We start from the raw sequence: 72089 nt of genomic DNA on the forward strand, positions 1-72089 counted from the left end.
ACATCTAGACTTTCTCTTAATGCTCGACCTCTAGTAGAAAGAAAACACTAGGTAGCCACTGATAGGGTTGCAGGGGTGTGAATATTCATGCCTCCTGCACAGGGGAAGCACACTTTGAAACAGCTAAACAAAGTTTTCATGTTGGCATTGCATCCCTTCCAAGGTCAAACATTTTAAATTACTGTATATCAGGGATGGGCATGATCATGCTTTTAATTCAGTAGTTGCCTAATTAAATTGCTATACATCAACAGCAGAGATTTTGACATGAAATTAATTATCTCTGCATTTTGGCCATTTCATCTGTTAGTCACCGCCTGTATGAATCATACAATGATATCAAAAAGAAACACTAGGTGGTGACAGTGAAACATTTATTGGAGAGGTTTGTGGTGGTAAAGGACTCACCCTCTTTGGTCCATAATGCAAATCAGCTTGATTCAAGATGTCTGGAAGGTAAGAGTGTTGCACAGATCATGTGAAGGAAATCAATGTGTTGGTCTGGTATGGGGGCGTGGGGGCGGTGCTGATGCTACACACAAGTCAGATTTGTTTTATATCGTTACTTTTAGGCTCCTAAGTTTGAACTAACAGATGCATGTTGATTACTGCCTCGTTTCTTGTGAGAGTGGAAAGAATGTAGTTGGAGGTCATTTGGTCCTTGTTATCGGCAAGTTGTAAAGATTAGGGGTCAGGTCACGATCCATTTGAGTCTGTCAGAGCTGTGGAAGTCACATCCCCTTCATAATATACACTCATCCACATCCTTAACTGTGAATGTCAAGACTTAAATAAGTTGTTACCACGACTGCATTGTAGGTCTATGAATTTTGAAATCAGAGTTGTATGGATTTCTTATTCAAATATCTCATATCTGGTTCATAGCTACAGTTGTGTTGGGACTTGCATCAGTAATTAAATCACCATTGTTGTTCCTGTATATCCCAGTATCAGGTTCTCAAAGCAGAGGATACCACATAGCAAACTAATATTCTTGCTACTTCACATCACACACACACACACACACACACACACAAGCACACACATGCAGACCTTGAATGGGAGACTCCCTAAAGAGGTGAACACTTTTGGAGAGAGAAGAAGAGCAGATGGCTTGGCGGAGACAGTAGCGGGCCTGTTTGTTTGTTTGTTACCAGACACATCTTTGTCAGGGCAGTGTGTGAGTCTGTGTGTATATGTGTGTGTGTGAGTCTCTGTGTGTGTGTATGTGTGTGCGTGTGTGTGCGTGTGTGTGTGTGTGTGTGTGTGTGTGTGCGTGTGTGTGTGTGATGTATTACAAATCACCCCAGTATTTGCTTCAGTTGCAGGCTGTCTGGGCTTCACAATAGATGGTTTGCTCTGGGCCTTTCCAGCCCACATCATAGAAAAAGCAGTAGAGGCGCCAAGGCTCAATTGAATGTGAAACCAGTATTGCTTTACAAACCAAATAACTGCCCTTGTTCTGAGGAAAAGATGCTTCGCTATGGCTTTTCCCCAGTTTTTCAAAGAAGATGGCTCGAGAAAAAATAGACCTGTATGTTTTATTCAAAAGAGTGCTAAGACAGATGTATTAGTGCAGGAGGAGATGATTTACTTTAGCATCTGTTAGTAAAGGCTCAGCAAGAAAAAATTACCATTTATGACAGCAGCTGGGTGAAAAATGTTTAAAGAGATAAAACTGTATCAAACACACTTAGCTCGCTGTATGTCAACTTTTACTGAACGGATTTGGGGAAATACTCATAAACTCATGTTAAACACAAAACCTACATTTTCCATAAAAGCACATTCATAGATCTATCTGAATGTGTACCATTAAACCATGGCTGCAATACAACATCCTTGTCATTTCTTGGGTGCATCCCAAAGATCCAAAAATCATTCCTCCTTTCCTCCACTACCTCCTACTTTCCTCCTTCCTCCTTCCATCCTTGAAGTTCATGATGTTCATGCCGCCATATTGCTTGGTGTCCCAGTAGTGGAGGAGACGAGAGAAGCCGCTCCTGAAGTTTCCTTCAGCAGAGGATGCAGAGGTGTATCCTCCCCAGGAAATCTTTTCAATTTTGGGAGGGTGGCCTCACTGTGACCACTCCTAGAATATGACATATTTTACAAACTTGAAAAAACACAAGGTAAACATAAGTGTGGACGGATGATATGTAGGATAGGACTGTTTTGATTCCAACATCTCATGAAAGCAATGTTGCAAGAGTCAAATTTGAGTTCACCAAGGTTCATCCATGAATGCACAATAAAACTACATAAACCTACAGTATAGCCCATGTTACTTATCAAATGAACACCAGCACGATGGCAGCGCAGGCGAAATATGAATATGACATTCATATTTTGTACTGGGTTTGCATAAAATCTTTGGCTATGATGCGTATTGTGGTGATGGACTATGTCAGTTATGATAGGGCCACTTCATCAAGAGTTTACGTCCATTTTTGATGATGGAATAGCAAATAAACTGCCCCAAATGGCCTCCACTCCATCGCTCCCTCCTCTCCTCCACTCTATTCCTCCCCTCGTCTCCTCCAAGTTGCTTCCTGGTAGGAGTGGTAAAGGTGAGGGAGGGGAGGAAAGGAGGAGTAGTGCAAAAGCTTTGGGATCATCCACCCCTTGTAGCCTAAAAATCTGGCACAAGTGGTATTTGATCGGTAGAATTAGATGGCAAACTGCAATCTGCAAGTGTTATCCTTGAAACAGATGCCTCCTAATGTTGAGTGAACCGAAAGCTTACACCACTTATCTGTCACATTACAGCAGAGTTTTTGATGTTTTAAGTTTTAAAAGTTTTTGACTGACAGTTTGTACCCATACCTATTACTCACCCAGGCTAGTCATCATTCAGTTTATGATGAAAGACAGTGTCTCATCCATGATTCATTCCTTTCCATTAATGTCCTGTTCTGAATGGTTGTTTGTTTGAATTCTTATTTATTTGATGTTGTGTTATTTTCGGGCCTGTCCAGTGAATCAGTACAGTCTGTACTGACAGAATGATGACTTAACGACAGGCATAAAAGAGTTTTAATTAATTCATACCAGTAATATGTTGTTGATAAACTTTATCCATTCTTCTGATAAGTGTTTCAAAATCCTGCATTTTTGGTCAAAGTACAATTGTGGCAGCTGATGTGTCAGACGCTGCCACATCAACAACATTCTGGAGTGACAGAAAAAAATGGTGAGAAAGATGGTGAAAAATAATGACTCACCCATTGAAATCAAAATATGATCTGTTGTACCACCTGCCATTTCATAGAGATGCTCCGCACAAGACTTCAGAGAGTGCGATAACCCAGATGTAATTTTGACTTGTATGAAAACTCAAAGTAAATGTTATTTCTAATGTAATCTGGACAGGTTGTCTGTGACGTTTTATTTAATGTAGGCTTCAATGTGGGGTTCTGGTCTGATGCACTGGTATAACATTTTTTTAAATAAGGTAATTCAAGTTATTTCTTGGGCAGGTTTGTTTGTTCATTTGTTCAGTCATGCCTGCGTCACATGAGGGATCCAGACACGCCCATCCACCACAGCTGCAGTAACTCCTTCACACCCCCAATGGGAACAACTCAGAGAAGGCATCCAGGCTCCCCAGGGATTCGTCACCGATTACATCTTTTGCATTATTTAGCTCGTGCCACGTGTGTGCCGCGATGCGCCCTGTACGCCTGAGCAATATGCTTCCCTATTTGCCTTCATCAAACTTTCATGTGTTTCGTAGGATGGGGGTTTTGGATAGTGGGCATAAAAACTCAAGATGGATGTTTTTTAAGTAGCACTGTTGGTTTCATGTAGAGGAGAAGAAAATGGTTTTGGTTTGAGCCTACACCTGACTACTAGTCAAGGCCAGTGGTTCTCAACCTGTTTGGCATGTGACCCCTTGAAATGAAGTGATGCCGACTTGTGACCCCCGACAAAGGCTGCATATGCAGAATGGTGACCAGTCCAACAAAAAGATGATTTTCACTTTTCAGGTTGTTTCACTGATGAGGCTGAGAGGCTGAAAATATTCAGTATTTCACACGAAAAAAACACAAATTTGAGGAAAAAACAGAAAAATAGACGTAATAATGAGTTTGTATAGTAGAAATATGTTTTCTTCCTATCCCACAAATCATCTCACGACCCTCCAAAATTATCTTGCAACCCCCTGGGGGGTCCTGATCCCCAGGTTCAGACCCCTTGGTCTAGGCCTACATTAGACCTACATTAGATTACAGTTTCACAAAGCAGGGTACCCATCTTGTAGCTTAATTACCATTTGTAGTGATTTCTGCTCAGATTTACACATTCAATTTTCAGAGAAGTAATTGAGATGAAAGTAAGCGAGAACTAGTTAAGGTGTTTCTAATGCTAGAAACAAGAAGGCCACTTGTGGGGTAAAAAAGAAGGAGGACTTCAAAGAGGACAGGTGATGCTGCACTAAATTAGATGCATCAGACTGAAGGGCTTGTGCCAAATCTTGTCAGGGGACTCAGAAATGTAGTAGTGCCCCTACCCAAAATATAATGATAGGCTTTATGATTTTAAATTAATTGTTTTATTCCCAAAGCATTTATGGATAAACCTAATGAAAAGCTCAATTATATTGCAAGTGACATTATGACTAGCTACCAGCAGCCAAACCTCTAAAAAGCACTTTTCAAGATCGTTTAACAACAGATTCTACAGATATCCAGCAATGATTGAACAAGTTTGTTATTAAAATTTTATTACAGCAAGAGAGTTAGCTATTAGTAGCAACAAAGTGACAGTTTTTATTTTCCCATGATGTAAAATTTAACAAATGGAAGTGAGAACATACAAATTGAATACCCAAATCGAAGCAGAAGTCGGCGTGAATGAGTAACCAGTTGCAGTGATGTAGGTTGCAGGGTGGCACAGGTTGCCTGTTCCTACCTCTGTCACATAGGTCACATTTCCTGTGCTGCTGTCGTAGGTTGCTGTGAGCCACTGTGAGTTGCAATTAGTCATTAATGTGAGTTGCTGTCAAATGTCTGAATGCGTTGCCGTTGTAAGCTGCTGTGAGCTGTTGCTGTGAGTCTCTGTGGTAAGTCCTTGTACGCCACAGTGACCCAGACGCCTCGGTAAGCCTCCGCAGCCAGAATCCTCACGCACACCGGAAAACACGATCACGTTAAACCTGTCTCAGACTCTTCGCTGGCTCCTCATAACTACATGTATTGATTACAAAGTCTTACTTCTGAATTACAAAACATAAAATAGTCTTGCCCACAATACTTCATTGATTTACTTGCTCCCCACAAATCCGCTTGAGCCTTCTGCTCACAGGATGCAGGATTTATACTCAGAAAACAGCTGGCTGGAAAACAGTTTTTTCTACACAGCTCCCTCCTTCTGGAACCAGGAAATCAGACACTGTCTCAGTATTTAAGTCCAGCCTGATTTATTTAGTCTATGCCCCCCTACCAGCCCACATCCCTATTTCTTCCTTGAGAGGGAGGAGGAGTGAGGAGTGCTTTTGGCTTGTTTGTCTTTTCTTCTTTTTTTGTTTGCTCTAATATTCACCCACTCTCACACACACGCACACAAGCCTCATATCTTACAATTGTGATTTGTTTGTTTATCTCTTGTCTAAAATGACTTATGTCCTTCTGTTGTCTTGTAAAGCAGACTGTGACAAACGTGTTTTGTTGAAAATGATTTGAGTTGATTTGATTGCTGTTATTGCTGTGAGACTTTTCCTGCGCTAGACTGTACCGCAGCCTACCATCTCCTGTGAACATTAGAGCTGAGTGTGTGTATCTAGTGTGTATGTGTGCTGCTCAAAAGGCTTTGTGGAAGCCTGACAGCCCCAAGGAAGAAGAGAAAATGGAAGCTACTCAGATGAAACTTTTTATATGATGTTTTATGATGTGCCAGTCGCCTTGCACACAACCATACACTCTTGCAAGCATTCGATGACATTTAAAAAACAATCTATGCTCTGATTCTCCTTATCGAGCATCTCTGTGAAATTCCATCACTATTCTAAAATAAAAGACATCCTGCTGACATTGCTGCACTAGACTAAACTTTACTTGGATAAAGGTCTAGCCATTCACCATGGCAAGCACAGATCTTTAAAGCATGGAGATGGAGCGGGCAATTGTTTAGGCAATTTGAACATTTAATCTTGCAAGGTTTATTTGTATATGGACATGCTGGAACATAACACGTTTTTTTGACAGCTACTATGGCAGCAACGATTTTAAGGCTAACTACAGCCAAACCATATAGCCTTGCAATATCTTAATTTGTAAGGGCTTCAATATAACTGGTCATTTTCACACAAGTCACTTGGTCACTTGAATCAGAAATTGGTAGAAATAATTAGGGAGTAGTGTTGGTGGGGGACAGGGGATAGAGTGTCACTTATTCCCGATATTGAGGATGATCAGTCTCCCCCATTGATCACCCTCCAAACCTTTGCCCATATGATCTCTAGGCATGTTTTGAAGCAAACATGCTCCAAGACCATGTATGTTCAGTATGAGAATGTGGACATGTGTGGCTGACACATATGGGACAGATTTTTTTTGTCTAAGTTCTACTATATTGACTGGGAGAAGACATATCTGTGTTTTGGTGGGGAGCCAGAGAGGGCCCTTTGATCCCTAGTCAGAAGTACATAACCAAGTTAATTAAGTTGCTCTGGGCTTTTTAAGTCAAATCCATCTCAATAGTCCGACAGCATGGCTGACTTAGACTAAATATAAATTTAATGTCATTTTATGTATTTTTTCTGTTTTATGTGAAGCCTTGCCTTGCCTTGCCTATTTCAAGTCAGAGGTAGATGGTGGAGCTTTGTAATGTAATAAATGGGGAGGACCGTGAAGTGTGTGCGTGCGTGCATGCGTGAAAGAGAGAGAGAGAGAGAGAGAGAGAGAGAGAGAGAGAGAGAGAGAGAGAGAGAGAGAGAGAAAGAGAGAGAGAGAACGAACTACGTAGCGCCTTGTCACAGTCCCCTTCAGAACAATTTCAGCACTGGACAGCTCCCATCAAATCCGGAATTCAAATACGAGGGCAGCCTGCGGAGGGGAAGCAGACATGATCTGAGCTCGCGCCGGACTCTGACCCCCGCGCTGTGGGCGCACAGTCTGACCATAGTGTTGAGCCTGCCGCGGACTCACCAGCTCTTTTCTTGCACATGCTACCAGAGGGAAAGCGTCACTTTTCAGCAAATCCTTAACCCCTTGAGTGCTTCTGAAAATGCAGCTGCAAAATGCGGCAGAAAGGAGAGAAAATATAACATGTTTCTTAGCAACCATTCTAGAGGTGTATAGATCTACATGCAGATCTATCCTTTCTTTTCCCGGAGGATATGATGCATAATTGCTCTTGCGTCATAGGATGCCAGTTGTTTAGATAAAATTACTTGCAGACTTCACTCAGTTGTTTGTTGATGCGGGTAGGTAAAACCTTACTTTTTCCTTACGAAAAATATCTACAGTCATTCTATACTATTTTTTAGAAGTATAATAAACACATATATGTATGTATAATAAATAGACTATTATTCCTATAGATAATGTCCAACAGGAATACTTATACCATAGAAGATAGAAAATACCATAAAGTACGATAAGGTCTAACTCATTATTGAGTTGTATGCCACATAAGTCACTATAGGTAGGCTATATTATATTATTTTTTCGTTAGTCCTTGGTAAGAGCGTTTTTTTTAATATGCCTTTTCCTCCTACAAAAAGTGACCATAGTGTGAGTCACCGTGGCTGATTCACCCAAAGTCTCACACAGCGGGAATGCATGACTGTGTTTGGTGTGAAAAGGCATGCAGCATTACATCATGCGGTCCTCTCCTGCATATTAGGGGCTTCAAACGAGACACTAGATGGCAACCACGTTGAGAGGGAGAGCGAGTGAGTGTGTATGTGTGTGTGCGTGTGCGTGAGAGAGCGAGAAAGAGAGAGGGTGAGAGAAGGAGGGAGGGAGGGAGGGAGAGAGAGGGGGGCAGGGAGGAGAGGTGGGGGATGAATTACGTCGTCGTGGGACAGTGGAGAGACGGTCTGCTCATGGCACTCAGCCTGCAGCTGGAGGAGAGAGCTGCAGAGAAGGGAAAAAACTGAACAGCAGGGAATTAGATTATGCACAGGTAAAGACTGCTCGGCCACAGTTGGACGCATGACTTACAAATTACATTTTTTGAACCTGTAGATTAGGGTAGTGTATTGTTGCCAGGTGAGAACAGCTCTGCAGTGGAGAGAGAGAGAGAGAAAGCAAGAAAAGATGGGCTGCGTCCGCGGCGCCGCTGGAGCGCTGTCTGGGGACGGAGTGGGCGACGGCGCCGCGCTGACACCCCGCTTTTAGATGGCTCCCACATTTGGGGTGCACTCGGAAAACAGGTGTCAGGGAAGTGTCGTCACGAACCCCGGAAGCCGGAGGAGGTGGGAACATCAGAGGGAAAGATGGCAGCGAAATCCGATGGTCGCGGGGTCGTCACCGGTTTCGCCCAGCTGCACAACCTGGACGAGGTGGTGGGGACGTGCGAGGACGACACCCGGGACGGCAGCTCCTTCCACATCTGCCACTGCTGCAACACCTCGTCGTGCTACTGGGGCTGCCGGAGCGCCTGCCTGCATTACCTCCGGGGGAAGGGGAAGGGGAAGGGGAAGGGGAGAGATGCGGGGCGGCCACCGCAGGAGGAGCGCCTCTGGCTGGACTGCCTGTGGATCATCCTGGCGCTCCTGGTGTTCTTCTGGGATGTGGGGACCGACTTGTGGCTGGCCATCGACTACTACCACAAGAAGGACTTCCTCTGGTCGGGCCTGACCCTGTTCTTCGTGCTGGTGCCCTCGGTTCTGGTCCAGATCCTGAGCTTCAGGTGGTTTGTGCAGGATTACACTGGGGGCGGACTCGGCTCCGTGGAGGGGCTGAGTAGTCGGAGAGCTACAGTCAGTCTGCAAAGAGACAGGTGCTGCCTCCTCTCTGTCTGGATCTGGCAGACCGTCATACACATCTTTCAGATGGGACAAGTGTGGAGGTAAGCCAAACTTTAAGTATTGCCTTTATAAGGAACAGTTAAATCCCCCAAAGCACAGTCCTTCCAGCTCCCCTCGCTTTCCCCATTCACTCTGCCTTCTCACCTCTTCTTGACTGTCACCTGGTATAACCCGTCGTAGTGTACATGACTGGGGTGAAAAGCAGCACCGTGGTGATGCCGTTGTGCTCGCCTCACTGTGTTCACTATTTGATACAACGGCCATTTATTTACGTTTTCGATTTAAAACAATTTCGTTTAGCGATAAATCTTCGTCATGTTCTCCACAAATTTGTTGAGACACCAAACTGCCACAGCTGCTCACAAATTGCACCGTTGTGATTATTTCATCACAGTGCGCCATTGCGCTTGTGTGGGGAGGAAGAGCGCTATTTGTTCAAAGAGGGACAGGTAGTAGCCGAAAGATTGCGTGTGTGTGTGTGTGTGTGTGTGTGTGTGTGTGTGTGTGCGTGCGTGCGTGCGTGCGTGCGTGCGTGTGTGTTCGGGAGAGATTTAGAGGAGTCAGGCGCGCCGTTCACAGTGCATCACAGTGCATTCGGACGCCTCGACTCACCCTCCCTCCCTCCCTCCCTCCCCGCATCAAATAGGCTACTCCAACTCTGCAACTAGAGGCCAGACGAGCATCTGTTTTCACGGCTCAGAAAAACGACATCTTCCCCCCACAGACATGATGTCATCGATTCCTCTGCGACGCTCGACATCTTTGGTGCTAAAATCCGCTTTTACCACACAAACTGACACGTCGGGGAGACCGTGGGCATCTACTCAAGGTCTGCGTGTCTGCGCGTAATCTGTGACATGCGGCGGCTACTGTGGTAGTAAAATGTGACCCTGGTGCGCACAGCTTATCCACTCCATGTAAAAGCTGTTCAGCAGGAGCTCCTCAGCAGCGAGTTGTTTTTTTGGTGCAGACAGACGCAGTGGCTGGCATTTAATGGAAAAAATGTAACGCATGACGGCTGATCTGAGAGGACTGCCGGCGGGGGGAAAAATGTAAAATAGTACATTACACTGTGAGAAGGGGTCGAATCATTCCATCCTTACTTCCAGTGTACGTTTGCGTGTGCGTGCGTGCATGTATGAGAGAGAGAGATTGAGACTGATATGTAACTAATATTTGTATTTGATAACTGCCTTTGCCCCTCATCAGTCAAATTGATTTTCTAAGCTATTTGATGTTAATTCACGAGAGCATCTGCACTACAGGCTAAATTACGCACATGCTGGCATCCAGGGAGTAAAATTTGAACTGAAACCCACTGTCCATATTTTTATTATGCCCTCAGAAAACCTTATGAGATATTACCTTCTCATTTAAAGCAACCTCATCCACTGATTTCCCCGCACAATTTAGTCTAAAAAGCCAATACATTCCTTTCCATATGGCTGAAAAGAGCATCTTTACTCTTGTATTCAAGCTAATTTTAGTGCTCGCTGGTGCATCCCCCGTCAAGATAGTTTTTTTTTTTCCCAGAATGAGACAATCCACTCTGCATTCATCACCAGGCTCTTTTTAAGCTGCACCTGAAGGCTATCATATTGACTGGCTGCAGTTGTATTGGCCCAGGTTTATTTACTCCACTGTGGTGCAATTGATTATTCACTTATAACCACCTCTGTAGTGGGTGGTGGAGATGGAGAGTGCTGGTGAACTGGTGCACAGTCAAAGACATCGGTGATGTTGGTGGTTATGGAAGAGCTTAAGTAGACCTTTGCGTCAAAGCATCCCCCATCCAAGACGTATGAGGCAGCTTAATGTGCTGTCAATGGACAGGACAACCAAAAAAACAAAATTTCCTTTCCTTATATTTGATTAACTCAATCTGTTGTGTGTTTGTGTGAGAAGAATGGAAAAGGAATGTTGGGAAGGGCCACACTACAAACTAAACGGTTTTCTTGGAGCATTTTTTATCATGAAATGTCAACTCGAACAGAAGCAGTGGTGCTTAATTAATTTAAGAATTTTTTGTAGTGTGTATCTGTTTTCATTACTACAGATTTACAGTCTGTGAAAATGAATGGATCTCACACAAAGTCAATGACGAGATTGCACTCATATTGTGCAGAAATGATGTGACACAACTGTGATTTGCAATTGAGAATTGTAGACATTCATCATTCATTCATGAGACTTGCAGCAATACAAGTGTTTTATCAATGATAGTAAAACCTAAACTGAGATGAATTGAACTAAATGGAACTAGAAGAAGAAACTAGTGCAGAGCATTGGAATGCGCCTATAGGGAACTGTAAGAAACATAATCTGGTGGTCTGTATGTTGTGACAGCACAGAGCCTGGGGGGAGAGATCATTGTCAGGGCACTGTCTCCCTTTGGATGTGATCCGCCGGGCTGCTGGTTTGGGGTCGAAGGCCAAAAGCTGCTCTTGTCAGCTTAGCAAGAGTTCGCAACCTGGGACCTAGAGGGCTAACAGTGATGATTAGCCATTGTAAGAGGGCATCTTGCCAATAGGTAGTATGTGTTATCGTATTACAATGTATTATGAGGCATATACTGTATATATTAGACAGTATACCAAATGAATGTGCTCACTTGATATTCTAATTCCATGATGGTGCAGTTCACTGGATATTTGTGAACTTTTGATATCCTATATTTGTCGTATATTATAGGGAAATGCATGATGGATTCCCACAACTGGTTTTAAAAGCAACTATCATGGCTATTCTCGGGCATTCTTAGCAAGATGCTTTCCGTTTGTGAAATGTTTTGCCTTCATTAAGATCAGAAAACAAGATGAAGTGGTGACAGGAGTCAAAAACACTGCCTCATCATGTCTCATTACTCAACTCTATTCTCAGTTCTAGATTCAATTAGCTGCTTTCTCTCTGTGCACCTGAGGACCAAGCAGATGACAGAATCGCCAGGCTTGTTTTGCAGTTAGCTCCTTGTTAGGTGTCAACAGAACGGGGAGGATTCCTCTCCCAACTGAAATCCCGCTCTGCCATTGGCTCTCCACGGCTCTTTCATGTCTTCCTGCCTGTGAATCACCGGCACTGCTGATGGTGTCTCCTTAAGCTTAGAGATTCCGCTCACATACACACACACACACACAGGCACATATGCGCTCATACACACACACACAAATACTCACACACATACACAGTTGCACACGGAGAGGTCTCCTGGTGATAAGATGGACAGCTTAATCAGTGTAAGCCCAAATCAGTGTCTGACTGAACAAGAACCGCATCTATCTCCACCCCCACCCCGCCCCAAGGAAATCTATTTTGGAAAGTTTTGGAAGCGCTTCGGTTTTGGGAAATGCCAAAGGACTGGGGGAGGGTGGTAAGGGTGGGGTCGCTCTCCTGCTCTTTCATTTTTTTTTTTTACATGTGTTTTATAGCCAGTTTCTCACAGTTGGGTGAAAATATTATAGCTATATTTGGCAGCCTCAGAAACTTAGTAACCTAGCAAATGTTCAGGCCTAATGCTAATTAGGAGCTGTCCAGTGCTGATAGGATTGTCGGCCAGTTCAGCTTTGGTTTTCTCAATTCTCTCAGGTGTTTATGATCGCAAGATTCAAATATTCTGCAGAATATGGTAATTGTTTGCTTAGATACAGTGCGCACCACAAAGCATCAGGAGCTGTCCAGTTCTGAAATCCACTCTTCTATTGTCAGCTTCAGGGTCTTTGTCTTTATGGGAGCTGTCCAGTGCTGAAACTCTGACTCTGGTCATGTGAGCCTAGTTTTAAGATACTTTCTTGCACCTCTTATCTTGACTTCATGCAGTCTTGAAACACACAAAAGACTGTGTGTATTATCGGGCATATATACATTAGAGTGTGTATTGATCTGTAGTGTCTCGTTGGGTGTCACGTTGTATATGTCCTCCAGACATAATAGTGCATTGCACAGTATCCTCACCACAGTGAAGAAGATATCTCCAAGATATCATGTTTTGATATCTTTGATTGATATTTAGTTTGATTCTGTTGGCATAGTGAAAGGTATTTTTCGGCGTGCAGTGAATGGTGGAACAGGCTTTGTGGACTTACATTACACCTAATAGGTGGCAGATATCTTTTATGCACTCTGTTTGTGGTGGTGTAGTCAGCTGCAGTGCATGGTGCTGAAATGCTGGTCTTTTGTTGTCAGTTCAAGTTTGTATGATTTGAGTAACCATGTCCACCAAAATGAATAAATAAACTGAAAAGATGGATGTTTTTTCCTCATGAATGGATGGATAAATATGGATGTTTGTCTGGTGGGTTTATTACCAGTTGGGCTGTAGTTTCTCATGACATCACATTGTCAGTGAAAGGCAGGCATTTAAGAATCAGAGTGTGTGGGCTGTAGTGTTGTTCAATAACCATATCAACAGGCAGAATGGTATCAGCTCCAGCATAATTTGACAGCGTATATAAACTTAAGATCTGCAAATATTCAGACTCCTAAACTGAAAAGCTTCCTTGGATATCCGTGAGGATCAAATGAGGCCAGGATCAGAAGCTAGAAGCTAAGTAGGCTGGTAAACAGTCTGTAATCATACATATTTACCCTCAACTTTTTCAACCTGTATCTTAGTCCTTGCTACCTTATTCCTCATGCTCTTCATTAATCCTGGCTACTGAGGAATTCTCCAGTTCGGCAGCAGTCAAGGCAGTTGGGACTCCCTCCTTACAATGGTTCCCAATGTTTTAACACCACAAATCTGATGTTTGGATTATGCTTTAATCCAGTACAACAGTGGGCTCACCACAGAGCAACATGAGGGAATCGGCTCATGGTTGACATCTGCCTCTGTTTCCTAGCCTGGTAAATATTAATACAGACTGAGAAGGAGTCGACAAAGCCTCTCTTGGCTGGCTGGGCTGCTTGTAGTTGCCAAAAAAGGTTTGTACGCGCGGCGAAGCGAGACATTGAGACGATACAATGCAACCAGTCAAGAAAAAAAAAGCAGGGAGGGATGGAGGGATGGAGGGATGGAGGGATGGAGGGATGGAGGGGTGAGCGGTGGGGGGGGAGTGGGGGTGAAGGCTTGGTTGAATTGGTGACAATCCATATGATTATGTATTGAGAGTTTAAAATGGCGAAAAATGGGAACATCTTGTTCCCTCTGCAGTGGAAGCACTGGAGTATTATTGGAGTCAAGCGGAAAAGACTGAGAGACGGCTGGGTCTTGTTGGCCTGCTATTCTGTCTATTCTGTTCACTGGAAAAATGGCAAAAGCCTGGGAAGCTCCTTCAAACAAATTCAGTTTCCTATCATTGTTAAGGTATATGAAAAAATATGACTCTTTTGTGTTGATGTTTATACACTTGACTTACAGTAATAGACCAGAAACACATTAAAATAGACATACGCTTTATTCTACAGACAGCTAATGATAAAAACACACACACACACACACACACACACACGCATATGTGTATTACATATGACTCCATATCGCTATGCAAGTTCTCGACAGACAGCACATTAAACTTCCTTTGCTGCGCTAGGATGTATCAGTGGAACGGTGCTCATTTTCTCATTAGCACTGATAACAGGGGACAAACCTTTAAAGCCAGCGCTCCAAGAAAACCCACAATTATGAGACAGAGGAGCCTATCAACATGCAGGAAAAGCCTGCTTCCTTGGGAACGCTTCCCAGCTGGGGGTAAAGAGACAGAACGACAGGAACGAGACAGAAATATGTGGTTCAGTTATTCACTCATGACAGAAGCAGCAGAGGAGGAGAGGGGGATCTGAAAAGGGGATTCAATTGCTGTTTCGGTTCGCTGTGTTTAGGATTTGAATCAAGTTGGGTTGTTGAATTAGCAGGAATTGCCGGCTAAATGTTGATTCAGTGTGTTTTTCTGAATGAATCCAAATGAATTCAGTTCTTGAGAGAGAGAGAGAGAGAGAGATAGATAGATAGATCGACAGACAGACAGACAGACAGACAGACAGATACATAGATAGATAGATAGATAGATAGATAGATAGATAGACAGACAGACAGACAGACAGATACATAGATAGATAGATAGATAGATAGATAGATAGATAGATGATAGATAGATAGATAGATAGATAGACAGACAGACAGACAGACAGACAGACAGATACATAGATAGATAGATAGATAGATAGATAGATAGATGATAGATAGATAGATAGACAGACAGACAGACAGACAGACAGACAGACAGACAGACAGACAGACAGACAGACAGATAGATAGATAGATAGATAGATAGATAGATAGATAGATAGATATAGTAGAGAGTATATAATACTCTCTCAAGCAGTATATCATAAAATCAAAATCAGTAAGTTTCAATAGAATATTCAAAATAGACTTTGTACTCAGTGACCCTGACCTTAACTGGACAAGTGTAACACCATATAAATAAATGAATGACTAACTGATTGCAGTCCCATTTCCGCAGGCAATAACACCCGCTGTTGTTGCCGAGGGCTCTTAAGTTCAGCGCAGGGTGAATGAGATAGAAAAAAAGGATCTATGATGATGCTTGATTTAGCTGCCTCCGGCGTGCCTTCTGAGCAAAACAATATCATGTAGTAAGCCTGAAGGCCCCGATGTTACATAGGCGCTACCTCTCAACACTGGTCAACAGATAGACAGCGTCAGGCAGGCGGACACGGAGGAATATTAAGCGAGCGGGCAGACAAGCTAGCAGACAGACATTTGTATGCAGGTCACACACATGCACATGCATAGACACCACACACACACACACACACACACACACACAAACAAACCACACCTCAGGGGAATAGAGAGTAGCTCTTTGTTACACACCTCCTTATATGCAGTCTCACATCACACAGTCTCTCTTTCTCTCACATACAGAAACATGCACACACCTTGGGGGAGCGGCGGAGTAACACTCGTCCCTGTCCTGTTTCTTTAGGCACTTAGATCAGAGAGAGCTGGTGCAGCCAGTGGACTGTGACACCCGCCCACAACACACACACACACACACACACACACACACACACATACACACACACACCCTTCCTATTCTCCTCTCCTATAGGAAAAGTCATTATGAGGCCATCTCCTACACTCTCCCCCCCGCAGAGGACAGACAGAGAAATCAGTTCCCTACTTATTTTAGATTTTCCACCAATAGACTACTCATAGACATTATATCATCGCTTAGAACAGTATACATTACAAAAAGTGACAGTGTTTTCATCAATGTGTGTATGTGTTATGCTTACAGACATCTACTAATTCTTTAGCTATAGAAGTCTCCCTTTTATTTAACAATATCAAAAACTAAATCACATTAATCAGGATGCCATACAATTCTGGGATCATTCAGTTTGATTCAGCACATACTGACAAGATGCAGACTGCAACAAATTTTTATGCAGGTAACATATTTTCACTGTGTTCTTCTCCTGTGCACATTGGGAGCTTGTGTGCCTGGGAAATATCTGTTTGGCTTATGGTACTGTAGGATTTATTCACTTTGAAGTCTGTTGTTTGTTCAGTGTATTTGGAAGTGTGGAGAATGTCTACTCTTTGGCAAATATATTGGCTGCATTAATTCAATTCTCAGTTCTCCCTACCTCTGTTTCTTCTTCCCATACCCCTCTAATCAGAAACCCAAATACGCCCCGTTGCCACCTTTCCTCCAAGTCCCATGCACAAGCCCTCACAGCCTGTCGTGTGATTTATGCTTTCCCGCATTAGTCGACTGCATATGATACTCAGAGAAAATCATTACCTGGACCCAGAGGATATCTAGTGTTAGTTGAGATGCTTACACACAAAGGCTATTTTTCATCCGGAGTCCCCGGCCTAATAGTCGGAGTCCTGATATATTCTTATGCTTCCTTTTCTCCTGAAATTAGGTGAGCCCTGCACTCCCAGATGTACTATTTATGATCATCATGTGTTCTCCCCCTGCACCCTCTCTATCTATTAGTGTTCTTCATGCGCTCAAGCCGCCACACTCACATCTATCCTCCCTAGCAAGTTGCCATATGTTATTTTATCCTATCCCGCACCCTCCCTATCACTTATAGCTATTAATGTTCTTAGGCTCCTCATAAAGCCTTTTTATCCCCATCTATCCTTCCAAGAAGGAGACACCACACAGTGTGTTCCTCTATCCTATCTTATCCTCTCCCTATTTGCTAGTTAGAACGATCATGCTCGCTACACTGTGTGCTTAGAGCCGTCATACGCTGTGTCCCTCACCACTAGTTAAAGTCATCATGGCGCCTCCCTCCCTTCCCTCCCTCTCCTCCATCTTTCTCTTTCTCTCTATGCCGCTCTCCCTGTGTTCCCTTCACATAAAGCTGCACTTGACCTCCATTTCTGTCAAGGAAACTGGAGCATCTGGCTCCTGCCCCATTACAACTGAGCACCCTCCTCCCTCCCTCCCGTCATCCTGCCATACCACCCTTCTTTTGCTCCCTACAGAGCCCGTTTTCACATCTCCTGCTTTCCTGCCACCCCCTTCTTCCCTCACTTTCGCTCCCTCTTTCTGACAACATGTCCCACTTCTCTGGGAAACTGTTACACCTCACCTCACGAGTCAACCTGTGGCTTAATGGCTCTCCTCTCACCTTGGCTTCACAGTTTTTTATGGAGACTTATTTACAGTCTATTGAAATGCATACGTGCAAAAGGGCCAATCAATACAAAATGCTACAAAAAAGGACAGGTTATATCAAATGTCTGAAAGGCCTTTAAGGAAAATATCTCTGCAGAAATACCACACTGTAACTTACAGCATGAGTAAACTGCACTGTATACAATAATTTACTATATAGCTTGGGATTAGGCTTCCATTAAACTTGCAAATAGCCGAGAAATGCGATGGAAGTCTTCATAATTAGATAAAATAATATATTTTTACTGGTGATGTGCAGTTAATTGCACACGAGAAGACTTCACACTGTGCACTTGTTAGTCCATGGGGCCACTGCATCCTCACTGCCATACCAATTAAAAACAAAGTCTGTCTAAGAAGCATTGCATATTGTAGTTAAATGAGGTCAATTGTATATCAGCAATATGAATTATACATATCATGATTTAATGAACACCATTGCATCAGACAGCCAAATCCTCATTCAAAAAAAATTCTAAATCCTGATCCTTGAGTGTGCACGCACACACACACGGACAGACAGACAGACAGACACACACACACAGACAGACTGACAGACACACACACACACAGACACACACACTCTTCCCAGTGCTTTTTGATGGTGTCTGTGTTTTATTCATATGGAGGCTGTGTCTTGGAAGCTGCATCGGCAGCTCTCAGAGAAGACCACCATTGTTTGAGTCTAATCATGGTCGACGCTCCAGGCGTCAGTTTGATAAACAGACAATCTCTGCTTATAAATAATTGAACAGCCCCTTTAGTTCTCTCACTCTCACAGAGTCACACTTGCAGGGTTGCGCAGTCATTTCTTCTCATTCTCATATTAGCATGGTGATACCCTGCTTAGTGAGCTGTTGCACTCAAGAAAAATGAGGAATGTGAAGATACTGTACGCTGCATGCAAACTCTCCAAAAGACGCACTCCACCCAAAAATACAGTACCTGTCGTTTCCCGTATGCCATGTAGCTTTTCTCAGAAATTGCTCAAGTCACCATTCAAACAGAAAACACACACCTGTCCGTTACCATTGACATCGTCCAACACAAGCAATGCGAATGCTGAATTTAGCAGTAAATTACAAATCCAGCAGACAGATCGATCGGATCCATTTAGGGTTTTCAGTGTAAAAAGAAAACCAAGACCTAGTCTGAAGGAGGGAAGAGTCTCGGCTCAGTTTGAGATCAATTTAAGATCTTGAGAGGTTTTCATATTGAATGTTCTGTATACAGATGCTGTTTCAGCATAAAAATGCTATGAATTTGGCTTGAAAACACAATGTAAGCTTTATGCTAATTAAAAGGATATAATTTTTTAGCATGATCCCCACTGAATCAACAGAACAATACAATGAGGTAAAAAAATATCAGATGATCCTATAACTATGGTTGTGAGAAAGAAATCATATAAATATTGTAAATGGATAGAGTGTTAATGGCAGTTAGAAACAACTGAACTAGGTATTTGGGCTCAATATCAGCACTGATGATGATCAGGGAAAGAGTGCCAAAGTGTCAGATAATGTACAGAGTTTGTGCCAATAGATTATCAGATCAGCATGCGTAGTGGGTGTGTGTGTGTGTGTGTGTGTGTGTGTGTGTGTGTGTATGCTATTTCTGATTGAATTGACTACTATTCTTTATATTATTATGTGTCAGTAGAATGTTTGTTCCAATTTCATGTGATGGATGGACAGAGGGCATTTTCCATTTGCATTTGATGGTTTGTGGGTCATTTATTTATTTAGTCAGTTGGTAATTCTCACCTGTGTGTGAGTGTGTTTGAATGACCAAAACTGTTATTCCCAAAGCTGGAAATTGAGGACTGAACCCTTACAAAAAAGTCACATGTGAAAGCCCACATGTGAATCCAAAACGTGTATTTGTTGTATTATGACATTGCAGGTGACAGTTCAAAGGGCATTCATAGGGTGATTTATTTTTCTACATGTGAACATTTCTTTCAATTGTTTTTACCTGCCGTTACATGTGAGAATATTTGTATCACATGTGGGAACGTATTTTCACATGTAAAGAGACAATTCACAGTTGAAAATGTCATTTCCACATGGGACATTTCACATGTTCACATAAGAAAACCAACATATGTCCAAAAAGACTTCCTTCCTTCCTTCCTTCCTTCCTTCCTTCCTTCCTTCCTTCCTTCCTTCCTTCCTTCCTTCCTTCCTTCCACCAGCAGCCATGGTGGCTAGATGGCCTTCTCCCTCTCCTTTATTAAGGTGACCATGGCAGGAGAGCTGAGCTGGGTGCTTCAGGGGGCCCGAGGGTGTCGGGGGAGAGGGTTCGTCAGCTCAACACACCAACAGTGATCCATTAGCTGTCACATCACCAAGCCTTCAGGCCTCTCAGGGAATGGATCCACGCCAAGTGTGCTTCACATGTAGAAACTTAGACCTATCCATTTGCTCCCTGGTTCTTTTTTTACCCTCTGTCTGTCTCTCTGTTTCTAGTTGTATTTTCCATTTCCCTACCTTTTATTTCCCATTGTTCTCTTCCCTCTTCACCTCTCTCTGTCACTCTTTTCCTTCCCGTTTCTATTGTTTTGTTTTCCCCCCATCCCCTCTCTCTGTGTCTTTGCCCCCAGTGTGAATTACATGGTAATGGCTGGTGATTGCAGCTTTGTGCAGCCTGCAGGCTCCAGGCCCTGGAGGTAATAAAATACACTGACAGTGTGCTCACTGTGTGTGTGTGTGTGTGTGTGTGTGTGTGTGTGTGTGTGTGTGTGTGTGTGTGTGTGTGTGTATGTGTGTGTGTGTGTGTGTGTGTGTGTGTGTGTGTGTGTGTATGTAGGGCAGAAGGAGAGAGTGCTCACTGATTCACTGCTCTGTCACTCTGTTACAAACACAAACATAATATGCACACCCACACACACACACACACACACACACACAAGCAAGCAACGACAACAAAAAATCTCCTGCCACCTGCCTATCACTCATATGTGTGTGTGTGTGTGTGTGTGTGTGTGTGTGTGTGCGCGCACATGCATAGGAGGTGTGAATGTTCTTCTGCATTATGTTGCGAGTGAGTATGGGAGAAGCAGTTGACTCATCTCATATGGTATAGTGCATGACATCTGACGCACTGCTGGGAAATGAGGCTCTGCAGAAAGACATTGTGTAACATTTACCAGACCCCTTCATTAACGAAGGGCTTTCAGTAAAACAAAATGAATGGAAGTCTGAAATTTTTAGGGAAAATCAAAATTTAGTCTGAATCCACAACGAGAAAGATCTATTGCCAAAGCCATTCCATTTATTGGGTTTTCCTGGATGATACTTTCAACTAAATAGCTAAATACACAACCATATGCATACATATAAGACATATATACAGTATATAAGCCCTATATGACTGGTCAGTTTGAGTCTGGGATTTGGATGAACAATGTTCTACTTCATATATTTCCTCTGCAGTGGTTGCAGGATGATATGGAGTCAGTGAGATATTTTCAGCCACCGTGTCTGAGTGGATTAGTCCAGTATTCCTTTAAGGGACATAACAGTTTAAAACTGCTGTTCTGACTCCCTTGCCTCCATATGGATTACAGGTTTGGAAGAGACAACTGAAAGTATACTACAATACTTATAAAGCTCATTTAAAGCTGGGGCTATTTTATTTACTAAACTGTAATACCTATGGCTATTATCAATTATGTAGGCTATTGAACACTAATGGATCCGACTGTTTGCATCTGATCTGTAATCAAGAAAACAGTCTAGATGCTATTCTGTAGTAATGTGGGAACAACTTGTGACTATTTCATTTTATTAACGTAAGTTTATTCTCAAACTTTTCATACTTGTTCAAGGACACAAAAACACACACATACACAAACTCACAGACAGTCTCTCTCTCTCTCTCTCTCTCTCTCTCTCTCTCTATCTCTCTCTCTCTCTCACCCCCACACGCAGCACACAGGCCCATGTGCCTGTTTCATGATTAGCCATATGGCTAATTTACACGTTTTTAACCTCACTAAGTAGTGACAAGCAAACACAGTTTCTCACACTTCTCATCTTTAAATAGTTGCCATTTTTCGACCTGAAAATTGATGGCAACCCCACTTTCTGTTTTTGCCTCCCCTCACATTTGGCAATAAATGGATTTATGCTCTGTGGAGTTTTATGTGGAACGCGCCAAGATTAGCGGGATGTTTAATCACGGAGCCTTTTGAAATAAGCTTAACATTTATCCGGGCGCTAGGCAAAATACGGCGCGGGAATCCTTTTTGTCGGCACCGACTGGAAAGGTCCTTGGGAATACAAAATCAAGCAGCACTGTCAAATGTGTGAATGTCTATTTATTGATTTATTTGAGATTTTTTGATTTTTGTTTTCTGTGTGAGCTTTGAGCCTTTTCCAAAACCATTTATGTCCATGAGAGAGAAAAGGTTGGTTTTTTTTGTGTTTCTTTTTTTTCCCTCTGGCATTTTTCCCTCACTGCCACAAGGGATCCCAGACTGGTCCTTGTCTTTTTTGGCATGGCCGAGCTCTCCTCTCTCTCACTCCCCCACAGGGTCCATCTCTGCACTTTGAAGTCGAGTGAAAGTAACAAATTGTGCAGCAATATGGCGCATTGTCATACATCAGTGTTGAGTCACCACCTCAGGCCCCCCAGCAGACCTACAATCTGCCCCGGGATCAGTTTCCAGCTCCCATGTGCAGTGATAAGTGCTTGCACCTGGAACATTTCTAACCATAATTTGGAGACCTTCATACAGTCTGGATTGTCTGGACGAGGTTTTCTTTTGGCACAAAGGGGAATAAAATAAAAAAAACTGTCTACACGAACAGCCTTTTGAGGCAGCTTCTCATCAAGGCTTCAGTCCAAACTTTCATCTCCCAGCACCTACTGGAACAGAGACAGACAGAGGGAGAGGGTTAATTGGGAGTCCCTCACTGTCCCAATGGGCCACAATATGCATCATGAATGCATCTGGGGTTTTTCATTTGATCTCACTTGTATCTCTGCTGGATGAATGCAGAAGTCAGTGTTGCCCTTCAAAGTGACATTTCTACTTTTACATCCTCTAATTGTCCTCCGCCCCAGACTTTTGGCTTTAGCGTCATCTCTAGGAGCGCCACAAACAAGAAGATTTAAAGACCCCATGAAACGGCATCTTCACTTCCTTGATTTGATGCAGTGGCATTGATGTTGAGGCAGGACATAATGCAGTAAGTGATCATTCAAAAGTCTAAACCAGTGGAATATCAGTCAGGTATGGAAAGGCAGTTTTATTTGATGGGAGCGGTGGAGGGGGTGGTCACTATTTAAGATAGTAATAGGAGTTCATTACATGGGGGCTTTAACTGTAGCTTATTTCTAGTCTACTACCCTTTCTAACATATATGAAGACAATCTTTTCATAATTTGAGCAAGGTGTTCTCAGGTCTTCAAGTCTATAATATCACTTTAACTGAGTTTCATTGTAAGCGTTTTCAAGATGTAACTGTCATTGAAGCTTTGCGAAGGGGGACGTTTTGCCATTTTACACATCTAAATATACGCATCATCATCACAGTTACCCATTTATTTATTTAACAGTTACCTGTTATATGCCGTGCCATATGCTATTTAGGCTATAAAGTCATTTAACGGTGTGTGTGCGTGTCTGTGTGTGTGAGTGTGACTGTGTGTACGCGCTCGCTTGTGTGTTTGTGTGTTCTAGTCATGGATTTGGCCTGTTGACGGTGATTAGATGTGTCAGGTCTCATTTACACCTGTCCTTGTCAGAGGCGCTGTGAAATTAATTCAGCCAAAACATTAATTTGCTTAAGGTTTCTCAAAATGTCGAACCAGCCATTAACATGCTTCCCATCAAGGCTCAGGTTTTTCCTTTTTTTTAATCCATGCGCGCTGGAGAAAGAACACTATAGGATGGAACTGAATGTCTGTGTGTGTGTGTGTGTGTGTGTGCGTGTGCGTGTGTGTGTGTGAGAGAGAGAAGACGGAGAGATCCTAGGAAAGTGCTGCAGTGTAAGTTGATTATGAGGTTGTGAAAACGTGAACAGCCTTGCCTTGTGCTTTTTGTGGGAATGTGAAAGTTCTGTTGCAAGGCTTATTAAGTAGATCATCTGGCAAGTACAGTAATGATGCAATTAATTGTTTACTGCTGAATTCCCTGTACAGTTTTAATTAGTTCTTTACACAGCATCTGCCCATCAGAATTACAACCAGAATCTGACACTTAATTTGCCTTAAAGTGGACTTAAAGTGCAACAAATGCGCAGGGATTTGTGTTAGTGGCACTGGTGCAGAGACATATCAAAGTGTAAATTTCCAGGAACTTTGAGGGAACTTGAAAATCTATGAAAACCTTATACTGTACTTTATACAAAATTTATACTTTAGATTTTTTAGATATTTTAGGTATTTATAAATATATATTTTTTAATTCATTGTCTGTATACTCATATGTCACTATGAGACACTATTGGATTAAAGCAGTGTTCAGGAGAAAAATAAAGGATAATCTCAACAAATATGATGCTATTTTAAAGCACTTTACCAACTTTATTTTTTCAGAATCAGAATCATTTCTCAGACAAAGGGAGGCAGCCTTGTCCCCTCCTACAGGTTAATAAAATAAGTAAAACAAAAACTAAACTTATGGGGTTGACGTGAACTGCCACCAATTTCTTCACTCTTGCACTTGTAAGTCTGTTGTGTACCTTGGTGTCAGTGTTCCCAAAGACAGACAGTTGGGTTCAGATGCTGCTGATGATGGTGGGATATGAAGGATAGCAGCAGTAATGGAGGACAGTCCCTTCCACCAGGTTGATGCTGTGGTGTGGCTGGAAGCGTCCCATATGGCATCGGCCTTCCACATGCCATCCTTGGTTATGAATTTGGCCAAACTTCCTAGAACCGTCCCCTCATCAATATGAAGGTGGTGCACGGCTCTTATAATAGACAGGCTGTGTGCCTTCCCAGCCCACTGTGGGTCTAGCATGTAGGCAGCTGCATGAATTGATCGGATGCAAAAGCCCTGGTGTTTCTGAATTAAATCAATAACTCTCTTCTCTGCTTTGAGCAGTAGATGATGGCAATGTAGCACCGACCTTACGCTGTAAAATCAGTAGGTTTGATTTAATACACAAGGTGTTTCTTGCATCTGTTTCCAAAATTTCCTTAAAATTCCAAAATGGAAAATTACCAGGGAAAGTTGTGTGTTATCTTCCTGTACAACCCTCTCTGCACCTATAGGTTTAGTGCAATTCTGTACTCAAATCAGTGTGAAAAGGTCCTAAGTTTAAGAACTCATTACTGAGACAGATTTTTTTAAACCCTCCAGTTTAGAATTCAAAATCTTTTATCAGAGAAAGTCCATCCACATAGATAGTCTCTGTAGTGAGGGGCTGAAATTTATTGAGAATTGTTAATGAGATAATGCCCTAGTGCCGACGGTGACCTAGATTTATAGTGGAGCCCAGCACTGACCAGTCAGACCAATACTGCTGTACAGTGGGAGCGCTCTGCTCTGCTCTGAAGCACAGTACACACTCAGCTCCAGCCAAGCGTAGCAAAAAGAGCCCAAAGCACAATCTTTCTCTCTCTCTCCCTCTTTCTGTCTCTCTCTCTCTCTTTCTCACTTTCCCTCTTACTCTCTCTGTCTGCCTAATTTCATCAGTATTACATTTTTCATCAAAATATTCTACTCTTTACAAACCAAAGCCACAGATTGAGTCGAGCGAACGGGAAATATGTCACAGATAAAACGCTCCCTCCCCGTCTACCAAACCTCTGTTTGGTTTATCTGTATCCAGACATATGAAGCAGTATGATTTCTGTGGGTGGAAGATTCTTACAATACAGAGCTGTCTGTCTCTTAGATGATGGAGGAGAGAATGGGGACATTGTAAAGGCAGACAGATGTTCCCATGAAGATACAGATTGCTCCTCTGAAGAACTTCTCAAGTTTTTCACGAAGGTCTCACATCATCTTTAGTTTATTGCTTGCTCCGCCTGTAAGATTCAGAAGTACACCGCTCCACCTCTCCATTAAAACTCCTCTGTTTCCAGACCAAACCCAACGCTGCACTAGATCTAGAATCACTCATTTTCCCTACATTCAAAACTAAACTTTTGTGTAGTGTGCATGTAGGGATCAGGAACTGTAAAAGAGTATCAAGAATCTACTCAATCCTGTTCAACACTCCTCACAAAAAATATCCATCTTAACAAGGCATTTAATCTATACTTTGGTGTAGCAGGGTGGCGTAGTGATCTCTGGGAAGTGCAGTATACCTGACCTACCTACCTACAGGGATCAATTAAGTATCACACATTCAGCCTTAATGTGTTATTTTTTCCTAAAACAAGAGAAAAAAATCTGCTAATGTACTGAGATAATTTCACGTGGTCCAATACAATTCAATTGCTATCATTTTCTTGAATCAAGTGATACTTTTGGAACAAGTGAAGTGACCTGCCTTATTTCAAGACACGTCATGTCACTTTTTTCAGGAAAATTAAGTGAAACTGCATTAGAAACAAATTACCTCACCTTACCTCTTGATTATTTTCACTTGCTTTAAGAAATATAAGATTTGAAAGTAATAGTCCATGACATTTTCATACAAATATACAGTATATCCTATGTGGTACTCTCTATCGCCAATTGATATAACACAATAGCGATTCAACCCATACTGAGTTCTTGGAAGTGTTTATATTTGCTGTTCGAAACACCTGGTGTTATGTTCTTTCCTGTCTTCCTTGGGGAAAAAAATCCTCTGGTGCACAGGAAGCGGTGTGTTTTAGCAGCAACAGAAGTTTGGAATAAATAGAGGATGAACTCAGTAGTTAGCATGAGCAGCGATAGACACTATGGCTGAAAAAGATCAAGAAAAGAGCGCCGCCTACAGAAACTCAAACCGCATCATCAGCAAATCCAAGGAGAAAGACGTCACAGTGCTGGACACACTGTCTGATTGACAGGTGAACTCTGGGAAGTGCAGTGCAGAAACACCACAGCAGTGAGCGCTGAGCACCAAAGATGTCACCAAAATAACAACAAAACAAGGATGTCACAGATTTAAGACTGAAGACATGATGAAATGATTTATCCGGATAAACACATATATTTTTGTGCTGCACGCCGTGGCGGGGGCACCCATGTGTGCACTGTTGTGTCCAGTGAGTTAGAAAACATTGTCTGCTCACAGCCATCCACCTGTCTGACCTGGTGACCGCGATGCTACAGTGTGCAGCCTTGTCACGGGATGACCTGGGTGACTCACGGCGGTCTGAGCAGTCTGCCTCTGCAACCGATTCTGCTCTCTCTCACCCTGTGACATAAGTCCTTTTCCCTTCCTGTGCCTGTCGCCCGTCTTTCTCTCTCTCTCTCTCGCACTCTCTCTCCCTCGCTCTCTTTCTCTGTTTATCTTCATGTTTTCTCTGCTTTCTCTCCTCCTGGGTCTCTATTGTTTCCCCCCCTTTGCCATCTTTCTACACATTTCTGCTCATAGAGTCTCTTTGGCCTGCTCTCTCTCTCTCTCTCTCTCTCTCACTCTGTCTCCCTCCCTCCCTCCCTATCGTTCCACTGCTTCCTTTCCCAGGCCGACGTTGGCGGACCTAGGCGGGCAGGCGATGACAGTTGTATTAGCAGTCGATTGCGAGGTCACTTTCACTCAGCTCCACTGAGACTCAACAGCACTGCCTGAGCCACAGATACAGAGAGAGACACACACAGAGAGGGAGAGAGGGAGGGAGAGAGAGAGAGAGAGAGAGAGGGAGAGAGAGAGAGAGACAGGGGAAAGACGAGGGGGTAGTAAATGGAAAACATTGAGAAACAACAGGGGGGTAAAAAAGAGGGTGCGAGGATAGAGATGGAGAGAAAAAATACCTAGATGAGGATCTGAGGTGGATGGACATGAATACACTATCTTCACAGGCATTGAATCTTGTGTCTTGTAATCTATGTATAAAATGATATAATTTATTCATTCAGACAGCAGGCCTGGATGCTTTTCATGGCACAATCAGTGAACTCCACCTACATATGTTTATGTATGTTTGCTGTCGTCTTTTTTGATTGCATAAGGGAGGGGTGAGACTATGTGCCCGCATATGTGGGTGTAAAATCTAATGTAGAGAAACCCGCCATCCCTTGATTGACATTTAATCACCATGGCAACGAGTGGGCCGTGAGCGACTGCTCCCCTGAGAGCTTTTAGTCGCAAGGTTGCAAGAAAGAGGGAGATGGAGGACTTTCTAATAGAGCTCTGCCGCTGTCGTTCACCGCCGCTTTTTGAAGCCAGACTGCGCCAAAAAAGAAACACGCGCACCCCTTCCACCCTCTAACCCCACCCCTCTGCAGATGTTCCACCCCCCCATCACAACCCCAACCTACCCCCCAACCAGCTGTTGACCCACTATTCAAATGTAGCAGCAAGTCATGATTAAGCGCTAGAAGACAATCAGCACGCGCTTGTTGGATTCTCGCGGCCCGGCATTTCGGGTGCTAAGCGCCACCGCTAATTGTTTCCCCTCTCGGTTGGACGCCGGCTTCCAGCGGCATTGTGTTGATTACAGTTTCTGTGGTAGATTTCAGGTTCAGGGAAACAACACGATGACAGTGACACTCTCTGGCTTCCAGATGGTGTTTGTCTCTGCGGTGTGATCTGGCGAGCTACACGGCGTTGACTCATCCCAACGCCTGGTGCTTCTCCCATTGCGTATACCTCTGCCCCCCCCCGTCCCCCTCCGTCACTGTCTGACTCCGTCTCTGTCTCTGTCTCTCTCTTCTCTCCACCCGTCCCCCTTGCAAGCTTAGCATAAAGTGTGGGATGAGTGTGAGCTGTTGGGCAAACAGTGAGTTGAGCAGTCCCTCTGCTGCTTGTGGGTGGAATCCTAAAGGAGAGGGAGCGGCAGGGAGGTGGGAGGGGGGAGTCCCTGGGAACCTGAGGGGGTCCTGTGAGTGTAATGCATGTTTGTTTTGTATATCTTCTGTGTGCGTGCCTGCATATCTCTCTCTCTCTCTCTCTCTCTCTCTCTCTCTCTCTCTCCCATTATCCCACTCCACTTCTCTTTCATCTCCAGGTAGCATAGTGTGCGATGCGTGCAAAAACTCGAGACATGTCAGAGTGGCGTTCATAAGACAGTCAGTCCCTTAGGAAGTCACTCCCATTGAAGTCTCAGTTTGGGGGGGCGGTTGGGGAAGATGGTGCCATTCCAACATGACTCCCAGCAGGGATCCAGTCAAGTCATTAGTGAGAGTCAGGGTGGGCGGATACCTGGGTCGGGCGTTTTGTCTTAGCCTGCTTATCCCACAGGATGACGAGAGGCGGAGGCGTCCCACAGAGCGGCTCCACCCTCTGCTGGAGGGTAAAGATCTGATCTGGCATGCAACACTTTACAGCACGTTAATATTATGCTGCTTTTATGGAGCCTTTTCATACCTAAATTTTTAGATGCACTGCGTGTTATGTGTTAATATTTCTTTTTTTGTATTTAAATTAAGATAAATTTCCATGGATATTGAGTTGAGTTGAATTGCCTGAGGACATTTTGTATAAGTAAATATTCATGTTCAGACACACCGCTCCATATATGGATTGGAGAAGACGGTAAATATAACTGTGACACATGCTAAGTCCTTTAATATGTTTGATTTTTTTTCTTTTTACCCATGATAAATTCAATCAGTTCAATCAGTCAGTATCCCGCATGCATTTCTGGGGATAAGTGCATTTACTGGTTTGGAGCTAGTATCACTAACATGATATAAAGCTTGTTTTGGTGTTTTAGTTCTGGGAAAATTATCCATTCATTATCAGTGGAACTGCTCTAGGCTTTTAATCTGACATCACAGATTAGAGATTTGTTCTTGGGTCTCTATCTTCAGGAAAGAGTAATTCAAGGTATCAAATACTGATTAGATTAACACTGTACTAAAATATGTTAATTCTTGAACTGAATGTTATTCCCCCTTCAGCATCCACTGAATCTTGAAAGTGTGGGAAGGATGGCAGGGTGAGAATAGATTTGAAATGGAAGGGTCATGCTGGTGCAGGTGGGTTCTGTGTAATTTCTGACATTTTAAGTAGAGAAGAGAGCCTCCTAATGATATGTTGCCTTTTCATCACAGCACAGAGGATGATGGGGTGTTTTATTGTCCTTTAAGAGTGATTCTCAACCTTTTTCATATCAAGGACACTAAATGTAGTCCACATTAGGGCCACAGACCCCCATTTGATGAGATTTTGTCTCTTGGACTCAAATCTGAGAATATTTTTTGTTAGATATGATTTTGTCCAGAATTCCATGACTATCTGTATTGTAGGTGGAGAGATAACAGTGAAACTATGATCAAAACAGTCATTCTTCTACATTCTCTAATTGTGTTTACTTCTTGTAAATGAAATAATGGTGAAGTTTAACAATTCATCAATTTGCTAGGGACCCCCTGGAACCCCCTCAAGGCCCCCTGGTGGTCCCGGGACCCCATGTTGAGAACCTGCTCTATAACACACTCCAGCACATCGGTCTTACTTGTTTTATAGGATGCACTGCGACTGATGCTCAAGGGTGTACCTACTGGGCTGTCATAGTGTCAAACTAGGATTAAAGCAGAGTGCGGGTGAATATCCTGTGACTTGGTACTTATTTATTGGCTCCGCCCACCATTACATGCCCTCACTTTTTCTTTTTTCCGCTGTCAGTTATCGTTCTGGTTACAGGCAGCCCCGCAGAGATTTGGGCAAAGGAGCTGCATGTAAGGCCCGAGGCTGTGCCACTACTGAGCCAGTTCTCCGCTTCTCCCTGGAAATTACAGTTTCTCTCACACTCACTCACTCACTCACTCTCTCTCACACTCACACACACACACACACACACACACACACACACACACACAGCCTGGTGGAAACAGAGTGAAATGACAAGGGACAGAGGGATCTGGGGTTATAGAGATGATAATGTACTTGGGAGACACTGTAAGGGCAAATAACACAAGGCAATGCGGGTCTAACACACACGTTTTGGAACCAGTACACCCATGCATGTGTAGTTGAAGGCAAACCCAGCATCACTTCACCCACATTATTAATTATTAAATTTATTGTTTTTAAGCTGATGTAAAACATTATGGTAGGAATGCATATGTCATGGTGTAAGTAGCGTCACACTGATCTAGGTGTGATACTTCAAAATAAAAATCACATATAGTTCTGAAAATACATTTATGTGTATTCCTTATACTGATCACAGGCTGGAGTTCATTGTTAACCCACCTCACTATGTCTATTGAAGCTGTAAACCCTAATTCAACTAACCTGCTTGCTATGAAACGTGTACATCCATCCAATTCCAAGGCCTATGAATATGTTTTTATGGGGAAACCAACTGTTACCTGTCAAACACAGGTAAATGTATCCCTCATGTTTGCCCTACAATTTGATAGTAAATAGATTGAAATGCTCCCAACCCACTTTGTCAAATGACCCCATATCCTCTATAGGCTTTCTGATGTTTAATGTAAGCCTTGCCAGCTCTTCTAATGATTCATAGGCAGGTAGAATGACTTTTACTGTGGCTTCACTGCAGTCCCAAAGGTGGTGGCTGCAGGTTAGATAAAATGTTATTACTGTAATTTTAGTTTGACTGGGACTTTTTCAAGTCCCAGTCACCATGGGACGCCATGGGAATTCATGTTAAATCAGGGGACGTCATACGTGGTCCTGACCCCAAGAAAGGGAAGACTTGAGCTAATCTGTAGCTACTAAAACTGCCCAAACGTATTGTTTTTCCACCTAAAAGGCAGATTTTTGGGATCCTGTACTTTATGTCCAACAAAAAGCAGTAGGGGTTAGATCATTTTGTGTCCTGTCCCGTGCAGTGACCTGTCCTGTGTAATTTAGTGTCTTTTACCATGTGGTGGGTCAATCATTAGGTGGCTACCGTGTTCTGTCCTATCCTGTGTCCTGTGTGTCCTATCTTGTACATTTCTTTTTTGTCCTGTGTGTGCCCTGCATCATTAGGTGGCCATTGTCTTGTCAATGCTATATGCTTGTATGTGTTAAAGTAAATGTGGGAAAATTGTAAATGTATACGTTTACTGGTAAATGTGCACAGAGTTAAATGAATGAATCTCCCACACCTCATAGATCTCACTTTACTACAAAAGTCAATCCAAAGAGGTAATTTGGCCATGTGGTACATTGTACCAACAACAAAACATAGTCACAGGACTGAGAGAGCCTTGAACTACTGTGACTATCTACGCATATTAACTGGAAAATGTACACATTCACCTTGAGAAATGTGTACATTTGCCACCCTGTTTGTAAATGTGCACATTTTCCCACATTTACTGTAACATCTGCATTTACTACAGGACACAATAGCCACCTAATGGTAAAAGATCATCATTACACAGGACAAAAAAGACTAAATTACACAGGACAGGACACAAAATTATCTATCTTTCTCTCACCAAAAGGGATGTTAGGGAAACACATACAAGGAAAAAAATCGTTTTTTTTTTTTTTCATATTTTGTTTACCAAAGTAGCAAACGTGAACGCCAAGTGTTTTGTTTGTGAGACTGTTTTGATGGTTCGCTTCACCCCGCTCCACAGGGAGGTCAGAGTACAGGGTCAGCAAGAGAACTTGCTCAAGGACACTTCAGCAGGACAGATGTTTTACTGTCATGGGGTTTTAACAGTCGTCCTACTCATTACACCTCCCTGCTGCCTCTGTCAAGGGTGTGCTTTTACATAATTCCTTAGGCCCATAAGACATGTGAGTAGTGGTTAAAGGCTTGGAATTGTTGTTTGCAATTAATGTCACAACTTTCACAATTAGACGCCATGTTAATGTTTATTCCTTTATTCTGCAAAAATTTGCATGTTGTTACATCATTTTTCCAGCATTAAGAAAACATCAAGGAAAGAATAACAAAGGGGCTGTTTTTCATTGTGCTGGAAGAGTTATTTTCAACATCTTTCATGAAAAGAGCCTTGACAAAATTGGATAAGAGGATTGAGAGATGGAGGCAAAGAAATAGGAAACAGGAGGTAAAAACACAGACAGGCTCAGAGTGGGTCACAAAGAGAGGAGCCATGAAAGAGACTTTCTGAAGATCCTCAGCCCATGCACTATGCATAGGGGTTTTGATCTTAGTCTCCAGGCCTTATGAATGCCTACTGATCTTGCTGTGAGTTTTTACTTTAAAACCTTCCCATCACATCTTTTTGCAGTGTCTACACAGCTTGACTTGACCTGGTTAAAGATATTCCTGCCTTGGTTGTAGTATGACGTTTTTGTTTTTTGTTTTTTTCTCTTTTTTTTGGAATTGAATTGATACTGTATCTGCAATATAGTGATGATTTCATGGGTATAAATCTAGTTTTGCAGGGCAAGATAATATAGCCATTTTAGTTATGGACATGTCAATGCTTTTCACATGAGTGCTTCTGTGGACTTCAGGGAGAATACCAAGACAAATTTGTGTCCATGGGCGTGATGTTGATCTTTCCAAAGGTTTCGTGTGCCTGACCTATTCAGGGGAAACGTGCTGTCCCTCCCTGACTTGAATTCTAAACGGCTTAGTAACCTTGTAAGGCATCCCTCCACTTCTCAAGCTCTGTCCCAATTCATTCTTTAGTCTGATCAGATATTCTCATACATGTGTTATTTTGAGGAAAGTGAGTTACTCTTCATGGTCCAGCTAAGGTAATGTTGTACAGTGCATTGTAGTTCTTTGTCAACATTATCATTTAATGCATCCATCTATTAATGATGACCATTTGTAAGTTTAAGTATTGTATGTAATGTATATATATGTGTATATGTAAGTATTTCAGATTGAAGCTAATTCATTTCTCTTTGCTCCTTGTGAAGGATTTCTTTATTGCACTGAACGTGACTTTCAGACTTAGCCATCACTACATACTGTGCTCTCTTATGAAATCTTTTATATTTTTTGACCTGATGGTCTTGATTGCAGGTACCCATAAAATTGCTGAGCAGAGTTTGGCCAATATTTAATCTACTTCAGCCCTTTCAGTTTCACAAATGTAATAATCCAGCCCACTTACTGTATATGCCCTTTAAGAAATGGACAGAGAACACAATTTAGAGGCTGGCCAGTTGTTCACAGACTGTCTTTCAAGACAGTTCCCATCCTTGGTTGTCCTTTGATTCTGTAAGATGAAGCTGTGTATAGGGTGGTGCGCCGGTGGTCCTGAGTCTGACTCTGGGTCAGTGCACAGCCTCACAAGGTGAGCATTCGCCATTGAAGCCTCCACTAATGACTTATTGACTGGGTGCCACTGAGCATGCTCCATCCAGGGAGCTTCAAAGGTAGAGCTGGCAGTGCTGTGATGTGATGTTCGATGGGACAAGCCTGTTTGAAGTCCCCTCTGCCTTGTCTTGCACTCTGACACAGACAGACACTGTGAGGAATACACTAAGATAAGAATAGCCGAGCGGAAGCACATACCGCTGAAGTTGTGCGGAAATCTTTGGACTGAATTTTCTGTCATATAGTTGAAATTTAGGAAGGAGTCTCCTTTGAGAAAGCACTCCAGTATATTTTGAGTGTGTGTGTTAGTGCATCTCCGCATATATTTTTGTCTTAGACTGTACCTGTCGCACTATTTTGTACACAGTCCTGCCTCAGAAAGTGACTTGTCTATGCATGTACAGTGCGTTGAATACAGCTTTTTCTATTAGACTTGGTTCCATTTGCAACAATGTGTGCTTATTTGTGTTTGTCTGTGTGTGTGTGTGTGTGTGTGTGCGCCTGTGTCTCTCTGTGTGAGCCATTGTATGTGCTTTAAAGTGCCGCATATCCCGGCCTGCTTTAGGAACGCAACCCAACCGTGACATATTGAGCCTTTCTGAAGAGATTTCTCTCTGTCGTGTGCTGCCTTTGATGAAAGTGTGTCACAGACTGAGATGCGGCCGTTTGATGTGGTCTGATGTGAATTGGGGAGGTGACCTGGGTGCAAGCACACACAAGCATGTGCACACACATTCACTCGCTCACACCTGCACACACACACACACTAGCTAATTATCGTCTCCCAGATGTTTAGTTTTGGGATAGCTCTGCTGAGACGGCGAATGATGACACACAATTGTAAGGAGATGGCTCTCGGCAAATTAAATAGCGGTGTGTGTGTGTGTGTGTGTGTGTGTGTGTGTGTGCTCATATACTGTATATGCCCTGTGGTTCTACAGTACAGTATATTCTCCTCTTGCCAGAAAACCATTTATCCCAAAACCCTACAATACTGCAACATATGCACTTAATGGCTGCTCTTTTTTCAGGGGGCTGGACCCAGTCAACCAGTCTAACCCTCCGAGCATTTTCTCTGCACCAAGACACTAGAAAGGCTTAGAGAGCTATAGAACAGCAAAGACATACAGGAGAAGGCTCCGGCAGGATTTGACCAGGATTAAGCCAGCAGGGTCAAAGCAGCACATGTGGTTTCCAGAGCCGACGGTCTTCCTAACCACAACACCCGTCTCTCGGCACCTCATGTAGCTGTTAGCGATATCGTCTTTTCATGCAGCCGTGTCGCTACAAGCCCTGTCCCGCAGCAGAAGCAGGGGCCGAGGGCAAGTATAACAGGGAGTCAATCTAGTGGCAAGCAACCTGGTGGTCCAGCTGTCCAGTTTAGATACAGACCTTAGCCCACAGTGAGGGAGAGAAAGATGTCAATTTGTCCCCTCTCTTTCTCTCTCTCTCTCTCTCTCTCTCTCTCTCTCTCTCTCTCTCTCGGTCACTGTCTGTCTGTCTCTCTCTTGGTCTCTGTCCCTTTCACGTTTCATGTGCTTCCAGGGTGCCGATGGTGACAGCTTGTTTTTCCCACAAAGTGCTGAGTTTCGAGAGACTGTCGCTTCGCATTTGCTATTTAATATTTCAGTTTGAGGTGTTTCTGGATGTTGTGGCTACAGGGTCCGGTACCGGGATTGGGGGCTTTGGTGACTTGCATGAGAAACAATTTGCTTCGTGCCTATCTAGGTCCAGAGTATGATGTATAGGGGTTGATGTGGAAAAAGTTTAAATGAAAAAGGTGACAGTTCGACCTTACGATTCATGATTCTGTATAAAGAAATGTATGTTTACTTCAACTACCATGTGGTCACTCTTCTTTCTGTAATAGACAGGTGGGTCCAAATGAGCAAACGTCAATTCCATGGTTCAATTCAATCTAGTGTCTCTTTTCAAAGTGTTAATACAGCAAAACAGGAGAGAAACTTGATTCCGCCTTTGATTTTTCAAAACCCTATCTTCTGCTTCTAGCTAAGAGGAGCTTTTCCCCTTGATTTTAAAGCATGAGCAGGGTTTTGCCTTCCCTCCCTGAGAGAGCGGTGGAGTAATAGCAGCTGCTCAGTCCTGATTAGAGCCACCGTCCTTCCAGAGTGGGGCCCACACATCTCTGTCCTACTTTCCCACTCTCTCTCTCTCTTCCTCTCCTCCATCCCTCCCTCCTCCTCCTCCCTCCTCATCCCTCTCTCTCTCTCCAGCTCCCAAAGTCATGCTCTAAGCTGCTACTTAAGAATCACAGATGAAGAATTTTTTCCTTGTTGATACCCCTGCTTTTTCTTTTTTTTTTTTTTTTACCCCTGTTGGTTGACCACCCACCCATATCTGCTTATCCTGAGAGGATCCGCACCATTTGTTTTAGCTCGTAAATGAAAAACCCCCACACACATACATATATTACGTATCCATGCACATAAGGGCACACATAAACTTACAAGGACAGAAATACATCTACATTTATTTTCTGAAATGGCACACCTACACACACGCACACTCTCACGCCCACACACATGCACACTAACACACACACCAATTATATGAGTCATAGCAAATGCAAGAGCCCTGACTAGGTAACCGTTGAAGTAGGCCTACAGCAGAGAGGACAATACACAACCCATCTCTATTCAAGCCCAGTTGTGTTGTGGAGCTGTACTTTTTTATGTTTAGCTAGTATCACTTAGGCAGTGTCTCCTCTAATTCAAAAGGCTGATCTGAAAGAGTTTGCTCTAATGTGCTGTGACTGTGTCCTGACCTTCAACATGTCACTGGGGCAGCTGCAAGCTGTAGTCTACATTCTCACTCAGTGTGTGTGTGTGTGTGTGTGTGTGTGTGCACGCGCGCCTGTGAGTGAGTAAGTGATTAGTAAGGTTTGACTGTGTTTTGTACAACATTCTTGACTTGAAGTGCAAGACAAGCTAGAAGTTTTCTTTCTGTCCTCTAGTTCAGTTGTTTCTCGGACTCTGTGGTCTAATCTATGGTATATAAGGAAGTGTCTCAACCAAAGTGATCTGTATTACAGTTTCAGATCTTGTGCTTCTATAGGCATAATATCTTTATTGTGGACGCTGTTGTTTCAAAATGATGACCAGACAAGCAGGAGTTGGTCCTGCGGCTCAAATTACCCCAGGGTCAGGGTAAGTTGAGCAGTATTGGGGGTAAATTAAGCCACATATGAGTTAGGATGCCTTTTTGAAAAACTTAAAAAACTGCAATTTTTTTTTTTTTTTCATGTTGGATGGTGTGCTGTAACTTTAGTAGGACACAAAATTGGAAAAAATAGGCCCCAATACTTTGGCCCAGTTAATCAGTCCAGATTGCAGAGGATAACCGCATTTCACACAGCCATGACAGCACCACAAACTGGATGAAGTATTTCCATCTAACAGCATTATCTCTCCTTGTAAGGAAGGTTTTGGGCTTATACCTGTAGCTTAGACAGATCCAAACTGATGGTGCATGAGGTAGCATTTTAGGAATTTCCATTTAAATTGCAGAACAGGGAAATCATACTTGTTTCATTTGGGGGGGGGGGGGGGGGTATCAGAAAATGATAGAAAGAGGGAAGATGAGCTTAAAAAAAACAAAGGAGGGAGGGAAGAGGAGTAGAGTGAGAAAGGAGCGAGCTGCCTCCTCTCTCCCCTGGGCTGAAGGAGCTGGTTGTAGAGCCCAAGGTTGGACATGCTCTGGGGTTTTGTGAATGAAATGGACGCCTTGGCGCCGCGCCCGTACATTACACAGCTAGATTTTTTTTTTCCTGCCTTCCTTCCCACCCCTCCTCCGCTGCCCTCTCTCTCCATCCTATTCATCAGGAGATTTCCCAGACTGCAACATGTTGGAGTCCGGTTACCATCACTTAGCAACTCCCTGGGGTCATCTACTCTCTCTGATGCTCTCTCTCTCTCTCTCTCTCTCTCTCTCTCTCTCTCTCTGCTCCTTCCTTCTTGCTTCCTCTCATTCCCTATTTGCAGGCACACATACACACACACACATACACACAAGCTCTGCCCTCTCATTCGAACAACCACAGACATTTCCCTCTCTCTTTTTTTCCTCCCTTTTGCTCTCAACCTCCCTATTTCTCTCCCTCCATCCTCTGACCTCAGAGTGCTCTGTAGCTGTAATGGCCAATCTGTGTTTCAGCATGTCACATGATCTGTGGAACAAGCTGTCTGGTCTATGAGGAGAGAAACACAGGTCCATACATTTTTGCAACAAGTGCGCTTACACTTCCTAGGTCCTCAGGTGGGGGGGGTGTGCATGACTGAGTGTGTGTGTGTGTGTGTGTGTGTGTGTGTGTGTGTGTGTGTGTGTGTGAGTGAATAACACTACGCTGACTTTAAAAACCCCACCTGTTAACACCAAAATGCTGTGGAAGCACAGTGCTGTAACTAAAAGAATAGCTGGACAAAATAGCTAATTCATGCGCTGACTTAGCCAATACAGAAAGGAAATCACCAAGGTATTTCCTGGTATATGAACGCACCATGCATGAAGCTATAGGTGGCTTATGCTTGTGGTATATGAGCACACTGTATTTCCCTTATACAGGCTCTTGGGGCTCTGTGCAGCCTAAAACGTATATACCATAATTCCCATAAGCACTGCACATTGCAAAAAGCATTACACACAAACCAACAAAACAGCACACAGAGCCAGGCGCTTACAGAGATGCTTCCAAACACCCTAAAAATATTTCTAAATTTCAAGTGCTAGAGCTTGAAATTCAGCCACGGCTTGCATACCTGCAGTCCACTGTGTGTTATGCCACATACTCTACAAGCTTTACACCTGTCAGACAATATTTGGTTGAGCTACATCACTATCTTTAAATCGCACTATAAAACACATATCCCTCTTGTCACATTGTCAATACATCATACGTACTACAATGGCTTTTACTGTGCTTTTCAACATATATCTTATCGCACATCACAACCCTTCGCTCCTATAAGTCATCCTGAGGCACATGCAAGGAGATATAGCCGCTATCATGCGCATATACTGCTTTTATTGATATACGGTGGGTATTACTGCCCGAGGGAAGTCCGCGTCGGCTCAAACAGCCAATCATTTACTCCCTGCGCCGATGAAGTCTCCTAAGAGGGGGCGAGAAGCCTCAGCGTCTCGGCTAGATCCGGTGTCCGGGGGGCCGTCGCCCTGTCAGCATCCGTTCCCCCCCCCCCCGCATAGATTCATGGAGGAGAGGAACGGTTCCCAGGGTACCACGATCGATCTGGCCCCCTTCCCCCACTATCTATCCTTCCCTCTATCCTCCATCCGACCATCCCCCCAGCCCTGAAAGGTATAGCAGAGCCAGGAGTCTCTAGTCTCATCCCAGCCGAGTCTGTGTTTGTGTGTGTGTGTGTGGTTGTGTCTGCTCAACTGTGTGCGCTTGTGTGTTTGTTTGTGTCTATCTGTGTGTGTGTGTCTGTGTTGTTTGCTTTATGTGCATGTGTGTGCAAAGGCTGGAAAAGCTGACTCCATGAATCCAGGCTGCTGTCTCTGAGGAGTTATATCATACTGTGTTAGCCCATGTTTGGGTGATGGGAGGAAGCTGTTTATGGAGCTGGAAATGCTGGAATGGGCAGGATACTCCTTTCAGCATGGCTTTGTTTGTGTGTGTGTGTGTGTGTGTGTGTGTGTGTGTGTGTGTGTGTGTGTGTGTGTGCCACAAGGAAATAATGATGACTCTTAATTTTTTTTCCTCATTGTCAGTAAATATATCTCCCTTAGTCTGCTGTATAACCCTGCTACACTGTAATGTCTGTCTGTGACCTTAAAGCACCCCGCATGGCTAAAGTATCTCTGCATTTGCTGTTATCGTAGTCACATAATACTCTACTCTCTCTCTCTCCATCTCTCTCTCTCTCTCTCTCTCCCTCCCTCTCCCTCTCTCTCTGTCAACATGATCTCATAAAATGTCATGAAATGAGCACGAACTCTGAAACACACAATACGTACATTACAGACATGTATTGTAGACATGAATTATGTCAATATTACATTCCTCCACCACAAATTGGATTATATGACAACAGCATGAATTGGACATGGTTAAGATTGGGCAACGAAAACAGTTTGGTTAAGGCTGCAGGGAAAGGCTTTGGTCTTGGTTAAATAAGAAAAGCTTTAGCTAAAAATTACAATTTCGCTCATGGTAGAAATCTTCTTCTTGGGATGAGTTGGGAGTTGAACCTGGGTCGTCAGAGTTGAAGGCAAAAGCTTAAGCTCATCCTCCGCCCTGACAACAACACCCCGACTTTCCACCACGTTATTTCAATGTCAGACTCCTTCTTGTTGCGTCTCCTTCAGATAATTCTCTCCTGGTGGGAACACGTATTGCTCTCTCTCTCTTTTCGTGCTCGGAGCGCGTATTTGCATTTTAACACATCGTGCTTATTTCACGAAATTTCAGGAGATCAAGCTGCTCCCTCTCTCTCTCTCTCATTCTTGCTCCTTCCTCCCTTTCCCCCCTTCTCTCTCTCTCTCTCTCTCTCTGCTCCTCCCTTCTTGCTTCTTCTCATCCCCCCCACCCTCCACCCCTCCCTTTCCCTGCCCCTGCCAGGCTGATATTTTGATCTGTCACAACAGGTTTTGCTCAGTGGGCTTGTCAGTGACTAGCGGCTGGGGGTTCACACATATGCTTTGTGTCAGTGGATCCCCTCAGGTTAGCATGGCGCTTGGGGCTTTCCCATAGTGACACTGTCTGATGGTGTGAAGGCTGGTGTAAAAATCCTATTGTGTGTACGTGTGCGTGCGTGAATGCTTTGCGAAAGAAAGAGCGGTATGTGTCCGTATGTGTGCACGTTTAAGTGTTTTTGGTTGCATGTGTAGGTGTTTTTCAGCATTATGCCTTAGGGAAACCTTTCTAATCAGTTTGACATGTTGATGTGTGCTGCAGCCTACATCATGCTGCACTGGATCTAATTTGGCTGCATCTGTGCATTTTATATGCGTATGTTTGTTTTTGTGTGCGAGAGAAGGAATGTGCGCACGTGTAGTGTGTGTAAAATTTGATAAAGCATGATAAAATTGATCCTCCTAGTCTGTACCTCTCTGTGTCATTGTGTGTTTGCATGTGTGTATGTGTGTGTGTGTGTGTATTTGTGTGCATGGGGGGGCTCACTAGTGGCAGGAGTGTCAATTATGACGGATGAAGTGACATATACTACATGTCAATAATGAGCCAGCACCCTTCCCTCTCATCCATACACACCCTCCTCCTGCAGAGAGGTTCCTATCTTTCAAATGAGCGTGTTATGTGAATTCTCTTCCTCTCCAGTCGGTGCGCCTGTGAAAATAGGGCAATTTTGAGACTGCTGTGTGTGGGAGCCTTCTGCATTTTCCCAGGGGCATATTCCCTAAAGAGGAAGATTAATATATCAATGGATGACTTGATCATATTCAAACATACACTTCTGTTGTGTGTGTGTGTGTGTGTGGGCGTGCGCGGCACACATGCGGGTGTGCGCGCCCGTGTGTGCATTTGTGAGTGAGAGCATGTGTGCAAATCTGGGGAGCCTCCTCCTTTATTTGCATGTCTGGAGCGAACATCTATCATCATCATCAAGGCGCTGCAAAACAGTGAGGCAGCCAGGCGCCGCCGACGCTCCTGGGAGAGAGACTCAACACACTTTCAAACCTTTACCGCAGCGCTATCAAACGTTTCCTAAATGCCTCCACCTCCGGGGAAACACACACACACACACACAAACACACATGCACTCACGCGCACACACACACACGCACACACATAGGAAATGGCTGCTATTTTATTTCTTTTTTCCTTTCTGCTTGCTGAGTGCAGTTATATTTCTGTCTGTCCCTCTCTTTCACCTCTTCACACACTAAAACACACACACACACACACACACACACACGCACACACTCGCATACACACACAACACACAGCTGTCATACTCAACAAGAGCATCCCTGAAGGAACATCGTCCACCACTAAAATAAAACCACAGGATCACCAACACCCCTCCTTTAAAAATCTCCCCTCCTTTCATCGTCTTCCTTTTTTTTCTCTGTTTTTTTGGAATGCTGATGGCCAGAGTGGCTTAACCCATTTTGGGGAACCGGGGAGGGGGGGGGGGTTACTATTACTGGGCAGTACCAGGGAGAAAAGGGGTGCACTGAAATGGTACAGCCTGATAGATAGAGGAGCGAGAGACAGTGTGTGTGAGTGGAATAGTAAAAAGAGCCCCCGAGACGAAGAGGGGGGGCGGAGGTTGGGAGGAAGGGAGAGAGAGAGAGAGCGAGGGAGGGAGGAGTGTGGTAGAGTGGAGGCACAGAGCCAGAAAATTGCATTGCGTGCTCGGTGATTAGTTTACCTCCTGGGTCTCATTCTCTCTCACTCTCCTCCTCTCACTCTCCTCTCACTCCCCAGGTCTTTCCACCTCTAGTAGCCCCTGTCTCCTGTCTCCCCTTCTCTATCGCTTTCCTCGCGTCTTTGTCTTGCTGCTTTCTCTCTCTCCCCCTCTCCTCCTCCTCCTCCACTTCCTCTGTCACTACATCACACTGTCACTTCTCTCTATTCTCCCCTTCTCCCGCTCACTCTCCTCCACTTTCTTGGCGGTTATCTCCACCGCCTCTCCTCTCTATCTCTGCCCCCCCCCCCCCCCCCCCCCCCCTCTCTTTTCCTCCTTGTGTGCTGACTTGGCTCTTGCCTCCATTCTTGTGTTATCTTCGGGGCTTGAAAAATGCATAATGCCACCTAACCTGCAAGCAAGCCCATCAAACCTGGGGGAAGAAAACATGTGATTATGTATTTTTTGGTCATGTGATGGTAGCAGTAAGAGCTAAGAGACACAAAGGAGATTCACACGCAGAACTTTCAATCAATCAGTAAGTCAGGGAAGCATTTTTAACACCATAAGCCACTGCTGCTAATTATAGTCTTAAGTGCAATAAACTTCAGCTTCAAGTGTCTCTCACAGTACAACAGAAGTGCTGACACTGAATGGAAGGCAGCCCCCGCACGGCCCTTTTTGGTTTGGTGCTCTTTGAAAAGCAAGTGGGTCAAGCCTTTTCTTCTTAATCCGTACATAATCTGGCCCTTCGTCTGGTTGAAGAGCAGCCTCAAAACACCACAGGAGGGAGGGAGGGAGAGAGAGAGAGAGAGAGAGAGAGAGAGAGAGAGAGAGAGAGCGAGAGAGAGAGAGAGAGAGAGGGGGATTTCAGTTCAGACTGTACTGTCAAAGTATTTCTCTCTTTTAAGGCGACAGAGAGCCACAGAGTAACATATTGCTATTGCTGTGATAACGCTAATGTTAGCTGTTAACTCCAGTCTGTTTGTATTTTAGGAATCAGCCCAGCGTCTCCTCTCAACTCTCAGTCACAACTAATATTGCTTGTCAGTTTTAGAGAATTCAACCTTGTAGGGTTGAGTTTGCAACACTGACAGGCACATTGCTATTTTGTGTATTTGATGCTGTGCCGTTTTCAGTCAGAGCTCTGCCTCTCTCTCTCTCACTTATAGAAATAACCAAAACTGCCTCTCCTGACATCTTGAGCACATAGAATTCATCTCCCTGCCAGAGGAGATTGTGAAGTAGAATATGTTTCATGCATGTGTGCCTCGGGTAGAAATTCTACAGTACATTTGAGACGAAGATTTGCTGTGTAACTGCAAATCTGCAATGTATATTTTAAAAAGAAAGTTATCTTGAAATATCACCGCATGTGAAACATTTACCCTAAAGAAATCAGAAAGATATTGCCACGTTCCCAAGAGACTTCGACCAAACAGGATGGAGATAGCTGCAGAATATAGGGCACAACGCCGAATCGGGTTGTATGCTACATGTTTATGCATCAGCCTTATGCAGCTAATCGGTCGACAGAAGCTGCCCTTGGCGCCATTCAGCCTTTACACCCAAATGGAGCCGTCTTTGCCAACCTGGACCGCTCTTCTCATTGGCTAGCGAGCAAACATGCAGGGGTGCCATTTCTACACAATTAGCCACGGCCTGATTCAAGTGTGCTAGCTGTATACCCTCCTCACTGCTGATGAGGATGTCATCTAGGGTTAGTTTGATTGTCAGGGAAATGGTGTTTTATCCAAGAGTGAGCTGAGATTGCTGTAATGATTCAACTCCAAAGTCGTCCAGCGACAGTTTGTATTTTAAATCTATATTTTAGTGCTTGATTCTTTGTCTTCTCACTCAACACAGATTCAGACCTGGAACATTAGGTGAGCAGCAGAGGTATCTGGTCAATCAATGACATCAATAACTCCATTAACTACAGAGAAAGGCAAAAACCAACAACCACACTGCAGCTGGATGGGATCAGCCCACTGCTTTTAAAGTCTAATTTACCTTAGCTCTCTTATCTTTCTGTTCTTCTGGTGTATTATTCTTATTGTAAAATGTTGAAAAGTGCCATGTAAGATCTATTTATTATTCAATATCCTTCCCTCTCACTCTGCCCAGGCCTCTGCGTGCCTAACCCTCTGTCCAACCACTTCACCCAGTTTGATACACTGTGCCCTTCAGTCTCTCCAAGATTAAGGCCCTCTACTTTAACCCAAATCACCATATTAAAAAACCTTGTTTTAAAAGGTTTTTGGGGAACAGTTCCTATTCCTCTCAAATTAGAAGTGAGTTTAGGCTACAGTGACCGTAGGTTTGTGTCACTATGTGCATGTGGTGTGTGACGTCTCTGTGTAAAATACAGTAGATGATGTTACCTCTAGTCAGAACAGCATTATGTATTTTCAATTTAATTGCTGAATAAAATCACTCATTTAATTTAGCCTGCCCTTTATTTGATAACCCCTCTGGATATTGGATAGCGTAGCCCCATTGCTGTTGATAGCTGCTAATACCCAGCTAATGTGTTCAATAGGATTCCATATCTGAAAGGCAGGGAAACAGCCCTTCACTTTAGCACTGATATGGAATCTGCATCTCCTTATCCTTATCAGCCTTTAGTCTATTATTGCCAAATGACCCCAACTGATCTTAGATCAGCCTGCATCTCTGGCTTCTGTCCATCTGAAGGCAGAGAGGCCTCGATCACGTGACACATGGACTTCTCCTCTCCTCTCCCCCCTCCTGTAATGTCACCCCCCCCCCCCCCCCCTCACCTCTCCTGACCTTTCTTCTCCCATCCATCCCTTTCCTCTCTTCCTTCCACCATTATCTTCTTATCGCCTTTTCCCTCCTCTCCTTTCCTTCTCCTGTCTCCTCTCCCATCTTAATGTGAGCTCACTGTCACGTGATCGCAGCTCAATGGGTTGGGGTACCTGAGGACCGTTGCTAATGGTGACAAATGACTGTGGCTGTACAGAGAGAGAAAGAGAGGGAGTAGCGGAGGAGCAGAGAGCTACTCTACATGCTGGGGGTCAGTGTTTGTGCTCTGTGCACAGATATGAGAAGGGGAGGAGAACGCTTTTTGATGCCGCCACATGAAAAAGCAATTCTGATAAACCAGCAAGTGAGCTGAATTCACTTGAAATTAAATCAATTATTTCTCACAGATTTCCATTGCAGCACCGAACCACATAAAAGCTAAATAGTGCTTAGGGATAATTTGCATATCTCCCCAATTCCAATGCTGTAGATTACAACTTATTTGCATTTAACTGGTATTAATTTCTGACTTGTATTGGTGGCCTTTGAAAAAAAATGTCCATCATAAATCACTTTTTGTAACCAGCCACATAAAAAGGTGTACATTTATGAAGTGTTATGATTACAGTGATAATTTAGTCAAGATGTCAGGGATAGTTGACTAGTACACACTGGAGGAACTGACAGGGCGGAGCAGAGTTGACGCAGCATCCCTCATCTCGGCTTGCTGCTCCCCATCGCTTTCAGCTTGCATCATGTCAACCTGGTCTCCACTCCGTTTCAACAGCTCTCGGTGTGGGAATCGCCCAAAGGCACCGGTCACAGATCGTTGTGTGTTTGTATGTGAGTGTGTCTGACTCACCTGTGGGGCTCAGATCTCAGCTCAGCCAGCCTTTCATCCAGGGCTATCTGTTGCCATAAGGAGGATAAAGAGCTATCTGATTTAGGATCAGTGTTAGACAGTTGGAGGAGAAGCCCATTGAGCTACAAAGAGCTTCTGGAAAAATCTTTGCTCTTGACATACCATGAGATAAAACCCTAAAAATGTATTTAAAATGCCTATGCCCCATTTCTATTTCTCTCCCACAGACGCTTGTACATATAGAGTACAATAGAGCTGAACAATTAATTGAAAAAAAAATTGTAATCGCAATATGAACTTCTGCCATTGCTTAAGAGAGGGGGCCCAAAATGGATTTCTAAATAATGTGTTTTAGTGCTGCGGGTAATTTTTGGTCCATGAATCAAGCACAATATTAGTGAAAACCTTTCATCATACTCAAACACAGTAAATCCTGCACACTGACATGTGACATCTATTTTTTTTTTAACAAAATCACTTTTCTTTAAACAAGTTTTAAAGATTTAAACAGTTTAAATCGCAATTGCAATACTCTGTCATGTAATCACAATTACATTTTTCGTCAATATCGTTCAGACCTAGAGTACAAGAGACACTTGATATAACAGGATCTTTATATTTTCTATTTCTATTCAATTTTTTATATTTTCTTTGGCACTGTACACATGGCTCAGTAGTGATTAACATAACACTGTTAAGAAGCTCCCATTGGAGACTTAAGGCCTGTTCCCTACCAGCTGGGCTCCCATTCATTGTAAAGGGCAGCAGCGTGGCATTTGGGAGACCGTCTTTCAACTTTAATCCCCCGTGACAGCAGGCAGCAAACATCTGCCCTGCTGAAGTGTCCTTGAGCAAGACGCTGAATCCCTACCAGCTCCAGGAAGGCCACTCCGTAGCCGACCCTGCGGTTTGACCTCCCTGTGGAAGGGGAAGGGGGTTGAGTGAAAAGATGAATTTCTCTTTGGAGGATCAATAGAGTACTACTAGGAAAAAATGTCTGTTATCAGCCACTCATACATGGACAGCTATCTGGCCCAGTGGGAGAGGTTTTGTGCTCCCACCGCTGCCATCCCAGTGATGTAATAGGCACTTTGTGGACCGCTCCAGGGGAGGAGGACTCCTCTAATCTGTCCCTGTCATACTTAGAAAGCCAAAATTGAACTCAAAAAGACATTGTGTGTGCACATACAATATGTATGTGAGCAAGCACCATGAATAGTCAAATACAGCAAGGCTGCATAGGAGCAAGGAGCAAAGGAGGGAAAAACGTTGTGTGTGTTTTCTGTACTAATTACTGAGTATGATTGCTACTGCAAATGCTGGTGATTTGGGTTAAAGTAGAGGGCCTTAATCTTGGAGAGACTGAAGGGCACAGTGTATCAAACTGGGTGAAGTGGTTGGACAGAGGGTTAGGCACGCAGAGGCCTGGGCAGAGTGAGAGGGAAGGATATTGAATAATAAATAGATCTTACATGGCACTTTTCAACATTTTACAAAAAGAATAATACACCAGAAGAACAGAAAGATAAGAGAGCCAAGGTAGATTAGACTTTAAAAGTAGTGGACGGACACTGAGCACCCATTAAATTAGATATAATCAGGTACAGGAAGGTCATAAAGGAGTGTAAGAAGGGCAAAACAGGTTGACCTAAGCCTGAGAGATCTTCTGGCCAGAGCGTCTAGGTCCAATATATTACATCCATTTAATGTTAATTGCTCAATATTTTGGAAATATTTCAAATAAATATTATAATATATAATATCAAATATATGTTTTCAAGCTACTAACATCTACAATATTTCATGATGGCATTTATTAAGAGTAGGGGTCATATTTTTTCCCAATGGTGGGAGTTTTATTTTGGACCAAACTCAGAGAGCCAAAGTAATGAGGTCTTTTTATTTTGGTAAAATTCCATTCATTAAGGGCAGAATTGTTAGCTGTCGTTCTAATCTAAATAGGGCAATAAGGAGGGAGAAGAGAAGATGGAAAACACTGAAGGGGTGGAGACAGAGGAAAACAGCACAGGGAGCGAGAAAAGAGTTTGTGACTTCTGAGGCTATGAATAGGCAAGCAGTACCTGCTGTACCTACAGTCCCCCCCCCCCCCCCCCCCAACCCCTCTCCCCCCGCTCCTTTACCACTTCCTCTGAAAAAAAAACAAAAAAAAAAAACAGCTGCATCGCAAAAGAAAACGAAAAGCCCAAACACAGAAATTGGATTCCATTCTCGGCAGGGAGGTGGGATGGTATAGGGAGAGTTGTGAGTGTTGCTTCCTGCGAGAGGAAAAAGAAAGAGACACAGAAAGAAGGACACAGAGCAAAAGAGGGACAGAAAGTTAAACCTCCCCGATAAAGGAGGGCTAAACCTCATTGTTAGTCGATGTGCGGCCCATATGAAAGTCCTCCGAGTGAGTCAGGGTGTGACTCATCGCAGCTGGCATCACATCTCTACCTTACACACACACACACACACGCGCGCGTGTGCATGCACATTTTCAAAAACCCTCAGGCCTTGCGTATGTTATGTGTCCCCCATGCTTAGTGTTCTGCTGTATTCCACCTGTTACAGGGAATGTGTGAGGTCTGCTTCATGGCTAGCATCATCCTGGCTGCTGTGCTAGTATTTGTGATCCTAGGATTAGTGTAAGGGTGGCTGGATGACTCATCGGTCAATGACTTTGGAGGAGAGGGAGAAACAACATGGCCAGGCAGCCAGTCACCCACACTGTTTCTGTGAGTGTGTGTATGTGTGTGTGTGTGTGTATGTGTGTGTGTGTGTGTGTGTGTGTGTGTGTGTGTGTGTGTGTGTGTGTGCCTGCCTATGTCATCCCACCTGCCCCTCACAATAGCTATGCTCAGACCTCATGAAGCCTACTCATGCAAACCTTGTAATTACAGTTTCAGATCTCTATCTGTGCTTTACAACATGCATCCTCTTTTGGTTGGTCAATTAGGGATGCAGGCTGGTCTACATTAAGATGGTGTGTGTGTGTGTGTGTGTGTGTGTGTGTGTGTGTGTTTGGGGGGGGGGGGGTAAATGGTTGCCTGTGTCTCTCCAGCAATGGCAGACGGCTGGGCTTGGAACACGACCCGGCACAGCGTCGAGCTGTTAGGCCATGCGTGCGCTGTTTAACGAGCCATGAGCGATCGCTATGATCTTGCCACAAATAATTCATGAGGAGCCATGTAGAGGAGCTATGGAGCTAAAAGGACAGGGGAGAGGAAAGCATAACGGACTGGACCACAGACTAAGTGGTGAGAGAGAGGGAGGGAGGGAGTGAGAGAGAGAGATAGAGAGAGAGAGAGAGAGAGAGATCCATGGTATCTGACTGGAATAGAAGGGAAATCCCCTATTACCTATAATGCTGACAAGTATGCTTGTGTGTATGTACGTGTGTGCGTGCGTGTATATTTTTAGGGAGTCATTTGTGTGACTACATCTGAAACGGCTCAGTGGGAGTGTTAACAGTGTGCTTCACAATCCTTGGATGTGTGTGAGATTCTTGTGAAGGCATGGGCTAAATGTGTGTGTTGGGGAAGTGATGGAGTGAGTTCAGATTTTTCTGACAGCCGTGAAACCCAAAGTGTTTAACTGTACAAGTTTTTTGCTGAAACCAAGGGAATATGAACTAACAAACCGTATTACCAGACAGGAAAGGGGCGGGTGTGAATCTCTATACTACTAACTCTCATTCATGTATGCCTGAATGCCAAGTCTGAAGTGTGAATTATTGTACATATCAGTTCAAAATGAATGATAATGTGCATTATCAACACCAAACAAAATACTTGCATACAAGCAAGCACCATTGCTGATACTTGCTGAAATATCAAACCAGATATCCATATCATGTTATCCCATCCACAACAATTACATTTGCTGCATGTTTCTAAGCGAGACGGCTACTGAGGACTGAAGAATACGGTTTCTGACAGAGGTACTAGGGACCAGTGAGACGTATCAGTGGAACACACAGACTAATGGAAATAGGGGGACGGAGACAAAGGGTCCGTGTAGGTCTCTGTGGCATGTCATTAGTGAGGGAGGGGGTTGACTTGTTCCATCTGACATTTACCAGTCCAACTGGAAATGTCACGGAATGCCAGACTTTACCTCTGGATATAATGGTGCCTCTCACAGCCCAGAGCTATTGATCCCAAAAAACTTTTGTCCATTTTTTCCCTTTTCTTGTTCCCCTGTCCAGTGTCCCGAGAAAGACTGCTTTCCCCTTCCGCCTAATGTTCCTTGAGCTGCCAGACCTTTACCCACACACTTCTGTTTTTGATCCCTCCATGCATTAGCAGTCCTGCTCAGTGGGAAGAGTATGGCTAACAATGCTAGGGATAGGGCTTCAGTTCCTTCTGGGGCCACCTATAATTGTATCATCTCATGGTACTGTAAAGCATAAATAATAACATAATAAGCATTTCCCAAATGACATATGTGTACCTTCCATGACTAAATATCTGAATCTGGGTGACATTGTTTTGCTGCACATTTACAGTATGTCAGCCAAAGACTAGATGTTCATATCAGCATTCCTTCCCATGTCTCCTTCCATGCACTAAAAGACAACTTCTAACGTTTGCCTAATTTGCATAGCTAGTGTCTGAGAATCCATACTGTCATTTTCCAGCTACAGTTGATGTGTGCTGAGGTTTCTGGTCCACAGTCTTAGTGTGAAACATCGTCTCATCTCATCACTCCTTCACTCCTTTTGTGAAATTCTCGCTGTCTTTCCAGGTTAGCTAATTGACTGACTGACTGGACCATGCAGAGACTTGCCAGCTTTGTCAGAACAAAAAGGAAGGGAGGGAGGGAGGGGGGTGTACTGCCCTTTTGGTAGCAGACAGATCCACTATAAACTGTATATAGCTTCCTATTTTGTGCTTAGAATTGTTTGAGTCCCTTTGGATGTCACAGCATTTTTTTGAACCTATCCAAATAAACAACACTAAACATGGCTGATTTTTTTTCCCAAAAGAAATGTTTCCATTACACATGTAATGCAAACAGATCACACACCTGATCATGGTTTGTGTCATATGTATTCCATGTTTTGTCACATTTAGGTCTAAAAAGTTGTTCATAGTTGTAGGGGAATACAAACTGGTTAGTGCCTAAATCTTTGCCAAAACAATAACCAAAGGCAGGTGGACCCCACTTGACCTCTTTACACTGCACTGCACCCAACCCCATTTCAAACTAAACAACAATCCCTCTTCCCACTGCTAGTACAACACCTAAATGTATCTAAAACCACTCATAAGCACTGTGTCTGGTTTTGCTTGTTATGCTGCAATGAATTTATGTCACACTTTTAAGGCCTGAATTTAGATCCATGGCCTCTCAATTTGTTTTGGGGAGTGCTACTGTCTAGGCTATTTCTGTCCTTGCTACGCTATTGTCCTTGGTTGACTGCCTTCACATCAAGTGGTAGATTTATTTGGCCACTCTGTCAGCTCAGGCAGATAGACCCTGCAGCTACCACCCAATATGCAATGGTTGAACTCACTGTTAAGGGAACTATAAACCACTAGAACTGTCATGATGGTTTCAATGATTGTTTTCTCTACAGCCAGATTTGGGTTAACAATATGTTGGAGAAACTAAAGTGCATTTACTGGTAGGAGAGGATGAAAGCCCCACCATGCTTCTACCAAACTACTGCACTGCATCGCTTTGTTCACTTGTTTTTCTTTCATAAGACGGATTGATGTTTTCACTGTGCATTTTCAAAAGTGTGTAGAGAAATGCTCCTGTCCAAGGCTCCATTGAAATTGTGTGTCTTTGTCATTGTTTGCTTGCCGTCTTCTGCACACAGTAATTGGCGACTCCAGTTGCGGCATTACATTTCACAACAAACCCAAACCTAAAGATGATTATGATCTTAATTAGCCATATCACAGCCCTGAGCTGCATATTACATTTCGCTCAGCAGCACAGAATCAGCCTCAATGTCTTGTCCTTTTCAAAAGCAGTGGTACGCCTTTGATTGCAACCGGAGCTTGATTCAATTAGCTGCCACTTCTTAGCTGCACTACCTACCCTCTCTCTGGCTTTACCACAGTGATTTCCTCATCAAACCCCATCATGAAAATAGCCATTCCAGCAGCTGACAATATGGTCATATGGTGCACTTGGGAGAATGAGTATTGCCTTGCTTACTGTATGCACTCTATAACGTGTTCAACAATCACAACTTCAATGGTCATAGAGAAGATTGTAAAATCTTTTTAATCACACGTCATTCCAAAGATATCTTTTTTCTTGTTGCTTTGCACAAGTTATGTATAATAGTTGCTTTTTGCCCAGGGGAGAAACTATGCACTCTGTGTATGAGTGGTGATTGTCGTTCACTTTTTGAGTGTCTGCTAGTTGAATGTAAAGTGATGAGCAGAAGATCTTATTTTTTAAGCCTCTTGTTTTTTGTTATTTTTTAAGTTTTTATCTCACCTAAATGTATGTTTTTTCCCCCCTTCTTTCTGTGTTTTATCATTGTTTTATCAATGTGTTTTATCTCAATTATGTGTTGTATCACTCCTGATGACATATATGTGTTCTATTAAAGTTAACTTCCATATACTCTATTCACCATCAGACAAATTCTTCAATACATTGGACACATTCCCTTCAACTAATTCAGAACACAATGATACACTCCTTATGAATGCAGAAGGATGCATTTTACTGTACCTTAAAGACTGTAGCTAAGTATGCCCCCTAGTGTTGTCCAGATTTAATCATGTGCTTTGCTATCCACAGACATGTCTGCATGTCTGTGGATAGCAAAGCACCGTCCTTTTAGATGCATTGTTGATGTCTCTCTCACCAGAGTGAAACATCTATTACAGAAAAGGGCACGTGATATAAGAAAACAGAAGGTCATTTATGCTTCAAATTGTCTAACTATCCATCCTTTCTCTCTTTTCAGGTACATACGCACCATGTACCTTGGCATACAAAGTCACCGGCAGAAGGAGAACCAGCGACGTTTTTACTGGGCTATGATGTATGAATATGCCGATGTCAACATGCTGCGGCTGCTAGAGACCTTCTTAGAAAGTGCCCCTCAGCTGGTGCTGCAGCTCTGCATCATGATCCAGAGCAACAGGGCTGAGCGGCTGCAGTGTAAGGAGTTCCCTAAGGCTCTATACTGGGACCACTTCAGTCTGATTTTGTTTTTTTATGTATTTAAGGTCATCTCACATCTCTGTCTTTTTCACATAAATTTGTCTTACTTTTGTTGCTGTTATCACATAGTACATGGGTCAACACTGGATGTCAAGATGCTTCCGTATATTATACCTACCAATCAATTTTCACATGACAGTTTTTTTTTTACTGTATGTGCAATATTGTCTACCAGTATCTTAAAATCTCCAACATTCATCACTCCTAGTATTGAAACCTCTTTTACAATTCCAATTTCCCCATGTAATACAATTCCCTGAGGAAGGCAATTCCATGATAACAAGTGATACCCTTCTCTATCTGGGTGTCTATAGAAATACCATCAATGCATTTGCTGAGGGGCACTATGCTGCTGCTCTGTAGATAATGCTCCATCATTTTTCATTCTGCAGGTTACTGCATTGACATATCTGCTGTCTCTGCTATCATAAATTTCTTAAGAAAACCGAATTGGTGGAATTGGTGTACTAAATGGAGACTGCTGTGACTGAATAACCCACTTAAGTATGATGATGATAACGCTCTTCAAGAATTGATAAATTGCTTTGACTGAAATACAACATATGTGATTGCTGTGGAATGGCAGTCAAGTCAAGATCAAACTATAATTCATGGGTGAGAGAGGCTATTGATGCATATCAATGATGTTTCACTAATAGTAATATTTGATACACATCCACACATTTTTCACATTTTTATTTTGTCAAATCAATTAGCCATCCTTCAGGTAAAGTAAAAACTAGCTGTGTTCGTGCTAGTTTCAAGCTCGCTACCTGTTTTATTTGTGAATATAACAACAATATAACAACTTAAGGTATCAAACCCAAGTATAGAAATTGTACATTCAAAATTTCCAATAACATCTAGGCTGATGACAATATCAAACAAACGACAAAATTCTAGAAGACAAGGAAACCTGCTTAGGCCTATAAATGAGTTTAGTCTCAGAGAGGTGAATCTTGTACATGGCAACCACATTGCTACCCCCCACCTCCAAAAGAAAACGCATCAAAAAACTCTCTCTCTTTCTCTCTCTCTCCCTCTCTCTCTTGCTCGCTCTCTCTCACAAACACACTCACACAGTTCCCCTTGAATGTCTCTCTGGTATTTCAGTGCCTAGCATGCAGTCGTGCCATTTTAACAATGTCAACTTAGACTAAAACTCACACACTCACAGTAAACTAACTTCTAACCTTGAAATCAAACAAAAGCGGACCGAAAATAATAGCTAGCTAGCAGACCACAAATCATGATACAAACCAAGGCCCACAACAAGAAAAGAAAAGAAAAAAAGAATAGGCACTCCAATATCAAGTTTTGATAAACCTAAATTAATAGTGAAATAAACTGCTGAGAAGCATTAGCCAACTCACACAAAACAAGGTCTCCACCCTCCATGGCCTAATGTTAAGAGAAATGTAATAACAGTAGAAAAGGTATGTTAGCTTTCTAGCTAACATTACAACTTAAAGAGTAACTAAACCCCAAACCCAAATCTGTGATGGAACCTGACACTTAATGGTGAAAAGTAGGGTACTGAACTGGACATCTGCCATTGGCTGGTCTTTGATGCCAGGTGATGTCACCTTCTATAGAGTACAACAGGTGGTGACAGATACTGGACTAAAAGAACAGAATGCGAAGTTTAATCCACCCGACAGCTTCAACTTGAGCACCCCGGAGTTTGGCCCATGTGGAGACAGAGATTCACATGCTACAGAACGACCACAAAGTGAAATGAGAAAGAGGGTGAAGTTCAGGTTAGTACGCTTACATATGCCATGGGCAACGAAGCAGAAAAGATTTTGAAGTCCTTCAACTTTGGGGAGGAAGAAGACGAAAATGACTATTACACAGTGTTAACTAAGTTAAATGAATACTTTGTACTGAAGAAAAACACCATCTATGTGTTTCTACCAGTGCATAAAAAGCCTGGGGAAAAGGTAGACTCTTTCATCAGAGCGCTGAGTGAGAAATGTGACTGGAGAAAGCAAAAATGAATACACCAGAGACAGGCTGGTAGTGGGAATGCGAGACAAGGAGCTCTCGAGGATACCACACCTGATGACTGGCCTTATCCTGGAGATGGCTGTGCTGATGGTGCAGCAAGCAGAGGACGTTACTCAGCAGATAAACCAGCAGGAGGACCAAACAGCAAGCAGCGTACAAGAGGTGTCCCACTGGCAACGAGCGTCGAGGAGCGAGAGATGGCCAACGACAGATGAAGCGAGAGGAAGCGTGAGGACTCTGTAAGCAACAAGTGTGGAAGATGCGGCAAAATAAAGCACGGGGATCCAGCCAAATGCCCAAAGTCAGAATGCAAAAAATGCAGGAAAAAAGGTCACTCTGAGAACATGTACCACTCAAAGTCAGTAAGAGGAGTTACGGCTAATGATGAGAGTGAGGAGGACTTTTACCTAGGTGCAGGGAGTAAGATGAAAGCAATGCAGGGCATTGGACAGTCGTGCTACATACAGGACATATGTCAAGTGCAGAATCAATCGTAACTGTCATGAACATAAAGACTTTCAAAGCACTCCAACCATAGATGGCTTGTGAGATCAAAGATACCCTTAGATAGTAGCCTGCTGACCATGTTTATTAAGTGTGTGTTCAGGCAGTCAGAGCTGCAGCACCTGGGCCACATTGTTGACGCAAGAAGAATGAGAGCTGACCCAGTCAAGGTATGTGCTATCAGCGACCTACAGGAGGCTACTAATGTGCACAAGCTCCAACAAGCCCTTGGGATGATAAATTACATGAGTATGTACATACCAGGACTGTCATCAGTCGGAAGTCCATATGACCTGCTGAAAGGAAAGACTGTGTGGGCATGGGACCAGCCACAGCAACAGGCATTACAAAAGCTGAAAGAAGCGCTGGCCACATCACCTGTCCTGGTACACTATGACCCTGAGAGAGAGACAGCTGTGTCAGTGGACGCAAGCAGCTATGGAAACAGAGGTGTCTTGCTACAGCTACATGGAAAGAGCTGGAAACCCGTCGCATACTGTGCCAGGAGATTAACGTAGACAGAAACCAGGTACGTACAAATATAAAAAGAATGCTTCGCGGGAGTCTGGGCATGAGAGCGATTTCAAAGGTATCTGGTGGACATAGATAGATTCAGGCTAATCAGAGACTACAAGCCTCTAGTCCCATTATTTAACATTAAAGACTTGGATACAGTGCCGATAAGATGTCAAAGACTCTTACTGAGACTGATGCAGTTTAATGCAAAAGCAGAATATGCATTAGGCAAAACCTTGGTCATAGCCAAAGCATTATCACGTAGCCCACTATGTAACGAAGACAGCCCCACAGTGACAGATGTCGCGTGTCATGTCAATGCTGTTATTCACAGCCTGCCTGTGTCCCAGCACAAACTGGACATGATTAAGTCTGCCACACAAAATGATAAGGAGCTACAGATAGTACAGAGGCTAATCAGAGAAGGATGGCCAGAGCATGCTAAAAGCATCCCTGACAAGGTAACAGACTTTTATCCACTGAAAGATTCACTGTCAGTGCGCGAGGGACTGATCACACTAGGCAATCACATTGTCATTCCACAGTCTATGAGGCAGGAGGTAGATCGTATTCACGATGGACATCAGGGCTTATCTAAATTTAGAGAGCGAGCTAAAGAGACTGTATGGTGGCAGAGAATATCAGTGCCATAAAATGCACAGTGGAAACGTGAGTTCTGCTTGGAGCATGAGAGAACGCAGCGCAAAGAGCCACTATAGTACCGCTTCCAGATAAACCTTGGCAGTGTATTGCCACTGATATGCAACCATATCGGAAAGAACCATTTAGTAATTTCTATTATTCTACTATTATTCACACTATTTGGAAGTATTACCTGACAACTACAATGACGGAACAAGTCATACAGAAACTGAAAGCTGCTTTCGCGAGATTTGGTGTTACAAACCAAGTAGCTAGTCAGTGACACTGGCCCACAAGCGTGACTTGAAGAAACTTTTGTATTCAGTATGATTTTGACCCACTGTTAGCTCTTTTGCAACTGTGCTACACCGGCTATGTCAACAGGTGTCAGTTCAGCGCTACTGATGGGGTGGAAGATCCACAGCACTCTGCCTCAAGAGAAATCAACCCGAAATGGCCAAACTAGTCACTCGTCAAGTAATCAGACGCAGCAGCAAAGCAACAACAAACCTACTACATGTGACACAGAGTTAAGGACTCTGCATCCAGGAGACCCAGTTCTGATCAAGCTGGATAGAGGGGGAATCCTGGAAAGGTCCAGCATCAGTTGTTGGAGAGAGTGTCACCCAGCACTCTTACCAAGTGAACACTCTGGGGGGAGGAGAGAAGAGGATCAAATCACAGAAACTTACGAGCAGGGCAAATAGTTCCAGCTGCTGAAGCAGGGACTTAGGCTAGCCCAGAGCTAGTAGGAGCGGAGGAGAAACCTTCAAGATCACCTTGCTTGGAGCAAGCTAGCTTAATTCCAACCAAGGAATGAATGAATGAATTTTCCCAGCTGGACTAGGGTGAATCTGGTAGGGTGAGCTAATTGTTAAAAACAAAAGATTATAGCTAAAAGTCAAGCTAGGCTATTGGTGTCATGTTGCGTTATGTTCATTCAGAAAACAGAGGAGTGTTACCTTGACAGTCACTAAGTATATAACCCTGGATGGGAAGATATCTTCAGGGGCAGGCCTGCATCAGTGTTGGATAAAAGCATATTGATTGACATTGTTACTGACCACTCATATATACATAGCATAGCAGTGGTCTCTATAAGAACTCCTTACTATAAGTACACCGTGCTATGATAGCACTGTGTGATATGCTTGCTATATGTTATCTGAGTACAAGTGAACTTGATTGGTCATTGGTTCATTTGACACGATCTAGTGGGCAATACTCGTAGGGACAGACTATTGCTCTGCAGTTTAGCGACACATGTGGCCGATAAGGAAAGTGCACGGAAATACTGCCAAGCTTAAAGGGCCATTCCACCACTTAATTTTGTTAATAGGTTGTACATTGCAATAGATGATTTCATCGTGCTGCTGGACAATTTGGCCCCAAAAAGGGCAACTCTACACAAAACCTTAAAAATAGGAAGGTGCGCACAATATTATGGAGCTCTAAGACTCCATTGTGCACACAAGTTGTGGGAGCAAGATACGCAACTCTGGAGTGACATTGTGCTGATTATGCAAAATCAAGTAAGGACATAAACAATCGTTTATCCTCACAACACACTTGAGCTGAAAACAGCCGCTCACTTGTAGCTGCAAGCTCCAGTCAATAGCGTCAATACTAGCCAAGTAGCCGGAGCTACTACAGGGAGTCGTTTTTTTCCCAGTCTTTGGTTTCTCTCCCCGTGGAGTGCCTGCGGTTAGAGCTAGAGTTGAAGCAACAATTAGCCACCCTTTTCCTCTAAAGTTAAAGAGTAACTCCACACTAAAACACTTTTGAGTTGTAAACTGGTATTTAGTACTTTGAATTATGAAATACAACAATGCTGTGGGGCGGCTGTGGCTCAGGAGGTAGAGCTGGTCGTCCACTAATCAGAAGGTTGGTGGTTCGATCCCCGGCTCCTCCAATCCGCATATCAAAGTGTCCTTGGGCAAGATACTGAACCCCAAATTGCTCCCGATGGTTGCGCCAGCACCCTGCGTGGTAGCTTGCCACCATCGGTGTATGAATGTGTGTGTGAATGGGTGAATGTAGGCATTGTAAAGCGCTATATAAATGCAGTCCATTTACCATCCATTTACCATGCTGGTGATATGGTGCTATTGTCAACATTTGAGCACTAATGTGCCAGTGCTGTATTAATCTCACCAAACCTGGCTCAGTTCACCCTCCAGTGGTTAAAATGAGCAGTCGCTGTTCAGTTGAGGATGTAGCCCTGTTCAAGGACAATTGTCCTAAGATACGTCATTAGGTTAAAAAAGTTCTTTGATTACTGCATCACACAAGTTCTTTTAAAATTAAATTAGATCTTTTCTTCCACCGTCTATCAATATTCTTTTTGCTCTCCATAAACCCTTTTACTCGTGCCATACTTAAACTCTTTCTCTCCTTCTATTCTCTCTCTCTCTCCTCTCTCTCTCTCTCTCTCTCTCTCTCTCTCTCTGTCTCTCTCTCTCTCTCTCTCTCTCTCTCTCTCCATATCTCTAGGTGTTTCTGCCATGTCCTCCCTCCTGTCCCTGGCCTGGGTGCTAGCCTCTTACCACAAACTCCTGCGTGACTCACGTGACGACAAGAAGAGCATGAGTTACCGAGGTGCTCTGGTGCATCTGTTTTGGCGCCTCTTTACCATCTCCTCACGGGTGCTCTCCTTTGCCCTATTTGCCTCTGTTTTCCACATCTACTTTGGCATTTTTGTGGTGCTCCACTGGTGTGCCATGGCTTTCTGGGTCATCCATGGCGGCACCGACTTCTGCATGTCCAAGTGGGAGGAGGTACTGTTCAACATGGTGGTCGGCGTGGTCTATGTCTTCTGCTGGTTCAACGTACGTGAGGGTCGGACGCGGTACCGAATGGTGGCCTATTACACGGTGGTACTGCTAGAGAATGCCATCCTCAGCACCCTTTGGTATGCCTATCGCGACCCGGCCACCACTGACGCCTATGCCTCCTCTGCCCTCTGCGGCGTCTTCCTGTGCTTTGCCTCAGGTGTGGCCTGTATGGTTCTCTATTATGGGGTACTGCACCCCATGGGCCCCCGGCTGAGAGTGCTGGCCAGCTCCTGCTGTGCTGAGCTGCTGTGGGGCCTTCCGTTACCCCCCGAGGCTGAGCCCATGGCTCCCACACCAGGCCCTCGTGGCTCCCAGGCCACCCCCACGCGGGGCCTGGCGGGGGAATATGTGGAGTCAGATGAAACAGCCACGGACACCTGCCTTCCGGTTTTCCAGGTGAGGTCCACAGAGCCTGTGGATGCGGCCGGCAGGCCCATCCGGCCTGAGGGGCCTCTCATCAAGATAGACATGCCCAGAAAGCGCTACCCAGCCTGGGACGCACACTTTGTGGATCGGCGCCTGCGCAGGACCATAAATGTGCTGCAGTACATTAGCCCTAATGCGGTGGGTATCAGGTATAGGGACGGTCCGCTTCTTTATGAACTCCTGCAGTACGAGTCCTCCCTCTGAAGGCATTCTCTCCCACAGCTCTCTCACCCTCTCTTACACACAAAGATACACACCTTTTCACTCTTTTTCATTCTTCTCTTCTTCCTTTCTGGATATGATCTCTTTCCACTTGACACTTCGCTCTCTCTTTCTCTCTTTCATGATCATTCAATTTTCCTGCAGGAGATGTGTGTTTTGTCAACCGAAAATCTGTCAAGACAGTCTAAACACACAGTCATGATTTATTTTTGGGAAAAACATACAGTACAGAGAAAAATTATGAACCTATCCTATGTGACATATACAGAAGTCTAATATAAACCCCTCTATATTCATAGAGGAGGGTTCTGTATGAGTGTGTATATAACGTATGAATGTTTCATTATGAAATGTGTTTAATGCATTATACTGTATTGGTGATTCAACCTGTGAATACTTGTGAAGGGCATATTGTATGTCCCTGTGACATGGGACTGGCGCAAAGCCTGATGGGAATGATGGAGGAGAGTCCCAGAGGTGGCAGGTCTTTGCACATCCCAACATTTACTGCCATTCCTTATGTAAATCATTGAAATGTATGATACTGTTTACCAAGTCCTTAGCCCATGACTGAAAAAGCACTGAAATTACTACATGAGGATACTGTAAATTACAAAATGAACGTAATCAAAGATGTCTGCAAGAGAAGCAATTTGAAATGGCTTTTACATCACGTGGCTCAAGTGTATCCTAGCTGAACTGTTTCTGTTAAAAATCCTAAATCGTAATCGTATCATGTCTGGAAGAAAAAGAAGCACACTGACCTTCAATCAGTTCCACCCGTATATTCAATTTTTACAATGCAGACTGCCCTCTGCTGGTTGTAAGCTCGAATAGCATGCCTTATTTGGTCATTTCTACCCTTAGTTGTGACAGCACAAAATATTAGGAGCAGAGAAGTAACCTCTTGAGGTGACAAAACACTCTATTCTATCTGTCTTTCCCCAAAAAACTAGCAAAAAGGAAAGTAGAATAGAGTTGAAAAGAGCACAAAGCTTTCTAAATTACCATTTTGAGGGGGTTTGGGGGGGGTTGAATTATCAAATAAGAAATCATAGCAAAACATTCCAAATACCTTTTTTAAGATTGTATGAGTTTAGTTAGGAGGAGATGGGTACAATTGTGTGTTGAAGCTAACACACTTGCACAATTGTTTTGTCTAGTGCAAAGACGGCCTTTAAGAAATCCTCCACCATTCCCTTCTGAATCCTAGAAAGTACTCCCTTTTCCACCCTCCCTGTTCTTTTTTCTTTTGGATGAAGGTTTTAGGTTGATTAATATATGCTTATTGGGTGCAAAGACTTGTCATAAGTTCTTGAAAAAAACAAAATCATGACAAATCTGAGAAGATATTTATACGCTATTATACTTCAGTGCATATTCGTGTCCCACATTTATACTCATTGACATAACTATATTTTGCCAGAACGTACTTTTTTACATAACAAAACATATTGCAGTGTTAAAGGTATACTTCTCCAAATTAGTGTGCCCTCAAAGAGGCTATACTCTTACATGGGTGTACAGGGCAACTGTTCTGGCACCTGCTAGTGCAGTTTAAACAAAGCCAAATCACATGTCTTACAGTACTGTCTTTTCTATTTCTTTGCCCCCTTCAGCCAGTAGATCGAGGCAATGCAAAAGGTATGCCTTCTATAGGCCTGCCGTGCAGCAATTATACATTGATATATATCTCCCAACTGAATCTGTGGGAGCTATCCACCACAGATACCCATGGGGTTGACCACTGTATTCACCCATGAAAAAAAAATGCCTTCAAAGTCAAAGGAGCTTGACTAAAAATTCCAGAGAGGGCTACTGAACAATTCATGAGAAAAATGAATGCATTTCATACTCCGATTTTATCTATTTACTCGATGATTCATCTGACTATATAATGTGTGTTTTTTACATTGTAGTGTTTGGCATGACTTTAGTATGAGGCATTAGTACAAATGCACCCAACAAGGGATGCCCAACAGCCCGACACAAAATAGAGGTTCCTTTTCCTGGCTCACTGGCTCTCTGCTTAGCTGTGGCCCCATGTGCCTGCTAACATCGTACTGTAAAAAAGCAGATGCCACGTAGGTCCAGGCTAAAGGGGTGAGGGGGTTTTTGCCAGGGTTGGAAAAGAACATGAGGACAGATTCTGTGAAAGGGCATGAGTGGAGTTATGTGTGTTTCTCTGTGTGCCTGTGTGAGAAAGACGTGTGTTTACCTGTCAGCATGTACTGTACGGCCTACAGTATGTATTGGTTGGGGATCTAAGTACGTTTGCATGTCGGTGTGTGTGTACGCATGTGTTTTATTTTCGTCTGTGCTTGTCCGTGTGTCTCCTCGGCCCTCTCACACAGCTCTGTTCTCTCGCCGATTGTTCCGCTCCATCCCTGGTTGCTGCTCCGCCCTCTTACCTGTCTCTAGAGTGCTGGGCTTTGGGATATTCCTGTGAAACACTCACTCTCTGGTAACTGAACAACGGGGTTGAGGCTGAACAACTGGAGATCCTGACATGAGAACATGCAATGAGGTACACTGCCATAACCAAGAGCTTCAACATCCAGGGTCCGCCACCCTTCAGCTTAAAAGCGATGTTCAGCCCTGAGTAATTGAGAACTGTTGGGTCAGCTTGAGTGGAGCAAACATCCAACACACCATCTGTATAGATATACATGTGTATGCAAACAACCAACTTGTTCATTGTTTACCATAGTACTCAGAGTAGTTCCTCTCTGTCGTAGTGAATGAACAGCCATGTTCGTAGTTAGTCAATGAATGAATGAATAATTAATTAATAGTATTGTCAAACTAAAAAAGTTAAACTAAACTAAACAGCCAATACAGGGGTTCCTCAGGACCAACAAATAAGACCACTGAACCAGCTGACTCAGGGGTGTCTCAATGCAGTTCTCATCCCCAGGCATGTCCTCAAGGGTCTCCATTTTGTCCTTATCATATTGCATCCTGGACCACTCCTATCGGCTGGGATAGCACCACTAAATTATGATTTTGCACATTTTATTTTCCTGTGAGAGATTACTCATTCTTACATGTATGAATTCTTGGGGAGGGGGGCAGGTTTTTTGTGGTAGTTGGCTGCCTGGCATTCGGTGCATCCTTTCTGAATACCATTGACCTTTTTCAGACATGGACACATGTCAAAATCAGGTGCAGATACACTGTGATTCATTCATTTTTTTGTGTGCGACTACGGTATTATATAGTGTCACAAACAAGACAATGTTCTACTCTGTTGCATTTCATCTAGTGGTGCTTAATGTCACATAGCATTTAGAGCATTTGTGCTTGCATAACTGTGTCATTAAAACAGTAGTAATGACGATTAATTCAACTGATTTCAACTGAACTAAGTCTACAAAAAGTCTAGGTGCAAGTCTGGGTCTTGACCATGTCACTTAATTTGTCAACCAATTTTATGACACATAATTTACACATTTCTACAGTACAATCATCATTTTGCCACATATCTAATAACAGAAGCCAGATAAGGAGAGGATTTTTTCTATATTACTTTTGTTTTCTCAAGATTATACACGGGTTTTCAAGCTAAGCTACACAAGAGAGCAGGTGGCAGCTGTTTCTATACTGTACAGTATAGTATTCAGCCTCTCAAACTTTATACCATATACAAGGTCACAAGCAAATCCTATACAGAGAATTCCTTCTGTCAAGTTACCTGCCCAACTCCACATCCCTCAACAGCCACAACACACAGCAAGAGCGTTTGAACAGCAAGCGTTTGCTTCTCACCCCTTGTTGTGCCTTGTTACTTTGGGTGCTTCAATCCAGCCATGGCAGCCAGGTCCGCAAACAACAATGCCAATGTCTTTCTTTACTTGTTTCATGTGCCAGCACACTAACCAAGATGACAACACCAAACAATGTTACCCCTTGTCTGTCTCCCCAACCCAGATCAAGCCAAGTTCTAGATTCTATCACAAATTCAGCTTAGACCTCGATCAAAGATGCTACTTAGTCTTAAGGTTTCATCCAAGTTTTCAAAACCATCGAAAGGACCGCACTGTTTTGAGTTACAATGTTGGAGCTAATTGCAGAATGTGACAGAACCAAGTGATGGGTATTGTTGTGTGAAACCCAGGTACTGGTTCTTCAAGAAGACAAAGGAGAAAAAGTAAGGCAATACTGAACATCTTCTGTACTTGAACATAGGGTTCCACATCTTTCTTATGTTTGAGCAAGCTAAAACCAAGGGGTTTGGATTGTTTGATTGATAGTCATGATAGATGACAGCCACGACGATACTGAACAATTTGGTCTATGATTGTTATGTACTTTTGTCTATGCCTTTACATCTTCTTCTGTCTTGCAAAGATGAATGATTTGTAGTGCCAAGACGTAAACTTTCTGTGTCGTTTGTCTTGTGTGAACAATACATCTGCCTGCAGTGGGGAAAAAAACAAAAAAAAAAAAAAAAAACATGGAAGAAGAAGTCAATGATGACAAAATGCGCAAAAATATCAGTTATGTTGCATCTTCTTACAATGGAATGATATATTTGAAACAGGCCCAATCACTGATTCACTCTTGAATTACCTCATTTCCTGGTTTTCCCGCCACCTCCCAGCATGCCTTTAGAACTCATTGTGAGGTGACCCTCAACATTTAGCATGTAAGTGCTCTCTACTGCACAATGACCCCTCTGATTTCTGCATTAATGTGTAGCAGCAGGCCATTGTAGTGTTTGACTTGGTTAAAGTCTGTACTTTTGTGTCATGACCATCTGTTTGACCATTTGGAGCAGTATGCTCAGATGATACAACGGTGCATTTTTTTTCTCTTTTACTTTTTTTTGTTTATAACCTGGTGCTGAATAAATACATCTACAAGGTGCTACTACTATCTGTGGACTGCAAAGTCCACCTTGTGGCTTTCTAAGAGCATGGCCTTCCGGTTGACTGAGAGACCCTGCTTCCAAAAACTTGCAGACTCACAATGCTCGGGAACTAGCACCTCAACTCTACACAGTTTACAGCAGAACTCAACTCTCAATGGTGCCACTTTGATTTTCCAATCTGCACAATAACAACAGTTACTCTACGTTCATGTAATGTTTATCATGATGGTTTCAGCATAGATTTTCGTTTTTCTATGATTCAATCTGCACTAGGATTTTATTTTTATTTTTTTTCTGAGAGAATGAAACTGGCAAATGACAAAAATGCATCATTTTGGCACATGCCCAGGAGCACAAACGTACTTCTGATAATGGAACTTGGGTAAAAAGTATAGAACGTGATTGCTGTGTTGTAAATTCCTGTCATCTCTATGTCCTTAACCTGTGTGTATCTATTTTTGTTGTTACTGTAGAATTGGCTGTAATATTTTGTTTAAAAAATGGATTTGATATTCCAATGAAGCGACTATGGTTGTCATATTAATTGCTGCTGATTTTTGAAATTGTTATCAAAGGTGTTGGGAAATATTGCTTTGTTAAATATTCAATCAATTTCTAGATTGTGTTAGCTTGTTGGTGTATTTCACAAATCTATCAGGATACTCCCTAGGCTATATGATTTATCTGGGGTATTCCAAAAGTTGGCACAATGTCAGTAAGCAAACAATTTGCTACAATCTGTAGCATCTCTATGAAAGTGTACTCATACAACCTATGTTGTGATTGAGAACATATAATATAAGGAATGATTTCTTTGTTGTTGTTAAATATAAAATGTAAGTAAATTGTTTCATGGAATCCCCGTTCTTTAAAAAAGCAAAACTGATGTCCAGTATTGTACCTACCCCCTATTTTTGGGAACAATATGAATATTATTAATAACATATGGTGCTAAAGTTCTTTTTGTATGTTTTGGTTTTTAGATGAAAAGAGAAATATTATGCCGAAAAATGTAATGTTAAGCCTTACTGTAGATTAATATATCAGACTGTTCATCCCAGAAGAGAAAAATAAATATAGTATTTGAAAGTGCAAAATATACCAGTACTGTATTCACATGCACGTTTCACATTTTGTCAGATCAAAAGTGGCTATATAGCCTGCAAGGGTATATGTATAAGATGTGATGTATGATGTAGGCCTACACACTCCCCAGCTATAACAGCAGATCTGAAGGATTTATTGAATGTGTCCTACTATAATGTTTTACAGTAAATGTCTTGGCATTTGCAACAGCCTGTGATTAGTACAAGTATCCCATCAGACATGGGTGGACAAAAGCACAATGTCTGGTCTGCAGAGAGCATATCAATTAAATATGAATTATTATAGTCATTATAGTTAGGCCTCCTGAACTACAATGTCACTTAAACAGACTATTCTTAAAATTCATCTGAAAATAAGCCACCATAGGGCAGCAACCAGTGAAGTTGACTGAATGGGCCTAACGATTCCATGATTTTAGTATATCATTAAATGCAGCATTTTTGGCACAGGGTCAAATGTCTGTAATCTGGCATGCGAGGAGGAGGGTTCTCCACACAAAATGTAATTTTTATCAAATTATGTTTTTGTGTGGGTTTTTTGGAGGTACATTCTCAGATCCTCAGATATGCTCAACAAATTTGGTGTCCTATCCATAGTATCCACATGTCAAAAGTACTGATATTATTCTTTTAATGCGTTGTCAATCCAGGAAATATACAGGGTTGAAATAATTTCGCTAAGCATTGGGTCATTGTACAGTTTTGAAGGAATTTATTCCGCTCAAATTTGCAGACTGGAAAAATACTTAAAATATAGATGTAGTCATATGTGACACATACATTTTTTGAACTTGCAATCTTTTGTATTTAGCAAAGAAACTATAAAAACCATGCATGCGAAATGACTTGTGCATACAAATTGTGAGACATTTTTAGTTCAAAAGAAAAAAAAAGGTTGGGGTGGGGGGTGTTATGCTCCCATTTTTACCAACATTTAATAAACACTTGTATTTTATCTCTCTAGTGGAATTATTAATAACTAAATATCTCATATTATGGAGTATTGTAATATATTTTAAACAATTATAAATAATTTTTGGGATATAGTGTGATTGGTGGTGATTTCTTAACACTATTATTGTGGTTAGCTATAGCTTAACTGAATAAAAGATGGAACATGTAGAAGTAAGAAGTAAAAATCAGGTTTTGGATCATTTTACACCAAACAAACGTTTAATAGAATTACAGCTTCAAAAACACATGTAGCTGACTGTATGAATAGCTCAGTTAATTCATGTGAGAGTGAAAAATTATCTTAACTAAATTGAAAAAATAATTATAGCTAGTGGTAGGGCAGTTAACAGGGAAACCAGTTGAACTAGGCCTATAACACATGCATTAGGCCTTTAAAGATGATGACCATGAACATGACAATTTATCAAAAACCCATAGTAGCTCACAATTCAAACCCCTATTGTGGCTTAAATGCCACCCTGATCCACTTGTTAAAAAGCTATTGTTTAATAGGAACAGGAGAAGTCATGAACTAGGCTATGATCTACCAGCAAACAAACAAACAAACAAATAATCAATAAATAATTTACAAAGTGATACTATGTGCTTTACAGCCAATCAGAGTGCTTTACAATAAATAGTAAAATGCTAGCTCACTGGAATAATATTCTTGTTTTATTTTTTAATAAATTGTGACATGAGCGTCAGTTTTCTGTGATACGTGGAAGGAATTTCAGCTTTGTCTTTTGTCATTCTTTGCTAGCTTCAAAGTGAGTGAAACAGAAAAGATTAGAAAGGTGGCTGTTTGTGGATGATTTTCCACCTTGTTTGATGCCCACTCTGCATCAGAAGGCCATCATTCACAGGTCTTATAGGTCAACTATATGCTAATGAGCCTTTTACTGAATAAATTGATCAATCCTTAATTATAGGTCACAAGTTGATAAGCTATTAATGTTATTATTAGAACAGTACAACTGTGTGTGTGCGCTTTAGGCTGAGATCTCATGTAAAATCACAGTAGTAGCCGCCCATACCCCTCACTTCTTTCGGTAGCTGTTTTGCTGTGCAAAGCATGCTGGACCACTGGACCACAGTTCAACGCCCAAAATGGCGGCAGGATTGAAAAGTTTTGGCTGTTTTGTCTGAGTTTGTTTTCTTTTTAGACTATATCTTTCGCTGTTATAATTGCACTTAAGCATTACCTTTTCGCATTGAAGACACGTAGGTGTTCTTCCCTGTCGCCGAGGAATAATGCTACAGTGGGGATGGCGTTTTGTTATAAGCTCAAATTTGGGCATTACTTTCCTAATGCTAGGCTAGGCTAAGCTAGCAAGCTAACTACTGTCAGATAACTATTACAGCCAGCCTTTGCACAGGTTAGGAGCTTCGCCAGTTATGTCTTGTCTCCTCGATACCCCAACGCAGAACTGAATATGAAGAAGAGGATCCTTACATAGAAATGGAGGATGATGTGAAAAAAGTGAAAAAGGTAAGTTGGGCAAAAAACATGCTAGCCAGTCAGCAAGTTGGCTGGCTAGCATGCTAACGTAGGGTTCACCAACTAGCTAGCCTTTTGCTACGATATCTCTCTTCTTGTCTTGACACAGATTACTGCAAGGTTAGCTAACTAAGTGTAGCTAACAGTAAATTAAGTTTAGCAGGCAGTTATGAAGCATTCGTGGTACTACGGTGATACGTTAACTAACTTGTATTCACTTCATTAAAATAATTAATATAAGCGCTACCAATCGGAAATGAAACACTACAACAGATTGAGCCTAATAGACCAAGCGAGTTATTTCCAATTAAGTTAATCATAATCGACTTTCTGTACACTTTGAGCTTGAATTAATCTTTATTTCTCAGTAATCTACTGCACAACGCCAGTTTGTTAAACTCTTTGCTTTGAACTGCGCTATAATGTGTTCATATGCTATGGATGTCAGTTATTGTAGATATACAAGTGGAAGTTCTTAAGTTAATTGTAATAGTTAGACCAATGTATTATCTTTTGCGAGGTTGTTATTAGAGAGGATTAAGATGGTATGGTGTAGGAAGGGTGGTGCTGCTCTCATAAAGGTAATGAAAGCACATCCAGGCTTCCTGGAGACATACTCTCATTGTAATGGGCAGGCGTGGGTGTTAATAGACTTGTATGCTCACCATCGGCTGTCACAGGCAGCGGTCATCAGTGTCACTCATGGTAGGGGGAGTCAGCACTTCTTCTTAGTTGTGCCAACACGGACGCACGCAAGCACACACACACACACACACACAAACACACACACACAACCTAACTAGCCTGTTCGACATGACAACTGATCTTCCACATTCAGACTCATAGCCGACCATCTCTCTTGGAGACAAGCCTTTATCTTTTCTTCCTATTATGTCTCATGTCTCACATTGTGGAAGGAAGTGCTTTGATTTTTCTTGGAAGGGGAAAGCTATGCTACATTTTCCCTCTGTGCCTCTGGTTGGCTCTGGAGGAGAAAGAAGGGCAGGGCCCACCAAAGCTAGGCGGGATGTGACGTTGACAGTCTCACTGCCTGAACACCATGGCAGGAACTGAGCTGTCTGAGGCTGACATCTAGGCTACAATTAATGTGTGGACATTCTGTTGTTTTTTTCCATATTAAGGACACTGGTGTTAGTTCCCATCTAATGCCTCCTTCTCATGATGGGGAAGGAAATTTGGAAGGAAATTAAGTGATAGTCTAGTGCTTACAAGGTTGTTTGTGGCAAGCAAATACATGTGCCAGCAATGTTAACGTTAAGTTTAAGTTTGTACTGGTGTTGATAAGCCATAGTCTTAAAATATCTAGTCTAAAAGAACTAAGCACTTTTGTCAGGTTGTCTGGTTGTGGCCACAAACTGAAACTTTCTTTTCATGTTTGTTCAGGCTGAGGCCCAGCAGCAGTTCAGCTTTTTGGAAAGTCAAGTCTACTCTGCATGGTGGAGAAAATCATTGTTTTTCCATTCCAGCTTAGCGCTAATAAACACACCTGATGAACAATTTAAAAAAAAAAAATGCTGATTTACCCGTTGCCAATTTTTTCGTTGTTGTGATGATGGTAGAATAAATTTAAAGATTGTACTGTTAAGGACTAGGTGTAGCCCTCACTGTCCAGGGGAGGTGATCAGTGCTGTGTAGGAAGCAGTGTTAGCAGTACATACAGTTCTTGTTTGTTCCACTTGGTGGTGATATTGAATAGCATTTGGCCCAGATGTACATTTGTATTCACTGCATAGAGGGTTGCAATGTTACACATAGGTTCAAGTGTCATCTCAGACCCCTATGATAACATTAGGCCTATACTTTCCCAACTGATGCTCATTTTTAGAGTAGCCTAGGTTTGAGGACTCTGGAAGGCTTAAAAAAAAAAAAAAAAGGCTTAAATTAGTCTTCCTTAAGCTATAGCCTATGACTATTATAATATGGCATTGCTGCTTCACTGTGCATAGCTCATACATAACCAGTGGACTCCTCCAGCCATGATAATATTTGTAGATTTAGATTGTCATTCATACACACCGCTGTTGTTTTACCTTGAAGATAGTTAAAACAAAATCATGAATGGAATTTCCTGTGTTTGCCTGTGCCTTTGTATTAGCAGCACAGGTCCACACTCTCAAAACTCCTGTCCTGGTACGCTTGATCTAGTAATGATTTTTCCAGCCTTCTTCTTGATTGTTACAAAGTTTGTATGTCTCTCTTCAGTTGTCAAACAAGCCATCACCACATGAAGAAGCTAGATCCTCACTTACAGTTCCTTTGAATAAACTACAAGCTCTTTACAAAAGTGGCACTCATTCATTTTGAGGCCATTTACCATGATGCCCATGGGTCACCTGTGGTAGCTGTAGTCTCACATTTCACCAGGAGTGGCCATAAAATGTTAATGCACTTGTCTTCTACAAGAGTCCTGAAGCTGCGAACTGTTAAATAATGCACTGGTCATAGGTTGTGCTATTCTGCATAGTCTAAAGTGTGGGATCATGTATCAGGACTGGAAATCAAGAGAATACCAAATTATAGGCAAGGTATAAAACAGTCTAAGTTGTCTTGCTATGTGCACTATAGTTAAAGTGCAATGCTTTGATACAAGGAATCATCACATCAGAAATTTGATGTTCTGAATTGACCACATTTCATTCTCCCTTCTGGGTGCTTGTATTGCAGTTTGCAAAATGTCATGAGACGTCTGTTGTAGTTTTTCAAGTGTTGCGTACAGTATTCAAAGCATGAACGTTTGTGTCATCACAGGAAGTTGGTGGTTGGCCCCCTTCCTGTTCTTGTGCCTCAGTATAGACAGTCAGAGATGCTTCCCTTCCTTTGTGGGGGTCACGCCCCCCGTGTACACACACAGACTGTGTTTGACCCTGTATGTCACTCACCAGTTGGCAACTGTCACTAAGGCTGTGTGTGAGCGGAGGCAACAGGTGACAAGTGTAGTCAGTGTGAGGGAAGAAACGTCTGTGGCCACGCACAGCCAAGCACCAACTGTGTGCTTGCCGTTGAATAGGCGACTCTTCCAGCGCGAGTGTTCATGGATTACGAGGTAGGATTTTCTGTACCGCTTTGAATCTTGGCACATGTTTGTTATTGTGCATAGGCCTAACATCATGGGTGAAATTAATTTCTCAGAGTCTTTGTTAAACCCACTTCTGAGCTCTCGTATCCAGTGGTTCAGTGTCAAGGGATTGTGTGATTTAATGTTTTTATTGACCATATTATGCAAGGAAAGCATTGAGAAATCGAGTTCTAAAGTAAGTACAGAATTGTAGAAGAGGAAGGAAAATAGATTGTTCTTGAGACATCTGCGGTAGCTGTGGCAGCTCATTCTTTTTGTTGATTTTGATGTCTGCGTGTGATTCTCCATCTTTTACACTGCCTTGGGCCCCCCACCC

At 42.9% G+C, this 72089-nt stretch overlaps 2 protein-coding genes across 5 annotated transcripts in view; both read left to right on the forward strand.

Moving 5' to 3' along the window:
• The first annotated feature begins 8443 nt into the window (after positions 1 to 8443).
• On the forward strand, positions 8444 to 60224 carry xkr6b (XK, Kell blood group complex subunit-related family, member 6b). Its single transcript, XM_071541371.1, has 3 exons — positions 8444 to 9018; positions 52829 to 53025; positions 59254 to 60224. Exons 1-3 carry the CDS (start codon positions 8444 to 8446, stop codon positions 60222 to 60224), a joined length of 1743 nt encoding a protein of 580 aa, XP_071397472.1.
• An 8060-nt stretch (positions 60225 to 68284) lies between these two features.
• ccm2 (CCM2 scaffold protein) overlaps positions 68285 to 72089 on the forward strand; it is a 13140-nt gene continuing 9335 nt past the window's right edge. For 3 of the 4 annotated variants that reach the window (XM_071541284.1, XM_071541303.1, XM_071541296.1), the window contains exon 1: positions 68285 to 68667. In XM_071541284.1, coding sequence (XP_071397385.1) covers positions 68638 to 68667 — 30 coding nt within the window. In that variant the 5' untranslated portion in view covers positions 68285 to 68637. Of the gene's footprint in view, positions 68668 to 71594; positions 71741 to 72089 lie in introns of those variants that run through there. The other variant, XM_071541293.1, reaches the window with a different exon arrangement.

Source organism: Centroberyx affinis, unplaced genomic scaffold, assembly GCF_046629955.1.
Source record: "Centroberyx affinis isolate AG114_WGS23_722 - 3 ecotype Tasmania unplaced genomic scaffold, CSIRO-AGI_Caff_v1 ptg000216l_1, whole genome shotgun sequence".
In the NCBI taxonomy this organism is placed as follows: domain Eukaryota; kingdom Metazoa; phylum Chordata; class Actinopteri; order Beryciformes; family Berycidae; genus Centroberyx; species Centroberyx affinis.

Excerpts from the sequence above, each read along its gene's own strand:
- xkr6b (XM_071541371.1), top strand. The coding sequence starts at position 8,444 with ATGGCAGCGAAATCCGATGGTCGCGGGGTCGTCACCGGTTTCGCCCAG. Across the intron at positions 9,019-52,828 it reads CAGATGGGACAAGTGTGGAG|GTACATACGCACCATGTACC; the intron begins GTAAGCCAAACT and ends CTCTCTTTTCAG. Across the intron at positions 53,026-59,253 it reads CAGGGCTGAGCGGCTGCAGT|GTGTTTCTGCCATGTCCTCC; the intron begins GTAAGGAGTTCC and ends CCATATCTCTAG.